Source organism: Mustela putorius, unplaced genomic scaffold (genome assembly GCF_011764305.1).
Source record: "Mustela putorius furo isolate JIRA1106 unplaced genomic scaffold, ASM1176430v1.1 tig00003875_pilon_pilon_pilon, whole genome shotgun sequence".
Lineage (NCBI taxonomy): Eukaryota > Metazoa > Chordata > Mammalia > Carnivora > Mustelidae > Mustela > Mustela putorius.
The window spans coordinates 11,290,204-11,361,499 of NW_025422026.1; the positions used below are offsets into that span (position 1 = coordinate 11,290,204).

At 50.7% G+C, this 71,296-nt stretch overlaps 1 protein-coding gene and 1 pseudogene across 1 annotated transcript; both read right to left on the reverse strand.

The window, feature by feature from the left end:
- Positions 1–24,232: 24,232 nt before the first annotated feature.
- FAM174B (family with sequence similarity 174 member B) lies at positions 24,233–50,649 on the reverse strand. The gene is made up of 3 exons (XM_004774145.3): positions 50,128–50,649; positions 33,064–33,195; positions 24,233–24,770 (listed from the first exon to the last, which is right to left on the reverse strand). The coding sequence occupies exons 1-3, from the start codon at positions 50,472–50,474 to the stop codon at positions 24,767–24,769; spliced, it is 483 nt and encodes a 160-aa protein (XP_004774202.3). The 5' UTR covers positions 50,475–50,649; the 3' UTR covers positions 24,233–24,766.
- On the reverse strand, positions 46,649–46,768 carry LOC123388136 (annotated as a pseudogene).
- Positions 50,650–71,296: the final 20,647 nt, after the last annotated feature.

Below are 71,296 nucleotides of genomic sequence, written 5' to 3' on the forward strand. Positions count from 1 at the left end.
TTTGACATTTCAAAATAAATTCAATCCCATAACTTTGAAATCCAACCCTCAAAGCAACAGGGCCACACATCAACTTGTTTTCAGACTCTGCAACAGCCACATACCTGTGAGAAAGGAGGAAACTGTGTTATCTGCAGACTATAATATAATTATGTATCAAGATACTATAAGAGCGTCAATGGGAACATTCTTGGTATCAATAAGACATCAAGGAAGTGTGGTAAATTACAAAATAAAACATACCGAAATTTCCCGAATCAATAGCTTTCCTATATTTCAACAATAAGCAGAAGACCTAGGTCAGGGCGTGGGGGACGGTAGTGGGACTGCGTTCATGAGAGGATTGAAAAAAATTGAGAAACAGCACTAATGAGGAATGTCAAAGACCTGTTTTAAAAACACAAACCTTTTAATAGAGATTGATAAGAGAAAAGTTAATGGGAAAACATAACCTTGGATGGCAACATTCAATATATTAATGCTATTAATCCTCGCCAAAGTAATTGTTAGGTGAAATGCAAGCCTAACTAAATCCCAGTGTGTTTTTGTTTTTTTTAACTTGATGAAAGATTCTAAAGCTGATTTGGAAGGGAAAAAAAGATGAGAACAGCTCTAACAGTTGTTTAAAGAATCTCAAGGAGGTAATTTCCCTAAGAGATCGCTAACTATATTATTGTTGATACAGTAATTAAAATAGTCTGTTGCTGATCCAAGACTCTGCAGACCAGTTGAAGAAGTAAAAGCACACAGTCCTGAAACCTAGTATATGTTTTTTAAAAACTTAAACCTGAGAAAGGAAATGTCAGAAAGTAATGGCTAACTGTTGAATTATCTAAAAGGAAAATTGGAAAATATGGCTCTTTGGGAAGGAGAAGGAATCAGATTTGATCCCTACCTCATAACATACACTCCAAAAAATCCCAGTGTGTCAGATGTTTAAAAAAAAATGAATCCAAAAATATCTAGAAGGAAATATTGGTGTATATTTAACTAAAGCTTTGATGAGCCAAAGCTTTCTGATCACGAAGTGAAAGGGATGACCACCAATAGAAGAATGAGTGGTTTAAACACACACACCAGAAACAACCTGCACAAAACATGAAGGAAAATAATAAATTGGTTAAAAATGTTTGAAGGAAATGAACAAAGAGCTAAAAAGCTTCCTATAGCAAATGCTTTGATACATCAATAAGGAAAACCATCACAGGCAAAATACAGTTTTTAGGAGAAATGGAAGTGTGTAACTAGGTTCATGATGAATGGTTTGATTTCAAGGTTAATCAGAAAAAGGCACGTTAGTAAAATGAGAACACTTTTGCTGTTAATAATGATGTTTTTAATTACATTCACAGTTGAGCCAGTGAAGGGGGGTGGGTAGGGGTGGGGGAGAGGGGAGCCTGCCTGGGAAGCAGAAAATGATTGACAGCTCAAGCTGCCCGCCCCCTCCTGACCATGGAGGGCCCCAACCAAAGCTTGAGAGAGATGAGGGTCCTCCTACCAGCTCATTCCTGGAAGAAACTTTGGTTTGGGGGTTCCCTAGCTCTGCTCAGAACTTTCTTAGAATCCTCCCATGAGTCTGAGACCCTCCTACCCAGTCCTTTTCTCTCTTGCCTTCTCAAATGTCCACCAGAAGGTCTTCTGCGGGCCCTGCCCTCTTCCCACTCTCCCATTCACACTAGCATTCCCCACATCCAAATCCATCTGGGTGCCCGCTTCTCAGACACCAGAGTGACACAGAAAGTGACGTGGGCACTCTTCTAAGCTGCCAGTGTGTAAATTAGCATAACTTTTTTGGAGACTATAAACAATGGAATTAAGGTGCTCCCTCTTTCAATAAGATATTGTATGGTCAATAAATGTCAGGTTTGGGAAGAGCCCTGATGGGAGAATTCTTGTGTTATCACCTTAACTGGCTGAAGTAAGAGTCGACATTGACAGCATGATGTCAGTGTAATGAACTGTCTCATATAATAGGACGCCCAGAAAAAAGACAGACAGAAACGCCTGTGAGTTGTAACAGGATGCGCGTGTCCCAGGATGGAATTTTTCTTTTAAAGATTTTATTTATTTATTTGATACAGAGAGAGTGAAATCACAAGTAGGCAGAGAGGCAGGCAGAGAGAGAGAGGCAGAAGCAGGCTCCCCGCTGAGCAGAGAGCCCGATACGGGGCTCGATCCCAGGACCCTGAGATCATGACCCAGGCTGAAGGCAGAGGCTTAACCCACTGAGCCACCCAGGCGCCCTAGGGTGGAGTTTTGAATGTTTGTTTTTCCTCCTCAACCTTTTCTGTGCATTTTGCATTTTCTCCAGAAAGAAGAGATTACTTCATAATCAGAAATTGATGCTTTAAAATACAAGACTGAAACGTAGGCCAGAACAGAAGGGGGCGAGAGACCCGGAGCCCAGCGTCCTCGTGACCAGAAACCACTGTGAGGGACAGGGCAGGGCAAGAGGGCCCCTGGCTCAGCTTGATGGAAAGGCTGATGTTCAGAGGACTGGAGGGGCCATAAGCCAGAGGGAGGAACCGGTCGTGCGCAAGGCATGATCTGAACCAGCCATGGGAACGAAGGTCTATGAGAAAAGCAACAGAAAATCCTGAGAAGTTAAAGTCTGAACAAAGATTCTTCAGCTGCTAAGGCAGTCGAGAGAAAACTTTGGAAAGTTCTTTGGCCTTGGCCTTGGCCTTTCTTCCGAGGAACAGGAGGGACATGTGAGGGAGAGGGAGGTGTGCTGTTCCTCGGAATCCCCAGATTAAACCTAGAGAAAGTACCCAGAGTTATAAGCAGCTGGGAATAGTTGGGGGCTGGGCCACCATGGGCTGAGTTCGGGGAGCCTCGGCAGCCACGGGCCACCCCCCCAAGTCTGGGGAAACAGAAACGGGACTGTCGCACCGCCCCCAACCGAAGGCTTCCAACCGAAGGTTTCCCTCAAAGAAGTTATTTCTTCTCTTTTGCTTCATCTGCATTTCAGTTTGTAAGAGGAGATGTTTCGGAAAGATTCTTGCTGTCAGTGTAGTTTCTGCGGTGGTCACACATTCCCCAGGACCGGACTCTGAGTAGTCAGTTAAGGATATGACGGGTCGTCACACTCCGGGCTGTGGAGAGAAGCCCTAAGAAGGGCCATCTCGAAGGCATAATACAGAGTCCATATAGACGCACACCTGTGGGACTGCCCTTTCGGGAGCTTTCTCTGGTTCAAGCACACCTCCCTCTCCCTCACATGGACCAGCGAGGCAGGGACCCGGGCTTCTCAGGCCTCCTTGGTAAAGACCAGGGAGGAAATCTGAGAGGAAGGAGGACTAGGACACTTCCCCACTCTGTCTCCTCACCAACACTGGGTCTGTGGCTACCTCTTCTCACTCAAAAGTGAGCAAACCAAGAAAAAGAAAAGGAGAAAAAGTAGTTGTCATTTGGGCACATGAGATCTACTGATCTTTTATTTACATTTTTTAAGGTCTATTGATCTTTTAAAGATGCTTCAGTTTGTTAAAATAACAACAGAACCTTGATTCCTGCTAAAATGTCTTTGCTCAGACGCACTCCTGGCTGGGGAGGTGTCCCTCCTGACTCTTTCTCGACCTGTTCACAATCCCACAGAGCCCCCTAGAACCACTTTGCTTTTCACTTTTTGACTCCCGTATCTCCGGGCAAGCCACCCCTGTCGCTATTAGACATGGACTCTTCCGGCCCCCATAGGGTCTACCTGGGCGTCTATGGGTCTGATCTACCAGGAGGAGGCCCCCAGCTCCCCAAAGGCTGCCCATTCCAATCTGCCCATCCCTGCAGAGGGAGGAAGGAGAGAAAGGCGTGAGGGCAGGGGAGGCAGGAGGCAGGTAGGCCAACCCCCTCTTCCTCTTCCTCTTCCGAGCTACAGTAGGCCCCTCTTCTCCCAGTCTGTGGGTCTCAAAACTCCACAGGGATTCCAGAAATGAAGAAAAGGCCTGGACCTGTCATTGGCATTTTCACAGCTAACCGCTGAATCCCTTCTAATCAAATTCCCATAAGGCAGCCCCTCTTACCCAGGTATATGTGACAGGATCTGCTCCAGGATGGGAGAGGGCACAGGGCTCAGGGCAGTCTCTTGGGTCCAGTAAGCCTGGGTCAGATGCTCCAGGGCTGAGGAGACATAGAGGGCATGCTTCACCTGGCCCAGGACGTTGGGGAAAGGCTCACCCCTTTCTCTGGGACCTTTTCCACACCCCATTCCAGGCTTGGCGCTCACTCTGCAAGACTCCAGGGCTAGTCGGGGTCCTCTGGGACACTCTAGGAGGCAGTTCTGATATTTTGCAAACTAGGACCACTGTAAGAAGCTCCCATTAGCTATCAGACACATGAAAAAATGTCCATCATCACTAGCTTAGCAATCAGGGGAGATTCAAATTAAAACCACATTGAGATACCACCTTACACCAGTTAGAATGGCCAGAATTAGCAAGACAAGAAACAACATGTGTTGGAGAGGATGTGGAGAAAGGGGAACCCTCTTAAACTGTTGGTGGGAATGCAAGTTGGTGCAGCCACTTTGGAGAACAGTGTGGAGATTCCTCAAGAAATTAAAAATAGAGCTTCCCTATGACCCTGCAACTGCACTACTGGTAGTAATACAGATACAGATGTAGTGAAAAGAAGATACAGATATAGTGAAAAGAAGGCCCATCTGTACCCCAATGTTTATACCAGCAATGACCACAGTCGCCAAACTGTGGAAAGAACCAAGATGCCCTTCAACAGACGAATGGATAAGGAAGATGTGGTCCCTATACACTATGGAGTATTATGCCTCCATCAGAAAGGATGAATACCCAACTTTTGTAGCAACATGGACGGGACTGGAAGAGATTATGCTGAGTGAAATAAGCCAAGCAGAGAGAGTCAATTATCACATGGTCTCACTTATTTGTGGAGCATAACAAATAGCATGGAGGACAAGGGGAGTTATAGAGGAGAAGGGAGTTGGGGTAAATTGGAAGGGGAGGTAAACCATGAGAGACTGTGGACTCTGAAAAACAATCTGAGGGTTTTGAAGGGGTGGGGGGTGGGAGGTTGGGGGAACCAGGTGGTGGGTATTAGAGAGGGCACAGATTGCATGGAGCACTGGGTGCGGTGCAAAAACAATGAATACTGTTACGTTGAAAGAAATAGAAATTAAAAATTTTAAAAATAATAATAATTAATAAATAAATAAAAAGAAGCTCCCGTTACTTGGGTACCCATAACATCCGCTGGTGTACTCCAAAACGAACCCTAAGTTTCACAAAACAATACTTACCCTACTTTGTACGGTACACCCTGATACTTGCTACTACCACTTTGGTATTGTTCAAGACCCCCAGAACTATTTCCTGACTCGCTGTTGGGAGGCAGCCGGCAGTGGAAGGAGCACTGCCCTAGGAGACGGACCCACGGGCACCCTGACAGCCTCCCCTTCGGTGCTGGGGAGGAAGCGTCAGCACTGGGTTTGGTGACGGGCTTCCCATACATCTCTGTTCCTCTGTGCTAGGTCATAGTAAGCACCTGGGACCCCCAGCCGAGCTGCCGGGTGAAGGGGTTCAGATGCTGGAAATTTTGATGATAAAATCTGGACCAGAGGAAAGGCAAGAAATGGGTTGTCTCAGCAGCACACATTCTGTGGATGTCATTCCAAAATCTCGTGTTTCGCTGGCATTCAGCCCTGCAGACCTTTCTGTCATGTTGGGGGGCAGTGGGCCAGGGAGGGGGGCCTGAGTGGGGAAGGATGCCTCTAGGAGGAGAAGGGACTCTCTCAGGGCAACTGTGTCGGGGCCTGATGTCCCATATGCAGGTCAGGGGTCAATCTGCATGGCACGGGCACCTGTGTTTTCCAGACCGTTCCCATTCCCAATGCCAGGCACCCCTCCTCCTCCCTGCTGAGGAAAGACTATTTACCCCATGGGATGTCCCTCAGGGAATCCTGGGCTCCCGGGCCCCAAGTCTCAAATTGGGCCACGCTTGTCCCCGTGCCTAAATGAGTGGAGTTTAGCTGGAGGAGGGCAAGGGTGAGCTCAGTGGAAGCCCTTGCACTAGGGACACAAGAGGTGACGGACTCCCTCTCCCTGCACCCCTCTCCACTCTCAAGGGCACAGAAGCATCATCTGAAAGGCTCCCCAGGGGAACAAAGCAGAGAAGGTGAGCAAAGTGGCCCAAAGCCCTCCCACCAAGGGCCGCGGTCCATTCTCACCATCCTTGCCTTGCCTTGCCTGCCCGTCTCTTTGGGAAGCTGTGGTCCTACCCATGGAGCTGAGTGTTTCCAGTAACGTGGTGGCCAGTCCCCAGCAACATCCCTCAGACTGCCAGCCCCAGGCCCCAGGGCGCAGCACACCAGGCTCTGACCCTGCAGAGCTGGGCCCACTGCCACGGAGCCCTTTCCTCTGTCGTGCTCTCCCCTTCTGATCTTAGCCACCAGGGGCCAGCCCACTGGAAGGCTGTCGTCAGTTCCTGACATCCAAGAGTCACTTTCATCTGTGGCTCCAGCTCGAGTCAGTGTAGGGTCCCCCAAATTCTAACAAACTCCATCATCTACAAACACCTAAGGAATACACACTATACCGCATGCAAACCCAAGGAGACAAGAAGACAGGACAGATTGCAAACACTCAGGGAGCTTACAGGGCCCCTGGGAAGACAGCAATCCAGCCACAGATGCGGGCCTGCAAGAGGCCAAGAGAGGCATCTAGAAGGTGGGAGCTGGGCAGGGGAACTGGGGAGCCCTGCACAGGGGATCGGAGTGGGGGGATCCGGATCTTAGCAGAAGCACGGTAAGGCAGCAATATGCAAGTCCAAGAATGATGAGAGACCCCACAAGGCCAGAACTGAGGGTTTGCCTGAGAATAGCTCATGGGAAGGTATTGGGGGGGGGGGGAGGGGAAGAGAGGGCGGCCAGGCCAAAGGGAAAGATTGTTGGTGAGGGAGGTTGTTGTGATGGGGGGGGGGGGAACTCTTCCAAAGTCACCTGTGGGTTGATGGGGGCTTTTCTTCAGAACCACAAAAAGAAGATCTCCTAGAAATGTGACCATAGCCAGCCGGAAGCAAGAGCTGCAAGTAAATCACTGCAGTGGTCAGGGATCCTGACACATCCTCACCGACGCAGCACACGTCTGTGAGCCCTAGGATGACGCACGCGTGGGGATGGCACTATCCCAGTGCCCCGAGGCCACAAAGGGTGGGCTCCCCATGCAAGTAGCTTCTCCCTCCTCTGTGTCATTCTTTTTGTCAAATAACAAAGAATGTGTCTGGAAGAAGAGACCCTTCCTGTTTCCGTCCTACAGATTGATGCATAGCGTCCCTCCTGGACCTAGATCAGAAAGTCAGCTTCCATGCATAACGGGGGCATGGAGGCCCTGTGAGTAGGGGGAGGGGGGAGTCAGTGCTTGTACTGGGTTGGCCATCAGACAAGAAGATACCTAAGTTAGCTCTTCCAGATCCGAAATTGAGAAGTCTCTCTACTCCCTCCCAAATTCTTCCTGTTTCCAAGGTTGCTAGGGGTCTGGTTGACCAGCTGCTGCCTTGCTTCCCAGCATGCCCGGTTAGGCACAGTTGTGTGGCCACGCTCTTTCCAATGTGAGCAGAAGGGGTGCGTCACTGCAAGTAGCCCCCAAAAGCTCTGTGCTTTCCCACATCCCATGAGCTGAAGTGGTGATCAGAAGAGCAACCTTGGAAGCCACTTGTAGAATATGGCAGAGCCACTCTCGGCCTGGGTCCTACGGGAGTCCAGAGAGCAGAACTTCTGCATCTCCAACTCTCCGGGACATGTGCTCTGGACTCTCATGGGAGAAAGAAATAAATGTCTCTTGCCCTTGAGCCATTGCATTTCAGGTCTGTTTGTTACAGCAATCTGGCCTACCCTAACATAATCTCAAAGACGACCTGAGTTTTCCTTTATCAAATACTTTCCTTTATCAAAGTCAAAGAAATGACTCAGGAATAGTTAATAAAACTCAGTTACTGAGTATTACTTAGGTATTGATAACCTAAGGAAAGAGAAAATGAGGTGGTAATTTTTTTGTTGTTGTTGTTTATCCTTTTTTGGTGGTGATTTAAAATGAAGGGTTACACATTCATAAACTCGCTCTAAAATATATCAGAGGTGTCAACCATAGCTTTGTACATCTCCACTTGAATTTGAAGGTAGATTTGGAGGTTGGGTGTAGGGAGGTGTTGAACTTGGGATTGTTTTTCAATTCAACAAACACCTCCTTGGAGAGTCTCCCAGGTAAAGGCAACGCCTAGAAAGGGAGCTGGATACAAAATGGAAGAAGCGGGCCGTTCTTACCCCAGTGACCTCGCCGTATAATAGATAAGTATCAACAGTTTATTGTAGGGCTGTGCCCTTTCTTTCAGTTTGAACCAGCTGCTTCTTGGCTCTGGGCACACCTTGTTTGATTCTGACTAAAAGCCATTTACAGAAGTCTGCTGAGCTTGGGGTGCTGGGGCCCAAGCAGGGCTTCAGGAGACCAGCTTCCCACAAGTCCTTGACATTGGGGTTACCAGAGTACCATATGTATGTTTCAGGTGACTGCCTAGAAACAATGGTACCCTTTACTGGGCTCCAAAAAAAGGCAATCAAATACAGCAACCCAACCGGTTCTCCCCTGACAGGCTCTTTCTCCAGGCCCTGGAGAAGACTGACATCATGCAAGTGTGCTGTAAAAAAGAGAAAAAATCCAAGGGATTCTGGAAGAAGGAAACAGACTTTTCCTCCCCCCGTAGAATTTTCCTGGGCTGGGGACAGAGACTGGGCTCAGGCAGCTGCTAAGACGTCTTCCTGGTTCTTCAGGATGCATTGAGAGCTTACATTTTAAAGCACGCGTGAAGTGTGTGTTGGCATGTTGTAAGGTAGAACCTGATATATGCCTTCTCCCCGGTTCCCCGTTAAAATGTCCCAAAATGGGCTTGCCCTGGGGGAGACCCTCACTAACCGCTTTATTCATGGTGGCATATGGAGAAGCGTGTCCCTGGAGATGCGCCGATGGCCCTCTTCCCTAGAAGAGGACATCTTGTCTGAAAGAAGGCAGGAAACCTGCCTTGCCTTGCCCATCCACCCCTAACTCTGGGGCACAGGACCTTCCCCAGCCCTGAGGGGACTCCTCCCTACCCTGGGGACTGTCTTCTGTGGGGGAGAGGACAGTGCCCCAGCCCTGACATCATCAGACCTATCTCTCCATATTAGTTCAGAGAGAACCGCTGCCGACGGACTTGGCTCACGGCCAGCTCTAGCAGGTGACGAGGAACAGGTGTATTGCGTCCTGGGAAAGGGATTCTAGCAGAGCCTCCCTGGCCACCGTTACCCTCCCCCACCCCCACGTTCCTAATCATCATTTTTATGACCTCCTCAGGGGAGTGGGGCTTGGTGAATGGGAAGGGGAAGCCTTTTACTTTCCTGAGTGCCCAGTAAGGGCTGGGACATGCCAGGGGATACCTAGCTGGGAAGACTGTCCCCTCCCCCGCTACAGGAGTGGGCTAGGGGAAGTCATGATAGTGTGGGGGAGGGGGCTCTGGTGACAATCCCGGAGCCTGTTCTGCAGCTCAGGGCGACCCCCTCATTGAAGCAGCCGTATCTACAGAGGAGACCAGGAAATACGTGGGGGTGGGGCGGGGGGTTGGCTTCTCTGGGGAAATTGGGGACGGGGCTGGGTCTCCCACTTGTTGACACGGACAGCAGGAATTCGAGCAGAAGTCTGAGGCCAGGGGACAGGGAGAAGGCCCTTTCCAGAAACTGGCAGAAACACCACAAGGCAGTGCTTCAGCCTTCTGTAGAACTGTGGCCTGGAGCAGGGCTGGTAACGTGGCCCGCAAGCTGCAGGCCAGGTCCCTCCCGGGCTGGGCCACACGGCCCCCGCCCCCGCCCTCCCCCAGCACCCCCCCCCCATCCTGCAAGGCAGCCTTGGGCCCTGGTGACAGGCATGTCTTCAGGGTGCTCCGTCACTTACCCGTTTGGAGAAGTGCTAAACTGCAACCCTGCAAATATGTCAGACGTCCCATTTCTTAACCCACGTTACGGAAAGGAAATGCAAATAAAAGTATCCAGAAGATGCAGTGACTGGCTCCAGTGTTCTTCCGACGTCTTCTTCCGACGTCTTCTTCTGACGATAGCCCTCAAAACCCCAGCCTCGGCCGCGACCTCAGGTCCTGGCAGTCCAGCTAAATGCTTCCGTAGCTCTCTCAGCGGACGTCTGAGCCTCGGACAACGCGGCCCACGAGGCAAGGCATCTGACCAGTGCTCGCAGCCCACTCCCCAGCCCGGAAATCCTCCCCTGACGAAGGTCTGCTGGTGCCACACGGAGCTCTGCCCTACCCCACAAAGGGCGCTGCCTGGCCCGGAAAGGCTAGTGATAGAAGCTAAAGAAATTCGTGCCTCTGGCCTGGCGCACATGAGTCCCAGAGGGAACGGGGCTCACCCAGGAACAAGTAAACCTGGAGACCTGGGCTAGGGGTGGAGGTATCGGGAGGAAGGAGGTTCCAGCACAAGGAGAGGGAAATCCTACTCTTGATGATTTAGGAGACTGAAGGATTCCTAAACGCATCCTCAAGCAGGACCCTTCCTACGAAGAGGAAATCGACACAAGCGGGGCTTTTTTGGTAGGCCGGTGTGCCCCCCAGTGCCCAACATTGGACTTGGCACATAGTAGGTGCTCAGTAAATATTTGTGAAATGAATGAATGAATGAATCGATCAAGATGGGTCCCTTATCAACTGAAAGAATTATGATGTCGAAGAGCGCCCATGCCAGTTAAGCCGCCCAAGGTGGATACCAAAAAGACCAGCTGGCTTACCACCAAAGGGCACACTTCCCCCTAGAGGCCCCAGGAAGGTGAGAGGAAGACAGAGGACCTCCACCCAGCCTCTGCAAGCTCAGACGCCTGGCTTCCTGGGTACCCAAACCTGATAAACTCCCAAGGCCAAGGGTAATCATTAGAAAAAAAGAGAGAAAGGCTTCTGTCCCAGGGAACAGGAGCATGTCCTGCAAGCACACTTCCCTAGTATCTGCCCCCTCCTCTCTGATCCTCTGAGTCTGCAGGCCCCTCCATCACCTCAGACTTCTCCTCCCCTCCTGGGCTGTCTCCAGGACACGTCTAGAATTTACCTTAGGGCTGCTAAGTGCGGAATTGCGACAAGGCACACTAATGGGGGAGCACGTGGGCAGGAATCATATCATCGTATGTGGCTTCTTGGATGCAGAGTGGCAGGAACTCTCTAGAAAAAGCAAAAGCCGTGATGATATGTACCAAGAATCTTTGCCCTCCGTCATCCCGCTTCTAGGAAACTTTGGTTAGAAGTGATGAGCGAAGGCAGACGTGACCACACCTGCCGAAGAATGTATCCCACAGCATTAATTATAATGATGAGAAGCTTGAAGTTACACGAAGGTCCAGGAGAGAAGGGGTAAATCAGAGTATGGTCCTCAGGAAACCCACCCATGCCCAAGGGATGGCAGGGACCTCTGGATATAATGCGGCCGTGCCTGCAAAGGATTTTCTCAGTTTGCAGGAGGTATAGGGGTTTGCGGAGATGACTTACCTAGCAGCTTGGAGAGCATTTATTTCCCTCCAAACAGGGGGAAACAAACAAAAAAAAAAATCCGTACTCCACTTTTGTCCCCATGGCTCCCTGGGTTCACCCTCAGCCTCCCAGGCCCCCGGCTGTGGGCGAGACCCTCTAGCCTCAGCATCCCCGATGGACGGACTCTCTTCTTCCTTATTAGATATTTAGGAAAAGAGAAGTCTACATATGACGCGTCCTGTGCCAAATCTGGGGGGAGGGGTCACTGGTACAGGCACCCACAAAATAAGGCAGAGGCCCCAGTCAGAAGGCACAGCACACGTATATATCCTTTTGTGTATGAAAAATACGTAAGTCCATGAGAAAAGAATTGAGAGGTGAATTTGAAGAAATGTAATTTGATTTCCACTTGGGCCTCCTTTTCTATACCAATGCCTACGTTCAGAAAAAACCCAGAATACCCTACCTCCAGTCCTAGATAGAAGTCCCCTAGAAATAAGCCGGCTCTTTAGATCTTTATATCATTATATTTGATCCCTCTTCCCTGATCCTCTAAGGTCCACAGGCGCCTCCAGCGCTCCTGACTCCTCCTCTCTCTGCGTGGGCTGTCTCTGTCCCCAAATCCCCTTGGAGAAATACGGACTTGCCAGCTGGGGAGTGAGGAGGCCGGTTCTGGGGGCTCTTTTGGGTAGCCCAAATACCAGAGCCTCTAAGCCCTCCCTCCTGGGGGGTTTGGACTCGAGGCTGTTGCTCTGAGCTCTCCCTACTCTGAAGGCCCAGATGCCCCAGGTTGGGCCCCCGTCCCAGGGCCCAGCCAGCCCTCCTCTGCCCTTCCCCGTCCCTCCCCAGGCTCTGAGGGGCTCCATCTTCCCCTGAAGGGGCTGGGGGGGCCATCTCTGGAACTGAAGGGAAGAAGCCCATGGCCAGGAGAAACCTAGAAAAGTAACTAAGACCTCAGTTTCTGGAAATGGCCCCCTTGGCCTCTGAAACTATCCCCAGAAAACAATTACTAAAAAACAAAACAAAAAGCAGATATTATAGAAAGAAGACTCTTTTTAAAGGCATCAAAGAGATGACAAAATAGTGAATGATTGAGCAGAGCCACAGAGAAGAGAACCCAGAACAGTAAACCCAGCTCTAAAAGCTGCTTTTGCCTTGAGTGTGATGCTTAGAAACGGAGCGGAGCAGGGCTTCCAAATAGGCTCAGGGACAAAAGTCCCAGCCTGGCACCCACCCCGCAGCGCAGCCTGGGGCCCGGATGAGCCTCCCGCCCCTGACCACCACCTCCTTTACACTGATCCCAAAGGGTTACACCTGCAGAGCAAGGGAAAGCCAGAGCTGAGCCGGACCTCTGCGGCCTTAGCAGCTTGACCGCCCGTCCCCTGGCTCTGCCGGACCTCTGCGGCCTTAGCAGCTTGACCCCCCGTCCCCTGGCTGACCGGGCGACCTCAGCTCACGAGCTGGCACGACAGTGGGCCCCGCTCTGTCCTGCCAGCGGGTGTTAAGCAGCAGCAGAGGAAAGTCTTCTCTGGAAGAAAGTAACATCATCCTGGGCCTCAAATTGTTCCTATAAAGAAAGAGCCATCCCGGAAGTCCCCCCATCACCAGTCAACTCTGGCAGGCCAGCTCCCTAAAAGGACATGGAGGTCACTTCACCAGGACCCTGGAGCATCTGTCCCACGGGGTGGAAACAAACCGGACCCCTCGCCTCCCCCTACAATGAGCCCTCAGTGTGCCCTTTTCTGGGATGAAGCTGGACCACAGATGCAGGTTCTCTGTGAAATCAGCTGTGTGCATGCTGGAGGCCTCTTCTCAACGAGAGGAATTTAAAAACTTAAAACATGAAAACCACAAAACCCCATGACTGTCTTCTCCGGTAGTTGTCTTGGCAAGGAGTCATAAGGATAGCTTAGGAATCAGGGGTCCCTGCCCGGGGAGGGTGCCTGACTCCCGGAAATGGGCTCCAGGCTCTTTGATAAGAAAGTCATCCCACTGATGGACTCAGGACACATGTCACCTCTGGGCCATTTCTCCTGAGCCCCCCTCCTGGGTCTCCTCCCTGGTCCTGTCCCTGCCGATCCCATTCGGGGCGGACCACCGCCTTCATCCCTTAGAGCTCTCACCGCCACGGGGGACTCTTATTCATTTGATGCCTGTCCTTTGCTTAGTCCAGATCCCAAGGACACCCGAGCCAACTCTGTTTTGTCCCTGAGGGTGTTCCCAGTTCCTAGAACAGTGCCTGGCACAGAGTAGGACTCAGCGGCTTTTTTTTTTTTTCCGAGTGAATGAATGAAATCACAGCATTTCCTATGAAGCCCAGAGACTCCGGGCAGCAAGATACGCTGCCTTTGCTCCAGCGATGGACCGCTCCCTCCTTCAGGAACACTGGGGGCCCTTCTCCTTACCGCCCTTCATTTTCCTCTTCTTTTGTCTCCTCCTTTTGTAAGAGACGTCTCAGGTGTCTGGTTCACCAGGGCTTTTAGAGAACTCTTCAAGTTCTGGTCGGCTTGTTTCCGGGTCAAAAACACTCCCAAATCCACTTACCAGCAGTGTTCTCATACTACCGTCATTGTCACTATCAAAAACGGCCACGGCCTCGCTGTCCACGTGCCAGACCCTGGGCTGCGCACCAAGAGAACCGACCATTCGGGGTCCGAGGGGAAGCCGGGGAAGGTGGGGCCAGCCGCTGCTCTGATGATATTTCAGGTGCCTCGACAAGGGCCCCTCCTAGAGAAAAGGCAGGCTATTTGCAGGGGGTGGGGATGGAGGAGGGATTGATCAGTGCTTGTGGCCGCAGGGGAGGTCCCCAGAGCTAGAGAGCACAGGGAAGAGGATGAGAGCCCACGGCTTCCCAGTGGCAGGGAAGCAGAAAGAATGCTTATGGGCAGGAATGTCCAAGGCACCCTTGTAAAAGTGTGTGCATGTGTTTGCGGTACACAAAGTCCAGCCCCTCGGGAACATCTTCAGGTCCTCCACAACATGGAAACAGTGTCCCCAAGTCTTCTATGTGATTGAGTTTTGACAGCACCTGACACCCAGGATGATCTGGTTAAGAGAGCGCAGATGTACAGAAGGCAGAAAGCAGGAGGCAAAGATGACCCCACAGTCACAAGCCCCCCAGGGGCCACCAAAGCAAGCCCACAGCAGTAACGCTGTGTCTGAGCTCCCCAGATCTCAGATCTCACCGGAGAACAAAGCTCTCAGGAGACAGGGCCACGCGTCAGTGGGCCACAGCACTACATAAGAGTGGGGCTGGCACTGGCACACACCTTGACCAGAAGGGGGCACGTGGGTGTCCAGGAACCGTTGAGGACAAGGGCTGTGGGAAGACTTGAAGGCTTGGGGGGTGGGCGGTAGAAGGCAGAGCAGGCCTCGGATCGCCTCCTAAGCTAAGTTAAAGAGTTTGGACTTTTAATCTGTTGGCAATGGGGAGCCAGTGAAGGTTTATTGGCCACAGAAGCACTCTGGGTCAGTTCAGAGAGCAGTTAAGAGACTCTGCAGGAGCTCAGTCTGGAAGGTAGGAGGGTAGGAACAAGGCGGACAAGGGCAGGGGAGGCAGGAGGTGACAAGAACCCACAGCGAGCAGCTGGTTGGAGGCAGGGAGGGGAGATGGGGGAAGAGAGCAGACATTGAATCAAAGATGGTGTGGACAGCATTGACCTTGACGCCTGGGAGAGGTCTGGAAGCTCAGGGGACCCTGGGGAGAGGCAAGTGGGGCTCGGGGAGCACCAGGAGGGACATGTGCTGGGTGAGCCAGCCGGGATGGTGGGGGTAGGGAGACCTTCTTGACTCGCGCTGCTTTTCTCAAATGCAAACCCCTCTCCTTCTCATCCTCTGTCTTCTCAAGTGCACAGAGGCTTCGTGCCGTCTGGCCTTGCCCCAGGAAAGGCGTCCACGTCTCTCTGGATGGAGATGCGCGGCACCCCAAAATGCCCACGGGGCGCCACGCACACGCGCCAGCCTACAGCACTAACGGGTGAGCGAGGCAGCCTCCCCTGACCCGCTCAGTCGCTCCCTTCTGCTGGGGATCAGGCGAGGGGCCCAGCACCCTGCTGTCCTCCCAACCCCACTCACTCCCCAGCTGCCCAGTTGCCTTTTCTCTTCTGCTCACGAGCAAGGGAAGCCCTGCATGTATCTGTATCTGTATCTGGGGCGGCATGGCGGTGGGTGGCGGCGGGGGGGCGGGGGGGGTTACAGATGTCTGAAATTCCCTGCCAAGCTGAAAATGTTGAAAATCTCCCCAACGACAAGGTTACCACCCTCTGGTGCCAGTTTCATGATCCTTTACCTCTACTTGCAAAGTTTGAAGTCGTAGCTTTTTATGGATCGCGGCTGAAGTTTCCGGGGCCCTTTCTCTTTCTCTCCTCTGCAACTATGTCTTCCTTGTGCTACTCGGCGCCACTGCTCAGCCAGCGTCCAGATACTTTGCTCTATTCTTCCTCTCCGTGCCCACCACTTCCCTGGACCGGGGGAAGGGACGCCGCATCCCATCTCTCTCCCTGCAAAGTGAACTCTCACACCTTTTTTTTTGAAAAGGTGATCTGTCCTCACCCGGGCGACAACTGCGGGTCCCAGCTGTGGCCCACTTTGCCCGAGACCCGCCTGCGTCACACTCAGAAGGTACTAGCCCATGCTGAGATGCCGAGGCGAGATCGCCTCTTTGACGACCCCGACTACGGTGTCCAGTGGCCCCCAGGGGCTGCAGGCTCCTGACGGGGAGAGGTTTTTTTCACTCATGGGTTGCTGAGGAAAAAAAGGAAATGAGTATTTTTTTTTAAGCCTTTTCTTTTCTTTTCACCGGCCATCCCGGACAATCTGTTCCTCCAGACAAGGTGGCCCTCCTGGGCACGGGAAGGAAACGGTCACCCCACTCAGTCCCTGCTGACTGCGCTCCTGCAGGGCACTGGGGACAGCCCACTCTGGCCTTCGGGCCTGGGGTCTCGGGGATGGTCTGTGGGGTCGGCACGTGGGACCCTCTGGCCAGGACCTCGTGTGATTCTAACACAGCAGGCTTCATGGTATCTGGGGACGGTTGGGGGGTGCGGGGGCCAGGGGTGACCTTGGTGACCTTAGAAAGGGGTGACCTTGGAGTGACCATGAGGCGGGGTACAGGAAGAAAGCAACTAAAACCGTGGCTCCACAGAACATGTCTCCCTGCGCCAGCATCACTGGCCTCTCAGGGGAGCTTGCTGGAAATGCAGAGCCTTGGGCCCCAGGCCTGCGGAGCCGACCTGGGCTCCTGCATCTTCAATGCTGTGTGGCCTTGGCCTCAACGGACCCCACTGTGGTCTCCCAAGTGGGCCTCCTGTGCAGCCTGTGAGGCTAGCTGTTGTCAGCCCAGGGCCCAGCTGTCACCTCCCGGCTCCAGGGGCTCCAGCACCCCACACAGAACACCCCACCCTGGCACTGTCTCCTGTGCTGGCGGGGCCTCTAGACAGGGAAACGGGCCGCCGAGCCCCAGCAGCAGCCCCCCGGGCATTGCTACAGTCTGTGAGGCGGGGGCACTGCACTGCTCTCCACAGTGCTTCCTGGCCCCCCTCGGGGTGAAGTTCCAGGCTTTCAGACTCCTGGGTCCCTTGGTCGCTGAGCTGCTTTTAGGAAACACCTTCTGGTACTTTCCTTTGGGAGCTCCACGTTGTGAATCTGGGGTTTTTTATAGATGGGTCCAAATCCACTCTCTGCCCCGAGCACCGTCACCCCACCCTTCCCGGTCTGGACTATGCCCACCTGGCTGCCCCCCTGCCAGCACCCTCCCCTGGATGGGACAGGAAAACCACGAGGCACAGGTGTGCAAGGAAGACCTGGAGAAAGAGGAGGCCAGCGGCCACCTGCTGAGTCTTGCTTTGGGCTCTGCGTGCAGGTGGTCGGCGCCCACAGGGAACTTACCCTCCTGTGGAGGAAACAGTTGGAATTCCCATAAATTCTGTGAGCCCCCATTTCCTGAAGTGTAGCACGAGGACACTGGACACAGTGACCCCCCCAGAGTCCCTCCGGCCTGAATACCCACGTGACCAATCCCCCGTGTCATCCTGTGGGCAGTGCTCACGCCTCTGGTACAGACTTCGGGTTGGAACTTTCCAGGCCCTAGAAACCTAGTCCCACGGATGCAGAGCCGAGATGCAAGAGCTTTAAACAGGAAACTTGGCTGCAGAGCTCAGCATATCACAGAGGGGGCGTCTCGAGTCCCATGGTGTGGGGACAACAGGAGAACCAGTAAGACTGAGTCCAAACCTCACATGATGGCTGTTTCCGAGCCAAGCAGAGGGCTCGGCGGTTCTGAACCCCGTCTGCACATCAGAAGCACTGAGGGCTCTCAGCGGTGCCATCCCTCTGGGGATGGGTCAGAGGGGTGTGGAGCTCCAGGAGCTCATTCTGCCCTCTGAGCCCTCCCTGGGCAGCCGCGGCCCTTTACGGGCTCAGGTCCATGTTGCACAGGGGGTCACTAAGCAGCTCCGTGCCAGGGGAAGGACAGCAGAGGGTCAGGTCAGCACACGGCCCAACGCTGGCCACGCAGAGGTAGTGATGGACCATGACGGGCCCAGCTCTGCCCTCACACAGGCCCCGCCCTCCTCGAGGCGCCACACTGAAACAATGAGGGCACAAAGGGGAGGGAAGAGGAGAGGAAAGGAAACTGTTATCTGAGCTCTCCTCAGGGGCCACGTCACACCCCGAGACCTCACTCCTTGCCCTTGGCCACGGGGCCCCCTGGCCTCTGTAGCTTCTGCCAATATAGGTTAGAGACCGGGTCACTTGGTGGCAATCCTACAAAATAAAATTCTAAGCCCCTCATTCAAAGAATTGCTTTAAATATTTATGGATGTCAGAAATGCTCATAATAGTAACACTGGAAATGCTCATAGTATTAAGTGAAAAAATCAGCACTGTGACCGACTTTGGTAGAGAAGACCTGTGAAAGTCACCCCCACAGAAAGCCAGAAATCACTCGTCATCCAAGCAGGGCTGATCCCTCCCTGGTCAGGGCTTCTGAACCCCCACCCTAACCCACCGTGCCTGTCCCGGCCCTTTCTCCTCCGTCATACCTGTCCGGTCTTTCTGGAAGCGCTCAGCTAACACAGGGCCTGGCCTGAGTGGGCATTCAGTAAATGTCTGCAAATGACGAGCAGATAAGTGAGGGGGGAGGGAGGGGGAAGGGGAGGGAGGGGGGAGTTCAGAAGGAAACAGACCAAAATGTTGAGGGTTATTATTCTCTGGGGAACTTGTTTTATCTTCTTTATAGTTATCGGTCTTCTAAAATTTCACCAATTAAAAAAGATCCCTTTTATAATCCGCTTTTTACCCAAAATTCTATTCAGATCAGTCTGAAATGTTTTCTCGTAACTTCCAAGGCCTGTTCTAGGTGAATCTAGAAGAGACCGAACTAGGGGATGTCTCAGTGGCAGTCGTATCTTCCAGAGCCAGTACTGGGACACAGGATCCCACAAGTTCCCAAACGCTCATAAAAGACATGGAAGTGAGCAGCGGCAATCGGGGTGCCCAGCCAATCTGGGCAGGACCCTCCCATCTAAGGAAGAGGCAGGAATGCTGAGGGTGTGGGATCCCTTGGGACAGCAGGCTCGGTTCACCCTGAGGTTAGCCCCTCTGGAAGATCCAAGCAAGGATGGGAAGGAGGAGACATAAAGGAGAAACACACCCTACACAGGTCTGACTTGGCTTCACCAACACTACTCCTTCTGCTTTTAAGAAATAAATCTTGTCATCCCAGAGGAGGAGCTGGATAAAGAAAGGTAAAGAAAGGCCCTTCTGCAGCCTCCTGCCCCCACCCCACCCCCTCCTCTCTGCCCAGGGGCTACATCTGTGGACCCCACTCTCCCAAGCACCAAGCACCTGTGGCCCAGATGCCTTGTCCTGGGAAGGAGAGCAGCCTCCGGAGAGCACCCTCTCTGTGCCTCTGACACGAGGTAGCTCCCAGCAGAGCTCCAGGCTGTGGGGGAGGGGGAGGGGAGTGGACCGGGCAGGACCCGGCTTCCTAAGCTCGGACTGAGACCCAGCACCGGGCAGCGATGCAGCACTGGGCACAGCACCCGGGGCTTCGGACCTGGGCAAGTCCATTACCGTAGCCTGTTTTCATAGCTTGTAGAGCAGAAATGGTAACAGAAGCTCCCTGGAGTGGTTCTGAAGAGATCAGACGGAGAATGGGAGCCAAACACACTATTTTCCCCAACGCACAGCCAAAATTCCTCGACTGCGGCTTGAGCTGAGCCCAGGTTAGGATTCCAGCCTAGGCCCCTGCCAGCAGCCTGTCCCCCTGCTCCTTGTTGTCCCCACCTGGTCTGCACTGCAAGGGGCCCCACACCTGCCTGTGGACACCCCAGCCCACACACCCCCATCCCAGGCACCCCTGGCCACTCTTTGGCCATGGCGTGGGCATACAAGTGACCCTTGGCAGGATGTCCTGGAAGCCAGGGACACTGAGGCAGAGAATTCTAGCGTGAGATCTGGAGAGGGAAGAGCATGGATCCCTTGAGGAGGCCACAGTCAGAATGGGGCCCCCCGGGACACATGACCTTCACTGTCCTTGACCCAGAGCTCAGATGTCTTATGCCATCCCTCGAGTAAGCTGCTATGGTCTCCGAAGAGACGCCCCCTGCCTCCTTCCTTCAGGGGGAAGTGTTGGAGAGGGCAGGATTCTCGAGACCCAAGACCAGCCCCTTTCAACCAGCTGACCCTGCACAGCAACAAAATCATCCCGGTCCCATGCCTCCGAGGAGAGCAAGAAGACCATCACCAGCCTCCCCACGTAGTTGGTGGGACTCGCAGCTGTGAAAGGGCGGGGCCCACAGTCTTCCTATGGGGAGTCAGGGAAGAGGTGCGGCTCTGGATGGCGACATCCAGTTGAGCCCTGGGCCCGTGGAAATGACAGCAGAACCCCGAGGTGGCTCCAGGACTGCCGCCCACAGAAAGGGCTCTCCCAAGGGGCCGAAACAGAGCCTGGATGCAAACACTCTCGGCCCCCAGGAGGGACTGAAGCCTCCCCAGTCATGGGGGTACAGCGGTGACAATTTCCCAAGTGCCTCTGTGCCAGGCCCATGCAGCGATTATCACAATAATCGAAGATGTCGGCTTGCTCCCATCCGGCCGTGGGAGGAGTGGGGCCAGCCTCACACAGCTTGTCGGCAGCCAGGCCAGGAATCCCACGTGGGTCTGGCTACCCCCAGATTCTCCTTCCCACGGGGCTTGGCACCCCGGCTGGTTTTCCCACAGACACGGAGGCAAAGTCCCCACACTTCTACCTGTCTGCAGCTCCCAGGACAGCACAGGTTCACGGTCAGATGTTCCAGCCCAGGCTCTGGGCCCCCTGCTTTGCCAACACACTGGAGCTCCCTGTGCTCCCATCATGCCAACGGAACTCCTGGAAAACCCCTCCCCAGGAGAACTGAGCTCGCTGATTAGCCAACCCCACACACAGTCTCTCTGGCCTCAGCACATTCTGAGGGCACGTTCCAAGGAGACGCACACCCAGGTGCTTGTTGGACCAGAGTCAAGCAGCGATCCAGGGTGTGGCTCATAACCACCTCGGGAACATTCCGTCTGGTTCCCAAAAACAATGCAAATAGGCGTGCCTGTGTGGCTCAGTCGGTTAAATGTCCGACTCTTGATTTCGGCTCAGGTCATGATCTCAGGGTCGTGAGATCAGGACCTGCATCAGGCTCCCCACTGGGTTTAAGATTCTCTTTCTCTCTCTCTGCCCCTCCACCCCCCTCAAAAAAATAAATAATGCAAAATAAAGCCTTTTCACAGGCTGTGTGCTGTGTGCACTCGAGTCCGCATGTTCTGGGTTCCATTCATAAATACAAACCACGAGAATGTTTCAAGACGCCGGCACTGCCAGGACCAAGGCCAGCCCTGGCGCCCACCTGTCTCCATGGGGGCCATCCGGGAGACTTGCTGGGGCAGACCCTTTCTCTACACTGGCAGGTTGCAGCAGACCCCTCCCCGACCCCAGAGCCCATTGGCCCCTCGTCCTCAAAGGATGAAACCACTTAATAGTCGAAGACAAGACCTAACCCCAATACCCTCAGAAGACCCAGGAGACCGTTAATGGTGAACAATGCAAGCAACACCAGGTCCTGCAAACTCTGCTCTCGGAATCAGGGGGCAGGGGGCTGCAGCGGACCCCGTAGGGAGGCAGCATGGAGTCCTCACATCGGCCCCCCCCCCCATACTAGCATCTTCCTGTGCTGAGTCCTCGTCCCTCCCCCTCCCTTCCCCCTTCTCTCCTTCCCTCCTATTTTCTAGCAACCCCTCCCCTCCCCTCCCTTCTCTTCCCTCTCCAGGCAAGGGCGCCTCTCTAATCAGCTGGAGTGGTTGCCACCGTCCCAGCGTCTCAGCGGCAGGCCTGGGCCACTGCTATCCCATCTCTCGGACCTTGTTCCCCTGGGTCATCTCCCTCTGCTTCCACTTAAATGGCATCCAAACACCGCACTCCCACTGAAGGGGGCACAGAGGGAAGGCAATACTTTCAGGGACAGTGACCCATTCCTTATGAAAAGCCCTTTTGCATCAACACAGGAGCCTGTCCCCCACCCCCGCCCTGTGTGGGCCACAGCGGCGGGAAGGGCTTTGATGCCATGAATCGCCCTTCCCCTTCAAGCTCTCCTAGGTCCTACCTGGTCCTACACCAGGAAAGACAGGTTTTCGCTGTGCTGCGGGGGCATAGTGGGGGTTGATCCCCAAAGACATCCCCCCCCCCAAATAAAAGGCAAGGTGCAGTATGGGCCAACCCCTGCAGACCCCCGCTGACTCCGGAACATGCTGCTTCTCCCCCACCAGGCAGGCCCCTCCCTGGGTGTCTGAAGGACCCTGCCCCACAGGAGACCCTAGCTGATGAGACCTTCCCTTGGGGGCTGGCTTCCTCCCTCCGCCACCCCAACCCTGACAATCCCAGCTGCGGGAGAAGTGAGCCGGTGCTGCTGCTCTGGGAAGAGAAAGGCAGAGCATGCCTCCTCCGTCACTTCCAAGGACAGGACGTCAGGATGGAAGCAAACGAGCTTTCCTTCCTGGCATTCCCTCCCCAGCTGGCGAGCCAACCCAGCTCCCTATTCCGCCCGCTCCTGCTCCTCACAAGCTGAAGCCAAGCCAGGGAGGTAGGAGGCAACAAGAAGGCAGCTTTAGGACATCACTGGTTCTCTCTCCTCTGGAGACACCCCAAGATGTTCCAAGCATGATGAAGGCTCTGTACTTCCTGGCCCAAGCCGCAGCCTCCAGGAAACAGCCAGGTGCACCCACATAAGCCTAGGGAAACATCCATTCCTTGCCCCCCTCTCTGCCAGCCCCACCGCGTTCCTAAACTGTCCTCTGAACCACCAGGGCCAAGCCCTGCCCCCGGGCCCCCACGCCAGCACTCCTCCCAGCCGTGCACCCGCACCCCTGACCACGGAAAGGCGCCTTGCTGGTGCCTCCTCAGGACAACCCAACCCAGGCACACATGGGTCATGCCCAAAGGGTTTGATTTAAGAGCCCGTGGGCTGAATCCCCGGGATTTAGAAGGTCACTCTTGGTGGCAGCCACATCTGCCAGGCCCAGAGGAAAGCACACGGCAGGTGCGTCGGGTGCTGCTGTGTAAGGAGGAAGCACCTGGCTTTTCCACACAGAATTCCTGTTCCAAGGTTCGGGGGGCACCCAGCCCCTAGGCGGCCGGTCCCGCTGAGTCACTGCTCTGGCCCATGAGCACCCTGTGGAGGGGAGAGGTAAAGCAGGCCTGCCCCTCGGGCAAACAGGGCAGAGGAGGGCAGAAGGAAAAATGACCCAACCTGTGAGCCAGGAGGGAGCAGAGGGACAGGGGCTCATACAGGCCAGCTCGGCACTGCACCCCTCTCAGAGCCGTCTCCCAAGGGAACACCCCGCTTTCCGGCAGAGGCCAGCATGTCTTCCCAACAGGCAGGGCCTTAGGCACCCGGGGACCCCGCGGGCCCTGCACCACTGATTGCCCTTCTAGGAAACTGACCATCTGAGAACAGATGAGTCAGAAAAGGCTGTGGAGTTTTCATCCAAAGCCCACGGTGCAGGTATCCGCAGGCAAACGCAGAAACCGTGCAGAAAGTCAGAAAAGAGGGGATTAACAAAGAAAGAAAAGAAAGGCAAAACCCGTCTCCAGAAAGAACAGAGCCCCAGGGCTTGAAGGTCACTGCCAACAGGTTTAGCAGAAGCTGCCTGATTGTAGCAGATCATCTCCACTACCAGCCCAAGAAGTCAGTCCCGCTTCTGGAAGCCAGCAGACATCTGGGCACGCAAACTCAGAAACAAGCCACCCAACCCACACCTTCGGCAGGTCCCCTGCTGAGGCAACCTGCTGGGTCCCGCAGGCTTCCCACTCCATCTGGGCGGGACCCCAAACCCATCCCGGATGCTATGCCTTTTCGAGCCAACCCGATCCCCGTTCATCTGAATCAGCACAGTGATTTTTTAAAATTCCATTTCCAAGAGCAACAGTGTAGAACAGGGCAGAGAAAAACACCGAGGACATTCCTAACCGAAGGCTGCCTTGTACTGTGTCTTCCCCCACCACCGCCAGAAAAGGAGAAATGATTCTACGTGCGCACACACACACGCACGCACACCTGTATACACGCATATGGGCAGGTTTTTCCCGATACTCAAAATTCTTTGCGAATTAGGTATGCCTGATTCCGCTGAACCCCTTTAAAAAACAAACAAACAAACAAACAAAAAACGGAAGAAAAGGAGCCAGAAACACCAGTTGTACTTCTGCTAGGGCTGCCTAGCTCTCAACATTTCAACTCTGAATTTTCGCACAGCCATCACCAAAAGCAGGCCAGAATCTGACCAAGCCCAAAAGACCACCAAAAGGGCAGACATCTAGAATGTTGTAGATCCAGGAGAGCAGAATGTCAGAGATTATAAGCTGAATATCCTTCAGGCTTTTGTGTTTTTGGGTTCCTGTTAACTTCTGATCTTTACTCTTTACTTTTGTCAACAGTTACCTTAAAATTATTTTTTTAAAGTCAAAATGTTTCTACGCCTGCCCCTTAGCAAGGCAAAAGCCCTCTTGAGGAGGAAAGGGTGACATTTTAAAGGGGCGTCCAGAGGGTGGTAGAGGCAACTCTCCTGTGGTGACATTCTGAACTGACGCTGGACACACACAGCGGTGCCAGAGTTTCATCAACAATGTTTGTTTCGGTCTCAACACCTCAGAAGAGACAGTTCCCAGATCCTTCACACCCCAGGCCGCAGCTGACTGTTCCACAGGATGCCAACATGCTGCAAACAGATTTTACCTGAAAGAAAAGGAAGAACCAGTCAGTGCCCTCAGCAGAACCCTGCATCGAATCTGATCCTAACAGCCTCCATCCTGCAGGCCACATTCGCCAACCACAGGACCTTTGAACATACTGTCTGGAAAGTAACTCCTCCTTTCCTTTCAGGTCCCAGGATCTCAGGATCTCAGGATCTCAGGTCCCCAGGCAGACTCCTTAGTACACAGCTTCAAAATTTTAGCCTACTTGTATCCCTGCTTCCCACACCAGGGCAACCACTAAAAATGTGAAAATCATTCTTGGCCATACAAAAGCAGGCCGACAGCCAGATTTGACCCATGGACCAGAGTCTGCAGATCCCTGGTTTATGTCATTATCTGATTCACATCTGGCTCTTGCTTAGTCTGGGAGCTCCTTGAAGGCAAAACCCTTGTCTGTGCTCACTCATCTTTAAATCCCCAGCACCAAGCACATGCTACCGGGCTACGTAGGGGGTACAAGGAACATTTGTGCAGTGAGTGCAAGAAATTTTGAAAACTAAATCCATTCAAGACCTCATCCAAAGAGACTCAGGAAAGGAGAGAAAATCTGCGAGGTCAGAGCCACCACTGCCCTCTCTTCATCTTTGATCACGGGCATCACAAAATCACACATGCAAAAACAGTGGGGATTTAACAGAGTCATAAAATAATGAACTTCTTTTCAACATGTTACATGATCCCCAAATACAAATATTATCATTATTGGGCAACTACTTTCTAAAAGACACGAACATTCTATTTTTAGGAAATATACACCAAAGTATTTGCTGGAAAGGGACATGATATATGTAGCTTACCCTCAAAGAGTTCAGAAAACAAAAACAAAAACAAAAAAAACAATCCGTAGGCACAAACACAGGGCCATCAGGCAAATGAGACAAAATGTTAAACCAGGAAAATCTGGGGGAAGAGTATACTATTTTTGTTTTTGCCACTTTTTTTAAAGTTTGAAATGACATCCAAATACAAATTCCTTTCAAGGAAAAAACCCAAATAGATAGGGGCGTCCTCCTACTGGCCGCTAGGGTGTCCTCCTCAAAAGACTAGAGGATGAGAAAGACAACCACCCCAGCTGTGTGTCCTATGTGGGGTAGCTTTCCCATGTGTCCCTTCCCCCGGGCTGGGGAGTGGGGGGGCTCATCCCTGCCGACTGACATCCACGGAGCCCGGGCACTCCCCCCACTCTACAGATGCAGACTGCTAGACCTCAAGTGTTCAGACCTGGCCTGCCCTCCCCAACCCCCCACTGGTCCGGCTGCATCCACCGCAGGCTCCATGTTGAGGACGGCGACTAGGGGACCTGGGGACAGAAAGCTTTCAAAGCTCTCAAAGATCAAACCAAGAATGGGCATGTTGACGTTGCTGATCTGGTGGCAACACCACTTGGCGATGCTACAGGAACATGTCCCAGGGTCCTCCGCCGGGACCCCAATGGCGCCCATCCCCCTGGGCAGCTGTGCTTCTACAGAATAAACACAAAGGGTGGCGTGGAACAGGGCGGACTCAGCGGACCCCCATGAATCCCCATGCTCTGCACAATTCCTTGGTTCCTCCAGAGAAGAGCTAAACCTGCAGGGCAGCTGCCAGAAAAGGGAAAACAGAGCTTCCGCACAATCTGGGCTCGTGCAGTCGCCCCCAGGGGCCACCAGCTCCTTCCGCCTCTCTAGAGGAGGGGAGCCCCATGGCAAGTCTGAGCAGTGGGGCTGGCTTCAGACCCTGTGGTGACACTACGACTCAGGAAGTTTCAGGGGACCACGGACATGGACCCTAGGTCTCCTTGTTTCCTCTTGCTGCCTCCCCAAGCTCATGCAGCTTTGGGGTTCTCCTCAGAAGGGCTCTGGGGGGTGGGCAGAGCCTCACAGCCACAGCCCACTTGGTTCTCCCTCTAATCACTCAAACTCGCACAAGCCATCAACTCCCCCTACAATGCCCTCCCCCTCCCCGCCCCTTTACTGGCTTTGGGGCGCTTCCTTTCAAACCAGTCCTGGGCTTCACCTCCTTTGGGAAGAGCTTCCTGCCCAGGAGAGGCACCCCTCCTGGCTGTCCACAGCACCCCACTTTCCTCCCCTGCGGTTCTCAGGCTGCCGGGTAAGTGTCCGTGCTCCTGGCTGTCTCTCCGGGAGGCGGGTCAGGCTCAGCCTTCCGCCCTCAGTGAGAGCTGGCCACAGAGCGGAGCATGGGCAGCGATTTCTGAAAGGACTCTTGAGCCTCGTTCTCCCAACCCCACCCCACCCCCCAAGAATAGCCAAACTGCTAAGGACACTCCTGTTATCATGAAGATAAACCTAAAACTGTTTCCATGTTGAGCCTTCCCCGTCTCCCCCGCTGGAAGTTCCCTGAGAGGAGACGACACATTTAGGTGCCACGCTCTGTGCTTATTCCTTTCAAATCTCCAAATGTCCTGTCCAGCGACACTGAGTCATAACCATCGCAGAGAAGAAGAGGGTCGTGTCCCACCCTGTCGCAGCCCCATGCTTTGTCTGTCAGCACAAAGCCAGAGAAGCACCTGTCTCTGCGCCTGTCCAGCGCCCTGGCAGCTGACCTCTCCGTGCAGTGGTGAAGGACGCCTGGGGAAAAGGGCGCGGGCCCCAGGAATAAAGAACACAGAAGCCGAGGGAGGGAGGGAGGAAGCGAGGCCCCGTCTGGGAGTGCGCGTGAGACCGACAGCCGTGAGGATCGCCACCTGTCGGCACTCCTGTGGCCTTCATCCCAGGACGCGGAACACAAAGGACGCACGGGATGACATGGCTAGCTTTTACAAAAGCGTTGCTATGATTATGTGTGCTGGGTTTTGTTTTTTGGGTTTTCTTTCCTTTTTGCCTGATTCTTCTGTAGCTCTATAAACTCTGTGTGTGTGTGTGTAGGTGGGAAACTGAGTAAGTCGCATTCACTCAGTGGTAAATTTTCATTCCCACACAAATTCCCGTCTGTGTAGGTTCTCCCCTCACGGACATGAAACTCAAGAGAGTTTTAAGGTGCACGATACCTTGCCAAGAATGGACCCTGCATGGCCCATACTTCTCAGCAAAATAAAAAGGTCTCACGACATGCCTTTTTCACATGCCATTTCACACACACAAGCTCAGCACCCTGTAAGGAGGAGGGTGAGCAGAGCTTCATCTCCAGGGCTCCGGGGAGGAACCTGCTGCTGTTTCAGGGGCACATGGGCTACTCGAGCATCTCCAGTGAGAGGGGCCCTGCAGGTCAAGAATTCCTTCCGGGCCTCAGAAGCTCATAATACCCATCCCCTCCACAGCCGTCCATGGGTTGGTGCTCCTAACAGCTTCATTCCTCACTCTAGAACCTTCGTTCCAGAAGACAAGGAAGCAAGGGACAGGCAGAAGGGCCGTCTGAGCCCAGCCTCTCAGAAGTCGCTGTGCCCAGTGCACTCAGCAGCCGCCACAGGGTGTCCCTGGGGACTCTGAGCCCCGGAGCCACATCTAGGACAAGCGTGTCAATCTGTTTCCTCACCTCCTGCTGCAAACAGCCACCCAACGCCCTTGTTCCAAAGACGAGAGGCCAGGCATCTCTCATGAGAGTCCCACAGGAAGCTCTACCCTGGAGAGGGTGGGAGGCAGGCATTTCTAGAATGCGTGACACAGGCCACACCCTGTCTGAACCTGAGAGTCAGAGGGACAGGGCCCGGACGCACGGTGGGGAGGAGCACCGTGGCTCCCGGGCTCCCAGCAGCCTACCTTCAGGATGCAGGTGTGACGGCCCCCGGTACTGCCCACGGACGGACACGGGCCTCATGTTGGGGGAAACGCCTAGAGGGGATCACGGAAGTCTCCCGTAATAAAGTGGGTGTGCAAAGAGACCCAAGCACCAGCCACAGCCACACACTGCGCCAGCCGAGCTCAAAGCACAAACACCCGGGACTCAAAAAGCTTTGTGAAATACGGAATTGTTCCGAGACCCCGGGGTTCCCTGTAATCTGCGAAGCCATCATTGCTTTTCTCTAATTAGCCTTTTTAAGGACAGAGCTAGAAATTCATTTCTATAGACTCTGTAGCCCTTCCCCCTCCTCAGCCCCCAGCACACCGGGCCCTAAAGCGCGGAGGTCTTCTCTCACAAATTAGAGCACCTCCGCTGCATCAGAGCCCTAAAAAGGGGACTCTGCACAGACGCCTCGCCCTGCCCACCTTCCCCCCATCTCCTGCCTGGCTGATGCGTCCAGGCTCTAAGTCACAACGTGTTATCAAAGAAATGCCCCCGCGACAATAGGAACCGAGCGAGTTACCGCCTCGCCTCGCTGCCCTGGCGCCCAAAACACAGCTTTCCTCTCTGCGTTCACTCAAAACGCAACCCAAGGTCCCAATTCAGCCGCATCGTTCCCCAGAGGGAACCCCGATATTTAGCTGAGCGACGTCTAAAGAGGAAAGACAAGTGCCCAGGAGCGGATTGTCAGGTGCGGACAAGGAAGTTCCCCAAAACACTAAACCGAACATAAAACGGGTCTTAAGACTCTCGTTCTTTCAAACTTGTTGACCTACAAAGTTCGTACTGCGTCGTTCAGGTGGAAAACTATTCCAAAACAGCATGTGTTACACAGTCCTACTTCTATTGAGGAAAAAAAAGCAAGAAAGAAAAGAATATTCACAGATTTGTACTCATACACACTCTAGTGGTTGCCGTTAAGCAGTGAGATTACAGGCAATTTTATTTTTCCTTTCTCTTAGCTGTACTGTCCACAGCATATATTACACTTGTACTCAAGAGAGCTGTTGTTCCGTCTTCCTAAATAGTCCATCGCCTTTGGGCCTGAGGACTGGAGCAATCTTGTATCTCGTGATCCGACTCCAAATTCATTCACATCCTGATAGCCTTTCAACCCACAACGGAAAAGTCCACCAGGAGCTCCTTGAAGTTGGACAGGGAGGCCGGGGGTGCCCGGCGGTAAGGAAAGCCTGTGGCGGGCAGCCAAAAGGCTGATACCAGAAAAGTACGCTGAAAATAAGAGCTAAATACTCGATTTTCTAAAATATTCCATGGAAGACACTGGAAACACACCCAAAGGAAGCTTAAGGAAGGGAGGCAGAGCCCCCAGGCCCTGCTGCCTTCTCTGCACGGGGAGCAGCTCTCCTGCCTTCCCTCAGCCCTGAAAAGGGACACGTCGCCAAGTTCGTCTCCCACCGCCCTTCCTGGTTCGTGAACAGTTCTCAGCTGTTGAGCCCATCGCTGTTTGCACTGTTGCTAAAACCTCTGGAGACATCAGCGTGCCTGAGGGGCTTAAGGTAATGCCTGTATGAAAAACTACCATGTGGGGTCCCTGGGTGGCTCAGCCAGTTAAGCATCTGTCTTCCGCTCGGGTCGTGATCCTGGGGTCCTGAGATGGAGCCCCGTGTTGGGCTCCCTGCTCGGTGGGGCATCTGCTTCTCCCTCTGCCTCTGCCCCTGCTCATGCTCCCTCTCTCAAATGGATAAATAAAATCTTTACAATAAATAAACAAATAAATAAAAATAAAAACTACCGTGCATTGAGGGGCTCTGTGCTACCGCTGTGCGAGACGGAGGAGGAGCGCCCACTCACCTGGGGAACTCTGACAGGTGGTTCAACGTAATCATTTGCTTCTAGAAACAAAATCACTAGGTTGAAGAGATCATCGCCTCCCTGCCTTCACCACGGCATTATGGCTCGACCGTGGCCAAGACGTGGCAACCACCAAAGTGTCCGTCGGCAGATGAACAGAGCAAGAAAATGTGGTAATCACACACAATGGAATATTATTGGGCATAAAACAGAAGGAAATCCTGACGTTTTCAACAATAGGGATGGACCCTGAGGCCATTACACTAAGTGAAATAAGCCGGACAGTGAGAGACTAAGTACCACATGACCTTACTCATGTGTGGAATCTCAAAAATAAAACAAAACAAAACTCACAGAAAAAGGTCAGATTGGTAGCCACCCAAGGCAGAGAGCTGGGGGTGGGAGACTTGGGTGAGGACGGCCCAAAGGTACAAACTTCCAGTTAAGAAATAAATTTGTACTGGAGACCGAATGATGGTGAGACAGCTTCCGCCGCCTTAAACAGTGTAGCTGAAAATGTCTACCAGAGTACCAGCGTCCATACAGCACAAACTGTCTGCCCAGGAAAGGCACCTGCTCCAGTGTCTGAAGAACTAAGACAAGCTGTGGAATTTTCTTAATCTGACGGTGGTTTCAATATGTACCTTCTTTCCAACAACACCAGACACTATGGTAACCCAGCAGTTTTCGGACCACAATACCACGTGTATCCGCGTACCCCGAAAGGGCCCCTTCTCCACCTCACGCCAAAGTACAAGTCTAAAGATAGGACATCTGGACAGGCTGACTGTAGTATTTCTCTGGTACAGTCTTTTCCTGTCTCGTGAGGTCTGTGGGTTCAGTCACTAAATACGGATGGGATTTTATTTAGTGTCTCAGAATCAAAACAGTACATTGGCCCACGTAAGATTCTCGAGGGCTCCCCATGGTATAACCCTCCCCAGCCTGTAGGACGCAGCAGACACTTTTCATGGTGACTCAAAATGAGGACATAGTTTTCTTCACATTGTTTTATTTCTGTGCATTTGATGTGAGACATAAAATGGCTAAGCAATAAAACCAGCACAATCACTTTCTCGTGTGTGTGTTATGCCGTCATATGGATGAATATTACCGATTGTTCTGATTCTACTCCAAGGGGGCTACCTACCTAACATGCAAATTATAGCTAATGGTTTGCTCAGCTATCTACAATAAGCAATCTATGTTTTAACACTTACCTGTTCTTAATAAGATTGAGGTGTGATTCATTAACAAACTCTAATAGTAATAGGTGTATAAACATAATCACGCAGCCATTTTTTCAGACATGATGCTAAAACAGTATTTTTAGGTTAAAAATATACACATATAAATTTACACTTGCAGACGCAAGTGTAAAGTGTATACATATTCGGGGATATATCTAATATATCTGGGAATATAACAAAAATTTACAGAACATCTATGGAGGAAATTTTTGAAAGTACTGAAAGACATGTTTTTAAATAGCTAAATAAATGGAAAGTCGACCCACATTCATAGATTGGAAGGGTTCTCATAAAGGGGTTGATTCCCCTTAAGCTGATACACGGAGTCAAAACCCCACACTTGGTTTTGTTGATTCTGACAACTGATTTATACAGACAGGCCAAGAATGGCCAGGGCTGTGCTGATAAAGAACTAGTCAGGAGAGGCGGGGGAGACTTGCCTTCTCAAGGCTGGAGAAGCTTACGTGTCACCTTGACCGAGTCACAGCGTGCCCAGATATTTGGTCAAACGCTGCCCTGGGTGTGTCTGGGAAGGCGTTTCTGGGGGAGGGTGACAATTTTAGCAGGAGGCCGAGTGAAGCAGATTGCCCTCTCTGATGGGGGTGGGGTAGGAGGGAATTCACTCTCCTCACTGACTTTTCAAGCTGGGACGCTGGTCTTCTCCTACACCTGGACTGGGACGTACACCATTGACTCTCCTGGTTCTTAGACCATCAGACTTAGACCTTGAAAATAAATCTTTCTGTTGATTCTGTTACTCTGGAGAACTCTGGCAGGGAGGGCTCGGGGTAGGGTCCAGCCCAGACCTGTGGTTCCCTTTTGCTGGTAATAACTGGAACTTTGGGCAAACAGCTTCCTCTTCTCTGGGGCTTTGAGTCCTCATCTCTAAACTACGCTCCCCACAGCCTTACAGTGATCCGAAGGACCCTGCAAAAGGATCCAAAAACCAGACTAAAGCCCTGAAGTCACAAAGGCCTTCTGAGTTTCCAACGGGGCCGCCTTCAGGTCACACCCCAGCCTCTCGAGCTCATCGGCAAATTCCACCCAAGGAGTGATCCCCACCCCACCCCATGCTCTCAGTCAGGAGTGTTGGTGAGGCTGAAAGAGAAATGTCCTTTTGTGTGCACCCTGTGCGGCGTCTGCGGCTGCTCAGACCCGGCCCCCCCGCCCCCCGCCCCGGCAGTGCGGGACAATCCCGCTGTCTGACGTTCAGCCCTTCACGCAGACCACACTTCTCCTGCGCCCGCATCGGGGGAATGTGGGAGTAACCGCTGCTCCAGAGTCCTCTCTGTGCTGGCTTTCTGGGGGCCGTGCATTCTCGGAAGGGATCCAAGCAGTTCCCTCCGTAAGCAGAACGTCCCGAAGTCAAGACACGCCACCAAAGAACAAGGACACGTGGACGCCACACCTGGCCTCACGTTGTTTTCCAAGGTGAACCGCTCTGCCACCCCGACCCCCGAGAGCCCCGGAGGGAGCTGTGTCCCCACCCCATACCTGTATTTGATGTCGAATACTGTGGAATCCTCGTCCTCGTCATCCTCCTCGTTCAGCGGGGCCATCTCCACGCGCTCAGCGGGAGTAGTGATGATGTCATACTTGCGGGTCTTCTTCAACCTCTTTCCTGACCTGGAAGAAGACAGGCATGTTGCTGAGAACACTAGGACCCCCACAGGTAAGTCACGGCTGCCACCTCCCGCCCGGCTCCCAGAAGCCCTGGCGAACATCCCAGCCCCGTCCCTTTCAGCCATGGGGCCTCTACGGACTCCTGACAACGCTAGCCCTCCAGGTCCTCAGCCACAAAAGGGGGAGAATCGTGCCTGCCCTGAGCACTGCAAAGCCCCGTCATCGAGATAAATAAGACCCCAGTGCAGTATTTTTTTTAAAGGGTAAAACTAATGCAAAGAACATTTGCGATAAGCAGAAGATCGAAACGCTCACGGAAGACAGGATCCAGCGCAGCATCTGCACGGGCGTGACACACCTGTCCCCTCGCCCCCTTGCTCCCTCACCCCCAACCTGCCCCCACTGTATCTGCGCATCACTGCTCCCAGCACAGGTGGCATCGAGAGCAGCACCCATGGGCCACCAACTTGGATTGGGGTGGGGCTTGGGCACCCTCAACCTGTGTGATCACAGGCAAGCCAGCGATCCCAAAGCCTCCACGTCCTCCTAAATACAACAGTCTAAGGACCGTATTTGTCCCTCCCAGGCAAGAGAGGATTAAATGAGACAGTGTGTATAAGGAACCTACACACAGGAGGCTCTCAGCAGAAATTACTGTTAGTGATAATAATAAAGAGAAGTGCCACAGCCTCTCTCAGACGACAAGGACTTGTAAAAACAAGTAGATACTGTTTCCACCATGAGGATTTATGAGGACAGTGAGTTATAACGCTAAGCATCTACCCCCGGGATGGTAAAGGGTCACTGTGGGCCACAGGGAAAGTGCTAAGACAAGGCCTTCAGTCTCCAGCATTAGTCACACTGCACGAAGGATACAATATTCATCTGGGCCTGGCTGAAAGTTTATGACGCCGCTGGGAATAATACCATTATCGTGACTACCTACGCTCTTTGCATTTATTTCTCCACGATCTTGAACGTTTTCCCAGATGCCTCGTAGTCTATGCTGTCCCTCCTCCTTTTTGAGTAGAGCTGATACTGTGAGAAACCAAGCCCCTCAACGCCCCCCGCAAAAAAATCATCAATGGGGCCCTGAAGGATCTTATGCTCCTGCAGACGGTAAGCTGCTCCCAGGTGGGGACCACGTCCAAGACACACACAGGATCTCTCAGTCCCCAGCGCACAGAAACTCTTCAGTCAGTTTGTACAATGATGAAAGGAGCGGCTCACTTTCAGGTTTCTCGTAATTTCTCTGCTACAGCAAATTGTTGTTGTCTTACCTAGTGTGCTCTACCAAAAGCATTTTGTATTTTCTCATTTACACGAGAAAATACATATATTTATCTGCATGTGTATCTGTATCTTCGGCACAAAGCACCTTCAGTAATCCATAACACCTGCTCCTCGGGGTTCTCTGGTAGAAAAGGACCGTCCCGTGACCTGAGGGCTTGAGGAAGCCCCATGTGGACGCCCAAAAAGACACCCCGAAATGGTTTCAGGCTAAGGAGTCGCTGGGCTGCTGGTAACTGTTTCTCAGGTATCGCAAAGCCTAGAAAATGCAAAATCTGATTTGAAAACCTTGTCGTGCCCTTGGAACTTAAAACCCAGGTTAGTCATTCATTGGCCCTGGAGTACAGCCCTGGAAGAAAGTTCTGGAGGCTCTGAATTTAGCTCTCCTTCATGGGAGTGGATCATTATTACCCATAAAATCACCTTCCTTCTTCCTCATTGTTTAGAGTATTGTCATGAGAAAATTAACCTGTTTAATTTAAAATAAGTCCCCTAAACAGTTACCCAAGGGAGAAGCTGGGAGACCCCGCCAGCCTCTAGAATGTCGTGCCTACTTGCTTTGATGCTAACCATTCCAACCACATGATCTCAGAAAAGAATTTTATACCCCAAGATTACATCAGAGGTATGACGGTCAATTGTATGTATGTAATAATATGTCAACTTGACTGGGCCACGGGGTGTCTAGACATTTTATCAACGTTATTTTTGGGTCTGTCTATGAGGGTAATTCTGGATGAGACTAACATTCAAATTGGCGGACTAAGTAAAGCAGACTGCCCTCCTCGGTGTGGTGGGCCTCGTCCAATCAGCTGAAGTCCTGCCCAGAAAATAAAGACGGATCCTCCCACAAGTAAGAGACTTCCTCCTGCCCGACTGCCTTTGAGCTGGGACATTGTTCTTTGTTTCTTCCCTACCTTCAGACTTAAACCGAAACATTAGCTGTTCTTGGGTCTCAGGCCTGCCAGCCTTGGGATGGGAACTTATGCCATCGTAAGCTCTTGGGCCTCTACTTTGCACATTCACCCGGCAGATCCTGGAACCTGTCAGCCTTCATCATCTCGTGAGCCAATTACTCAAAAAATATGCTTTAATCTATCGATTGTATTAAAGGGAAATGATTAATTTAATTAATGTAGTAATAACATAATTCATGGGTTATATATTGACATACATTCTGTGTGTGTGTGTGTGTGTGTGTGTGTCCATCTATCTTTCTATCTTCTTGGTCCTGTTTCACTAGAGAACCCTGACTAGTGGGAAAGGCCATTAGCAAGGTCTCCTACATGCTTTAAATGCCAGTTTTGACCTAATGAGCTGAAGAAATTACATTTCAAATGACCGACTCTCTGAGACAGAAAAACTTCCAAACAGGAGCCATGTCCCTGTCCACTGTCGGACGTGTTAACAGGGAAACGGGGACCTGAGAGAAGGTAAAGAGACTCAGACTCCTCGGCAGGGCCTCCCCGGACGAGCGCCCTCCCAGGCGGGCAGGAGGGTGGGCGATCACTGCCTGACATGGGACAAGGCGCCGTCCTCAGCAGAGAAGAAGACGACCCCTCCTTCTGCAGCCGCTTACAGCTCGGCAGTGGGGGAACCTCTGAACAGCCCACGAGCCTTTCCTGCAGACGCGAACGGTCCTGGGGCTGGGGAACAGGGCCGCCCTGCCCCAGAGAACAGAAAATGGACATCTCTCTAGTCTAAATCACTTCGCCCAGCCCTGCTCTCTCCTCTCTGCGTGTGGACACTCTAACCTGTCTTTTTAAATTAATACTAGTTCGTAATAGTTGAGTGCCAACGAAGCTGGTGCCAACGAAGCTATTTACACAGAGGACACGCAGCTTCTCCATAGTTGAGAAGGTGAATCTACGGTTCTAGGAGCCCAGGTGTAGAGTCAGACCCGAGTTCATAACCCAGACATATGAGGGCTGCAAGTGGGGTGAAGTGGGGCAGGGGACTGGGCAGGAGAGCAGGCTCCCCGAAACTGTGGGGCACAGAGCTTCCGTCTAAAGAAGGAGATTCAGGAATGAAAGAAGCCTGGCCCCCAGCATGGCCCCTGACATGGTTTCTCCTTCCCGGAACAAGGTCCCTTTAAAGCAGGTGGCCTCAACGAAGGGACGGCAAATGGGGGTTTTAAGTAAAAGTTTGCATTGTGTTTCACCGGAACAGGCAAGACCAGAGAAGTTCTGAAAGACAAAGGATCCTTCCACGGGAGCCAAAACACACATTTCTAACAGGACAGAGGAGACGTTCAAGATTCTTGTACTCTGAAATGTAATCCTAAAGCCAGAGGATTTGTTTCCTCAAAGGCCCTTTCAGCAGCTGGTCAGAAGCGGGTTTCCCAATGAGCTCCGCCCGCCCGTGCAAACACAAGGGACAGGAGCAGAGCTATGGAGCTAAGCAGGCCAGCTTTGTGGGGGGGGGGGGGTGAGCGGGGGGGAGGGGCGGGAGCCTTCCGCCCTACGCCTCCCCCACCAAGAGGAACACAACCAAACAAACCCTTAAGGGTCGGGGGGTGCAGCGCTCAGATCCACAAACTGAGGTGGCGTCCAGACGTCCAGACATGGGGTTTGGACCTCAGCTCTGCAATTCCTTCATTACGTGCCTCTAGGCATATCCATTTCTACCACTTGCCTGGTGCAGTTGGGGTGCCAGTGACGGATCCCCAGGGTGCTTCCCTGCCCCAACCATCCCATGGGGCCACAGCTTTCCCATTTCCCCAATGAGCCTTCCTAGGATACCCAAGTCAGGTGTCCCCCTTTCTTCTCCTGCGGTCTCCGTTCATGGGCACTGCCCCCACCATGGGGCACCATCTACATGTGACTCTCAAAGCCGTGTGGCCCTCTTACATCATCGCTCCACTGGGGTGACGGTGATGGCAGCCACCACGATGGGAACGCTCAGTGCCAGGCATCACACCCATGGTCTTACTGGAGCCTCCAGCCAGCAAGGCGTCACGGAGTCAAAGAAACGAAAGCCAGAAGCACTGAGTGACCTGACCCACAAATCTAGGTCCAGCACATTCCAGAACCTCCAACAAGAGAGCAGGAAACTCGGCTGGGACACCCGGTGTCCCCACACCCGCAGAGTGGGCACTCTCAGGCAGCTAGAAGTCCAACTGCGACGGCTCCTGGTGGCCAGCTGTCTCCTGCCACCACCAAAAGCAACCAACGGAAGACTGTGTCAATGAAAAGAAGGCACGCCCTGCTTCTGACAAGAAAGCTTCAACCTCCATACGGATGTCAAGGCTCCCAAATGAATCTACCAGTTTAATTAAATCCAATAAAATACTGGCAGATTTTGTGGGGGGAAGCTAGACAAGCTGATCCCAAAGCTCAGAGAAGGAAAAATTTTTTAAAGGGTAAAAAGAAGAGCCAGGAAAATTCTGGAAAAGAGGAGTAGGAAGGGAAATGGATCCCAACTGAGTGTTTACCCAAGCCTGGGGGTCGGGAGGGAAATGGGGTTCTGCTGATGGGCTTCGAGTTTCTTTCTGAGGTGATGAAAACCTTCTAAAATTGACTGGGGAGGGGGTCCCTGAGTGGCTCAGTCAGTCAAGCAGCTACCTTCAGCTCAGGTCAGGATCCCGGGGTCCTGGGATCGAGTTCCGGGTTGGGTTCCTTGCTCAGTGAGGAACCTGCTTCTCCCTTTGCATGCTGCTCCCCCTGCTTGTGTGCTCTCTCCCTCTGTCAAATAAGTAAAAATCTTTTTTTAAAAAAATTTCTAAATAATAAAATAAAATAAAATGGAATGAAATGAAATGATTGTGCACAACTCCACAAACACTTTAAATGGGTGAATTGTATGACATGGGAATTCTATCTTACAAAGTTGATATTAAAAAGAGGGAAAGCTGGGTGCCTGGATGACTCGGTGGGTTAGGGCCTCTGCCTTCGGCTCACGTCATGTCCGAGGGTCCTGGGATCGAGCCCCACATCGGGCTCTGCTTAGCGGGGAGCCTGCTTCCTCCTCCTCTCTCTGCCTGCCTCTCCACCTGCTTGTGATCTCTGTCAGATAGGTAAATAAAATCTTTAAAAAAATAAAATAAAATAAAAATAGGGAAAGCTATGTATATATTTAAATGTGTATGTGCATATGTTACGTTCATTTCTGCACTGTTAAAATCTCTGCACAGAGTCACAGGAAGCCAACAGCACCCAGAAAAGGAGGCGCGGTGGCCAGGGGGACAAGAAGCAATATTAATCTCAGCATACCCTTTGGTTCCTCAGGAATTCCGAACCATGTGAATATACAACCTATTTTTAAAACGAACAAACAAGGAAGTAAGATTCAAAGTCAGTAATTAAGATAACATTTTTAAATGCAGCAGGCGCGTGTCAGGCCGGCTCTTTCCTGGAGCTGGCCCAGGGGCCCCTCTGCCCGGCCCGGAGCCAGCCCTGTCACCCCCGCAGGCATCCGGTGTCTTTGGGAAGCAGCCGGACTTTGTCCCCAGCTGAGCTGATTTCATTTTTAATCCCTTTAAAGTAGTTCCTTAGGGGGCGCCTGGGTGGCTCATCGGTGAAGCATCTGCCTTCGGCTCAGGTCATGATCCTGGGGTCCTGGAATCGAGCCGTGCATCCGGCTCCCTGCTCTGTGGGGAGTCTGCGTCTCCCACTCCCTCTGCTTATGCGCTCCTGCTCTCTGTCTCTGTCAAATAGTCTTTAAAAAATAAATAAAAATTAAAAATATGTGTCTATTTGTAAAAAAGTAAAATAATAAAAAAATAAAGTAGTTCCATAGCTCAAGGACCCGCATGCTGCCAAAACCACACTACTTGGCTTTTTTGGGGTTTTTGTTGTTGTTGTTGTTGTTTTCATTTTAATTATTTATCATCACCTTTGACATTTAGAAAAATTCATAAAGCAAATGACCAAATCAAGCAGCTGCCAGCAGGTGGCTGAGACACCTGGCAGCCTCAATGCCTGGTGGGGCTTCTGCTCTGGGGTCAGAGGCCCTTCCCACTCTGACCTTGAACCTGCTGCACCTGCGTTCTCAGAGCATAAAACCTAAGTGAGCCTTCCCTAGAAAACTAAGTAAACTCGGAGAAAGAAGGAAGTCAATCCCAAAACCCACCTCCCGGTGTTTCTGCAGGAACGGGAGAGGCAGGGAGGACGGGGTGGACTCTGGAGAGTGGGCAGCGACTTGGGCTTAAGCCTGAGCTCGAGCAGCGAGGCCACCCCTGCCTCCCACCAGGACAGCCTTCCTTCCTGCCCTGCCTCGGGTCCTGCTGCACGCTCACCCAACACCTTCCTTTCACAGCAGTTCAAACAAGCCCCCGAAAGAGGGAAACAACCGTATGAACCTGACCTCGCGCTGCTCCCAACAGGCTCCTGGAGAGCTTTTCCTCCCGTGCAGCATGAGCTTCAAGGTCTCCAGGGACCCCACTCCAACGCAGCTCCCGTCCAGCCCTCCTGAGCACAGTGAGAGCCTTCCAGAAGCACCGGAAGCCCCTCCACATCTCACCCCTGTCCTCGTGCCACACCCTCCCCACCATGGGGGGCTCCTCCATCATCCCAGCACCCAGCTCCCGGTCAAGCACCGTGACTCAAGGCACCAGGTATTAAACTCCAATGCCGCCGAGCCCCCGGCCCAGGCAGTGGAAACCAGCGAAGCAGGTCTGGGATGACAGAAACATAAGAACAAACAGGATGGCAGATGGTGACCAATGCTCTGTCTCCCAGCCAGAGACACGAGGACCGGTGCTCGCCGCCCCGCCCAAGGCAGATGCCGGCCCGTGGGTCTCCAGATAGCCCCATCCGTCCAGAAAAGCAGACCTACATTTTCGATGCGGAGACTTCCGATTTTTAAGTGTTCTCGACCCTCTCCGTTGTTAAAACCACTGAGCACATCCGAGCAACACAAAACAAAACACACATCCAGGGACAACCAGTTTGCAAACCCCTAACCGTCTCCTGGCCATGGCCATGAATGTGATGCTTAGCCTGAGAGACAGCAAATGACCCAACCAAAACTCAGGAGCCCAGACGGACGGAGTGATGGACATGTTCAACCAGTACACTTCCTCACACCTGCTCGCCAGCAGCTCATCTGATGGAGGGTACTGGTCACTACTGGACAACCTGGCTGCGTCCCCCACTTCTTGGGCACTCCCCCCGTGGGGTTAAGAGAGTGCCATCATCTCTGACCAAGCCCAGTGCCCGCATCCAGCACACAACGGGCACACCGTACCCTGGGGGCGCTCACTTCATCTGAACACGCATAACCTCCGGGAGCTCAGTTATAAGCCTTAGGGCTCCGGTGCATGCTGCAGCTTCTGGCCTGCACCTTCTCCCCACACTTGTTTCTCTCCCCCTCTGTCAATCCCTGAGGGTCAGATCTAACTTTCACTCTTCCGAGACAACATAAGCACACCCCGGCTTTAACCTGTCGGAGGAGTGGCGGGCAGTATGGCAATGGCAAATACACCAAGACCCGTTCCTCCAGCTCCAGAGCTGTGTTTGCCAAGGGCTGGGTCCTCCTCATTTTCCTATGATGCACCGGGTGAGGCAAGCGGGGCATAAGGCAAGGGAGGCGGCCTCCAGGGGCTGCTCCGTTGGTTCAAGGGCAGGGGCAAGATGACCAAGATGGACCCAGCAGACCCAACTACAGCTCGGAACCTCTGAGGTCACCGTGCCTTGGGACACATGTCATGAATAGCCTTTTCGGCATCCACCTGTCCCTGCCACATGGTAGAGGAGGCCTGGGAATGTCACTGCTCACTGCCAACATCCCCAACTCAGGGACAGTCACTTCCCACAGAGGCTCCCAACCTCTCCACCCCAATGTCCAGATGTGCGGCTGGAGTTTCTGTGAGCAAGTTTCACTGGACACCACCTTCTTCCTCCCATTCTCCCCTGGCTGACCGCTCCCATCTCTCTGCCGCCCTTCTCCAGGCCCTTCAGTGCCCCCAGCTCTCTCCTCCTCTTCATCCACTCAGGCCTCCAGGCCTCCCTACCAGTCCTTCCAGCACCTTCCACAGGTCTCCACAACCATCCTGAGTCCCCACGATAGCCCCATCATGACTCACCCACTCACTCAGCAAACACGTATTAAGCCCCAAGCAGGGCCGGCGGTCCTAAGCAGCACTGTGATTCCCTCCTCCACTCCTCTGACCCATCACAACCCCCCGTGTCCTCCAGCTAGACCCGTGTCTTCCGAAATCCGCCTGCGACAACGGAAGGAAGGGGAATGCTGGCTCCGAAGTCAGACTCCGGCCTTTCCCTGGCTGCATGTGCCATCTGTAAAGTGGGGACTCCGGCAGCACACCGATCATAGGAATGAGGAAACACACAGAAAACGTTTAGTACAGCTCATGGCGCACAATAAGGGCTTAATTAGTATCAGTGGCTGCTGTTATCATCATCGCAATTTCCAAGCCATCCCTTGCTCCAACCCTCCCCACGGCAAACCCTGCTCGGCCATTTGGTCCTCCCCATTTTCCTTGCCAGACTGTTCTGTCCCCCACCAAAGCCCCCGGGCCATCCTTTTGCAATTTACGCTTTTGTGTGCAAGTGTTCCTTTTGATCCATCATTCCCCAGCTGAGTCTTTCTTCTCTACCCAGTAGAGTCATCCAAGGGCACTATCCCATCTCCCAGACTGAACAGGCTCTGGTGTGTTCCCCACAGCACAGTTTCCCCTAGGCTCACAGTGGGTCTCAGAATATACACTGGGAAGAAAGCTTGATCCTGTCAACCATGTTTTCTCATGGGTCCTTGACCTCTGCTGGGGAGACCCAGCCGGAACAGACCAAAACCCAGACCACTGCCACTTGGAGGCCCAGAAAGGACCGAGCTGAGCATCAGAACACCTGTGCTTGGGGCGCCTGGGTGGCTCAGTCATGATTCCAGGGTCCTGGGATTGAGCCTCACGTGGGTCTCCCTGATGGCAGGGGGCCTGCTTCTCCCTCTCCCACTCTTCCTGCTTATGCTTCCTCTCTCGCTGTCTCTCTGTCAAATAATAAATAAATAAAAATCTTTTTTTTTTTAAAGACAACTGTGCTTAAGTTCTGCTTTTCCTACAAACTCACTGGATGACCTCAATAAACCCTCCCCTATCCTGGGCCTCAGTTTCTTCATCTGTACAATGGGGTGGAGGGAGGGAGGTCCGGGGAGCTCTCCGTGCCATGGCCTCTCCTCTGCTCCAAACTTGCCAGAGAGCATGGATTTCCTCCCCTCCTGCACCCTCTGGGAAAATAAATACCAAATCTGGGTTCCTGGCAGATCACCCTTAGATTAAGCACACAATTTTTTTAAGTGAAACCATGACAACATGTGTCTAAATTCACAGTCCCAGAAATTCCCTCTGCAAAGAGAACCAAAGCATCAGCCATCAGACTAAAATACCAGCACAACCCCTGAAGCCTTCTCTGCTTAAGTCTGGGAGCATGCTGTGTAGACACTAACACTGGGGACCCCCACCCCTTGTGTGCCAAGAAGGATCTGCGTTTGTAAAGCCCCCAAAACCGAGGCATTCGCAGGCATGAGAGTTTACAGGTAAAGCCATCTAAGGCAGAGGGCTCAGGGTTCAATTAAAGAAGCATTTTTCTCCCTTCCTAATATGATAGAAGAAATCAGTGGCAGGTGTGCTGGGTCCTCCCAGGCACGTTAATAAGTGCAGCCATGAGGCACCTCCTCCACTCGGTGTCCTGCGTGTCCAGGGAGGCTCACATAGGTTAAAAAGTCACCAATTACCTTTGAGAGCAGCCCAGAAGCAGATGCACCTGCCTGATTATTTTGGCCATATGGCTATATGCTCATTTACAGGCAGAAGCAAGGCCAAAGCATTGGGTATAAATTACATCTGTTTTCAGAACCATATTTTGAAATACAGTAAGATGCTTAGCTGTTTAAAGGGGAACCAGGGGCTCAGTTGACTCCATGTCATCCTAAACACCCCCACAGGTGGCGTATATGGCAATTAGTGCTGGACACTGAAGGCCCAGAAAGGCTCAGTAAACTGCTCACTTAGGACGACCAACAGCCTTGCAGCCCAGGCTCCCAGGAGGCACCAGCACTCCTGACGTCTCGGGCTCACTGTTCTGTGCTAAGGGGCTGTCCCTGTACTGTAGGGCGGGCCACAGCATCCTTGGGCTCTAAATTCTGGATGCCAACACCATCCCTCTCCGCAAGTCATGACAATCAAAAATATCTCTGGGGGTGTCTGGGTGGCATCTGCCTTCCGCTCAGGTCATGATCCCAGGGTCCTGGGATCGAACCCCACATGGGGCTCCCTGCTCAGCGGGGAGCCTGCTTCTCCCTCTCCCTCTGCCCTTCCCCATCCCCACTTGTTCTCGCTCTCCCTCTCTAATAAGAATAAAATCTTTTTTTAAAAAATTATATATCCAGACACTTGCCAAATGACCCCAAGGGAGCAAAACTCCTCCCTGGAGGAGAACAACTTGAGGGAACTTATGTTTCCCATGTGCTGTGACTGTTTTTTTAACTTTATGGAAAACAGAATGAAACATAAACTCTACCCTCGTTTAAAAAAAAAAAAAATCTGCGTTTTTACTGTCTTAGATTTATTTAACACTCTTTCTTCAATGTCATATATAAAATTAAAGGCTGGGGGGGGTTGACCGCATCAAAGTAGCCAAAAGGTACAAACTTGCCCTTGTAAGACAAAGACATATGGGGAGTGTGTCATAAACATGAGGACCACAGCGAACACTGCTGGACGGTGTACCCAGGAGCTGTTTAAACCAGTAGATCCCAAAAGTTCTCATCATAAAGGAAAAAAAATTTTTTTCCCTTTTTCTGTTGGGTATGTCTGTGAGGTGACAAGTTCGCTAAACTTATGGTGCTCATCATTTCACAACAAAGGTAAGTTGAACCATGAAGCTGTCTGCCCTCCACATGCACTGTGCTCTATGCCTGCTTTAACTCAATGAAACCGAAAAAGAAAAAAAAAGAAAAAAAAAAAACAAAACAAAACAGAAAATCCACTAAAAAATTAAAAATTAGGATAAATATGTTTCACTTCCATACCTTTTCCCCCAATTCAAAACCTTGGTCAGACCATGAAAAAATGACCTGACACTAACAAGCTCCCCAGTCTCTCTCAAACTCATAAAAAGGGACTTCCCGGGCGCCTGGGTGGCTCAGTGGGTTGAGCCGCTGCCTTCGGCTCGGATCGTGATCTCGGGGTCCTTGGATCGAGTCCCTCATGGGGCTCTCTGCTCAGCAGGGGGCCTGCTTCCTCCTCTCTCTCTCTCTCTCTGCCTGCCTCTCTGCCTACTTGTGGTCTCTCTCTGTCAAATAAATAAATAAAATCTTTAGGAAAAAATAAATAAATAAAATAAAATAAAAAGGGACTTCCCTTGCTAACCTCGCTCTGCCTAAGGCTCTGGTTTATTACAATAATATTCTCCTACTAACGAGCAATAACTAAAAGCCACATCAGAACGGTAAGTCTCCCCAAATCCCGAAAGTATCAAGCTTCTATGTTTTCTCTTAAGTAACATTTGTTCTTATTATAAATGTAAACACACAGACGATGGGAAATTTGGGGAATCCAGGATAAGCAGGAAAGTATGTGTTCCTCTGCCAAGAGCTGGCTTAGGAAGGTGACTGAGCTGCTGGGGTCCCAACGTCCTCAAGTCACCGGGGTGTGCACCTCTGCCATGGATGCAAGTGTGACGGCTGCGCAGTGTCAGACCACCTAGAGCTCATCTTTCTCCCCATGCCTCAGGAAGCACCAACCCTCCTTCCACATAAGAGGACTGTACAAGCTTTTGAAATAAGAAGTGGCTGAGAAAGCAGCCAGCAGAGACCTGAGAAATGTGGCCTCCGCAGTGGAGAATCCAAGGCGGAAGGAGTGTCATGGTGGAGGGGATGGGTTCCCTGTCTGGTCTCCACCCTGTTCAGAGGACCCTGGAGAGTGAGGTCACTCTCCCAGATCCCGAAGAGCAAGGTGAAACCTCAGAGTCTCTGATGCCACACAACCCACCAGATAGTTCTGAACATCAAAAAATTGGAGGAGTCGCAGTTTTCTGCTTCCTAGACACAGCATCCTTGTCGATTCCCTTCCAGCTTTCAGAAACATACATAAACAGCCCCACTGTTATCTGTGCGGGAACGCGCCCAGAATTGCATGCGCGCCCGCGCACATGCACACGCACAAACACGTGCACGCGCGCACAAGCGCATGCGTGTGCCTGGACGGTGCTGGCGCACAATCCGCCTTTCCCTCCTTCCAAATTTGTCTCCGGTCCCAAAACAGTGTTCCTTAATGATTCAGATACATGAAAAAGGTATCATTGATTCTGCAGATGGAGGGATCTACTTGATTAGTAAGTATTGGGTGGGGGGGATGCTCCATCTCAGCAGAAACTGGGAAAATGCCAAAAAAAAAAAAAAAAAAAAAATGAGTGACCAAGTTACACCAATCTGCCCGAAACAGTGAGAAAGTCAGGTGGTACTAAGGCACTACAAGCGGGAGGATGAACTGGTACAAACTCAAGAAAATCAAGTAGGAGTCGCTCTGGGATCCAAAATTCCCATTTGCAGATGTATGCCCCAGACTCTCAGGCAGGTCCTTAGGAAGACAGAGCCAAAGACACAGCCAGGGGCTGACTGTACAGACAGGGAGAGCAGTCATGTCCACTGTCAAGAAATTCAGATCATGTAAAAACATCATCTGAAAAATAACCACCCTCACCCACAAACATGCACACAGCACACAGGCATGGCTTTCTTTGCATATTCATTATTCGTGTAATTTGTTATTTAAATGAAATCATACCATGCATGCTGCTGTGTAACCCATTCCACTCAATAATATACAGTATTAGATCAATATCGTCATTGATCTAATTTTTTTTTTTTAAGCCGACTCCACGCTGAGCATGGAGCCCAGTGCAGGGCTTGAATTCCCAACCCTGAGATCAAGACCTGAGCTGGGATCAAGAGGCAGACATCCAACGGACTGAGCCACCCAGGCGCCCCCAGCGTCATCATTTTAACAGTTAAACAGTATTCCATACTTCCCATAAATTATTAACCAAGACCCAATTGTTAGATACTTAGGTTATTTAAATATTTTCACTACCAAACAGAACTGCTCTGAACTTTGCTGCCCACGCACCTTTGCTTCCTCTTCTAATTAATAAAACTGGAAGAAGGAAGATATATCCCAGTGAAAAATGTGTGTACCTTGGGGATGGAATTGCTTCATTAAAGGTACGCATATTTTTCACAACTGCATGTATTCATTGTTTTTAGTTTTCAATTAGCAATGATCACCCTTGGATAACCCTCATTGGCTACGATGCTGCCACTGCACAAAGTTTCCATGTTTTTAGTGTTTTGTGTGTGTGTGTGTTTTTAGTTTTAACAGTTTCCTTGGATCCATACTTTTTCTGTTGTCTGGCAAGGTGGCTCTAGGGAAAATAGACAATTGGGCTAGGGTTGCTGCTTTATAAGCAGTAACCTAAGTTCTTTCTCCCTGGTCTTTGTTGCTAAGGGTCACCACGGAGGGTCACCATCCAAATGAATTCCTACTTCGCAGGCTTCCGGCAACAGCCGTGTATCGAGTCACAGAGGGCTTTTTGAGGAATATCAGTAGCATAAAATACTTAGGCATTCCATACTCCTTTGTTAAAAAATATCTTCATTAGATGCCAGCATGGGCTTGGAGGCTAACCGGTGCTAGACAGACACACATGACCAAGGTCCAGCTCTGCTCTTGGGAGCCCCCTGGGCTGAAAAGCAGAGGGACACGTTCAGTGACTGTCTCCTGTCTCGAGCCCATGCAGGAACTTGAAAGTCCCAGTGTGCTCTGGGAGCCCTGGAGGGCCCCGGCTGGGGAGGCTTCTCAGAGGGAGCAGAGGAGAGCAGAGAGCAAGGAGGCAGCCGTGGGGTCATGATGGCAGAGGAGACCCCAGGCAGAGGGTCAGACTGGGGCAGAGCATGCAGGTCCCAGGCCCCCAGGACCTGGAGAACCCCCGGAACTCCAGCAAGGAGGGAGCAATAGGCAGAAGCTGACACACGGGTTCAAGAGGGGGGCTGGGCCCCTTTAGGAAGAGCCAGCATCATCCGCACACTGATGAGCTTGTGCATGGGGACACAGGTGGGCAGAGGAAGGACAAGACCAGAGACAGAGGATGGACAGGCGCAGGGACGAGACTGGCAGCAGGAACAACAGTGGACATGAAGGACATTGCTAAGACTTAGTAGGGAGTCAGCCGAACAGAAGCTCCGGCAGGTGAGGGGGCCTTCCATGGGGGAGGGACGTGGGCACAGGGTGGAATGGCCAGGACTCAGTGACTACACAGAAGCAGGACACCCAGCCAGAGCAGCAGGTGGTTGGGAGGCCTGATGGGCTGAGCCTGCTGAGGACTGTGGAGGGGGGAAAGGCCACGGTACAGACCACCAGCAAGATGGGCCACCCGCCCGCCTCAGCCACAGATTTACAGCATGTTCGAGAATCTGGTGGGTAACTCACTCTGCTCCCTGGAATGTAACTTTCTCCTCTGCAAAGGAGCCCATGGGGACTGCGTACCATCAAGCCTTTCCCAGCTGTCAAATGCTTTAAGTTCCCGTCTGCCTCAGAGACCAGGGTGGCCACGGCCCACCTGCAAACTCACCCCAGCGAGAACACCGGCCCTGGAAGAAGCAGCAGATCACACACATGACCAGCTTCTATGAAACCAGAACCTTCTTCCGACACTGCGCAAACCCTCCAACGAGGCCTGAGTATCCGCTCTCCTCCCGCCCCAACACGCAGCTCACATCTGGCCCCATGCTGCTTGCTTTTCTTCCCCACCCCTGGGTAATAAGGAGCAGACCAGCAAAATAGTTCAAATGCCTTCTTAAAAAGTACACTGCCTTGTAGGCTTGGAGGCCTATTTTGAGCAAAATGTTTCAAACCTCCATGCTCAGAGCTGCTCTAGGCATCAAGGCTCACTCCACCTGAACATCGGGAAGTCAGTAAAGGATGAAGGTGCCTCCACTGAATGCCAGGCCGGCGGGGGACATTGAGACCCTAGGAGGGACTGAACATCCCTGCTGCCAGGCCTGTGCACTGAGTATAGAAGCTTGGCACTAAACCCAGCCACCCAACATGGCGTGAGAAGGGTTGTACAGAAGATGGGCAAGGCTAGGGCTGTGGTGGGCCAGAAAAGGAAGTGAGGGCCTCACTCGGATGTCCAGAAAACCACACAGAGGAGGAAGCCTGGGAGCTGGGCCTTGGGGCCGTCACAGCAGGTGTGCAGCAGAAACTGGCCCAGGGCTGGGAAAGCACAGACCAACACCATGAAGCATAAGGAAACAAGCAAGTGACAGAAAGGAGGCTCAGAATGGCTGGCTGATGGCCACCAAATGGGCTGGGGCCAGTTTGTAAGAGCCTTGAATGCCACACCCAGGTAAGAGCTACACAGGGAACCACTGAACTTTGGAAGCAGAGGAGTGAGGGCAGTGGAAAGGATGGGGGGGGGGCAGGAAGTCAATGCCCCAGTACATCAAGGGCATCAGCATGGTGAAGAACAATGTGGGCTGTGCCAGGGCAGAGGATGGGGGAGGTAGATGTGAAAACATGCCCCCCTCTACTCCATTTTCTCAGGATCTCTGGCATTTAATCCTACAGAGCCACAAGGAAACACCTTGACTCAGAGTCACACGGCAACAGCAAACCTCAACAGATAACTCCCGACCCTGCCTTTCCAGGTCCAGTTTCCGCTCCTGTGCTGAAAATGCTCCCCCAGGGAGAGCCAGACCCTGGCCCCAAACCTCCAACAGCTGATCAAACAGTAAAGCACACTGTGTACACTTGGAACGGGCCGGTGGGCAGTGAATAACGGACACACACACCCAGATTTCCCAGCGGCCTGCCTGAGCAATAGGACACATTTATTTGGTTCATTTCCTGCAAAAACGGGATTTTCCAGGCATTTGAGGGAAATGACCTCCTTGCATTCCAGGTAGCTTTTTTCATCTCTACTCCAGGGACCCACAACCCCCTTCCTCATTTCCCAGACACTTTCTCCCTGAACTTGAGCAGCCGATAAAAGCCTCTTCAGGAGGCTCTGTCAGCAGGAGCATAAGAGAGACATTTACATGCCCCAACAGAAAGTCCCTGAGACCACCAAGGTCGCCATGCACCCTAGAGTCCAGCTCCAATCCCCGGTGCAAAGCACACCTCCAGCACATGTCCTGGGCACATCCCTGAGCCCTAGACACTGCTTTTTGGGGTAGCACAATGAAGGAAAAGGGAAAAGGCAGGTGAGGCATTACGGAGCCGGGGAAGCAAAGGAGGGAAGGATAACGGGTAAGGTTAAAGGCAGACGGGACCTGGGTTCAAATTCTACCGCCACCACTGAGTCTACTTGAACAAACCACGCTGCCTCTCTGGAGACTTTTCCCCCATCTGTGAAATGGGTCCAAAAATTAATTCCGTGTAAAAAACAAATGCGAAATTATCAGAATCCTTAGCGCTCCTTTTAGCGTTAAACATTCGCCAAGAGTTCAAAGGCAGCCAGTGTCCATGACAGCCGCCGCTGAAGGAGGCGAGCATTTCTGAACCGTGTCCGGGGAGAACCCGGACAGAGCGCGCTCCTGCAGGGCAGGGCCCGCAGCATCTGTGCGCACAGGTGTGGCGGGCGCGCGGCGACAGCAGGCTGGCGGGGCAAGGACGGGGGCGGCCGGACCCACCTGAAGACGCGCAGCAGCAGGCAGGCGATGAGCAGCGCGGTGAAGGCGCACGCCACTATCACGGCCGCCTTCAGGGTGGGCAGGTCGCGGAGCAGGCTGGAGATGCGGGTCACCAGGGCGTCGCCGCTGCTGTTGGAGCCGCCGCCGCCGCCGCCCGCCGGCGCCCCGGACCCCGTCCGGGTGGCGTTCCCGGGCCCGGGGCCGGGCGACGGCCGCGGTCGGCGCTCGGGCTCGGGCGGCGGCGCCGGGGCGGACTCGGCGGTGCGGGCGCGGGCGGCGGGCGCGGCCAGGAGCGCGAGCAGCAGCAGCAGCGGCAGGAGCGGCGCGGGCGGCGGCGCGGCGCGCATCGTGCGGTCGGGCGGCCGGGGCCCCGCGGGGCGCGCGCGGCTGAGCCCGGGTCCCGCACCGGCGCCGAGGCCTGCACCCGGGGCTTCCGCGGCGGAGGCGGCTGCGCGGTGCTCGGCAGGAAGCTGCGGCGCCCGGAAGAGCCGCAGCCGCCGCCGCTGCCACCAACACGTTGCACGGAGTCATTCGACGGGCCGCGGCCCCACGTGGGCGGGGCAGGCCACCGGGCCCGGGTGCGGGCAGTACCCCGCTCCCCGGCTGCCCCAACCCCCCTCCCCCCACCGGGGCCTGGAATCCCTGCGTGGAAGCAGTCACGGTCAGGCTCACTATTGTGCAAGCTCTGTGCTTTGGGGTTGACGTTTTCTTTATTTCGTTTAATCCTAAAACCCCTTTAGGAGACAGGTACGTCTTCATTCTCTCTGAAACATTCTTTTTAGGACCCAGAGAGCCAGCCCACAGCAACCCAGATTATGACAGACTAAGAACCAAAGTCTATAGGACCTGGAGGTCATCCCCCACTTTACAGATAAGGAAACAAGCCTCCAGAGTAAAGAGTCTGCCTCGTGCCTATGCATTGCATTCTATTTTAGCATCTCCCCAATTCCCCTCTTTCTCTCAAAGGAGCTCTTTATCTCATGAGGTCAATTTTCAGACATTTTGCACCTCTGCTTATGAACTGGATTGGGAAGTGCGTTTCTGCATTCATATCTTTGCCATAGAACGAGTCAATGGAGGGATTAATAAACTCCCTCCCAGGCTGAACTTGCAGACTCCAGAAGTAATTGACTTGCTGCCTCTGGTTTGTAAGCTAAATGATGCTTAAGTGGAGAAACACAATTGTGGAGAGTTCCAGTGGGAGGCGCAAAGGTGGAAACTGATGGGAGAGCACAGAGGGCTTTCCTGGAGCATTAGGAACTACCCTGAGGACCCTCCTCCTTTCACTTTGAAGAATATCCTGGCAGGAAACTCTCCAGTGGTGGTTGAACAGGTTGAACACATGACAAGAACTCACTGACCTTAAACAGCTCTCTCCTGATTGTGCTAGAGAAAGAGACAGATAAAGATACTAACCGTGTAACCGTTCGCTGTTGCTGCCTAACAAATTACCTCAAAACCGCACACATATATTATGTCCCAGTTTGTGTGGGTCAGGAATCGGACATAGCTTAGCTGAGTCTGCTGTTTTAGGATCTCTCACACGTGTATACTCAGGTGTTAGCAGGTGCTGGGGGCTTGTCTGAAGGTTCAACTGGGGAAGGACCTGCTTCCAAGTTCAGTCATGGTTGTTGGCCAGATTCAACTCTTCACAGGCTGTTGGACTGACAGCCTCAGTTCCACACTGACTGATGGCCAGAGGCTACCCTCAGTTCCCTACCACAGAGACCCTTCCAGTATGGCAGCTTTCTTCGTTAAAATGTACAAGCGTGGAAACATACAGAGAGTCCGCTAGCAGAACAGAAGTCACTATCTTATGAAACTTATCATAGAAGTGACATCCCAACACCTCTGCTATATTCTATTGGTTAGAGGCAAGTTACAGATCTTGTCCACACTCTGGGGAGGGGGATGGGTGGAGGATTACATACACAAGGGTATGAATATGAGGAAGCAGAGACTATTCAGGCCATCCAAGAAGATGCCTGCCACTGTTTGTGATTCATTTTGATTCAGTGGGATGAACAATAATCAGGTTATCACCCAGGGAATGGTATTTTAAAATGTGTGTTGAGTATTCTGGCATGCCCCAGTGGTGATAAATTTGGACAGTCTCCTCTGACTCTAAAATGTCACTTTATGGTATGTCAGAAATGTTGCTTTGGTAGAAAGCCAGTATTATCATATCACCACGATAGAACTTATAAAAGAAGTTCCCTAAAGAACCACCTCGTACGCCCATGACTTTGCAACACTGCCTTCCAAGGCATAAACCTCAGACGTCACAGGCTCATATTTGCATCCTTATCAGAAATTCCTGTGTGGTAGAGCAAAGAGGTTCTGGGCTTTGGAGTCTCTCAGCCGGGATGAGAGGTTTGACCACTGAGTGGCCTTGGGCAAGGTACTTAACCATTAAATCCCAGTTCTTCTATGTCTAAAATAAGAACAATAATACTTAGCTTAATAAGGTCATTTGAAGCACTCATATGAAAGGAGAGAGTATTAATACCCTTTTCCTTCTTCTGCCACAATTCCTGGGCCTACATAGACTTGATAATTCAACACTGACTCAACACCAAGAATGCAAAAAGCACAAACGCTAGATTTTTTTAGTAAAGTGAAACTTTAGAATCTTTCATTCTTCCTGATTATTTGCTGTGCAATCATAATGAGGGACTTATTTATAAATTGCCCTAAATTAGAGTTCCTTACACATTTAGATTGAACTATCCATAAACAGTGACGCTTTTAACATGGAACACTTGTGACATCAACAGAAACCAAGTCTGGCTGATTTCAGAAAAACAGAGTCTATTGGAAGCATGCTGGGTTGCTTCTTGAATCAACTGTAAGCTACAGAAGTTCTAGAAGTGTGGTCTATGGACTTCTGGTGTCTTTGAGACGCTTCCAAGGAATTTTTTAAATGAAAACTAATGCCATTATAATACTGAAATGTTATTTGACTTTTTCACTGAGTGAACATTTGCACTAATGGTGCAAAGCAATGATGATGGAAACTGATGACATCTTATTTCTCCAAAGAGGACATCCAGATGGACAACAGACACATGAAAAGATGCTCATCATCACTTATCAGGGAAATGCAGATTAAAACTACAAGAAAGATCACCTCACACCTGTCAGAATGCCTAAAATCAACAACACAAAAAATGACAGGTGTCGGTGAGGATGTGGAGAAAAAGGAACCCTCAGGCACCATTGGTGGGAATCAAACAGGTGCAGCCCGTGGAAAACAGTATGGAAGTCCCTTAGAAAGTTAACAATAGAACCACCTTATAGTCCAACAGTCATACTGTTGCATATTTACCCAAAGAATACAGAAACACTAATTCAAAGGGATACATGCACCCCAATACTTACAGCAGCATTATCTATAATAGCCAAGACACAGAAGCAATCCAAGTGTCCATCAACTGATGAATGGATAAAAATAATATGGTATATATAGGTAGATAGATAATGGAATATTATTTGGCCATAAAGAAGAGTGAAATCTTGCCATTTTCAGGGACATGGGTGGAGCTAGGGTGTATTGTGCTAACCAAAATAAGCCAGGCAAGAAATACAAATACTATGTGATTTCACTCATATGAAATTGAAGAAACAAAACAAAGGGAAGAGAAAGAGAGAGAAACAAGTCAAGAGACCCTTAACTATAGAGAACAAACTGATGGTGACCAGAGGGAGAGGGGTGGGGAGGGGTAGAACAGATGATGGGGATGTAGGAGGGCACTTGTGGTGATGAGCAAAGGTGATGCAGGGAAGTGCTGAAACACTATATTGTACACCTGAACTTCCTATACCACTGTGTCATCTAACTAAAATCAAAATAAATGCTTAAAAGAAAACTGATGGTGTCCCATCGTGTACCATGACAAACTATACTCACAGTAATTGCATTCTTCACAACCTGCCCAAGCACTTAAAAAAAAAGAGAGAGAGTCAGTTTCACTTCAGAATATCCTTGATTATAGCCATGATGGTATTAAATCTTGACCCTTGAGGACAGAACATTTTAATATTCCATGTGGGGAAATGGAAAGTATGCATAAATCACTTCACACTGAATCATGATGATTGTCTTAAGAAAAAGCACACGTGCAGCTCTGAGAGTTGCAAACTGAAAAAGTCACTTTTTTTTTTTTTTTTTTTTTCACAGAATACCATTTTCAATCAACAGAGGGCTTGACAAACTTCAGACCCGATCTCGGGCAGGTATTTTCTCAAAAAGGAATAAGATGAACCTGTGACTTCAGGGATAACAACCGACAGTATTATAGCCAACAATAAAATTCAAACCTTCCAGTGAAAATTTGAATTCCAAGAAATCAATTAGGATGCCTTCTGCAGCGAGCTAGACTGCTTCCCAATCCTTCAAGACTTTTCTGATTAGCTTTCTGATTTAGGTATTACATAATGAAATATGTCAGCCTTTAGAAGATCTGCATAAATCAACACACCAATTTTTCTAAATGGCCAATGTGTAAGGGGCACTTGGGTGGCTCAGTCCTGTTAAGCGTCTGCCTGCGGCTCAGGTCATGATCACAGGGTCCTGGGATCGAGCCCCACGTCAGGCTCCCTGCTCAGCGGGAAGCCAGCTTCTCCCTCTCCCTCTCCCACTGCTTATGTTCCCTCTCTCGTTGTGTCTCTCTGTGTCAAATAAATTTAAAAATCTTTTAAAAAAAATTAAATAAGTAAATAAATAAATGGCCAATGTGCGATGTTACAAAATCATGTTGGGGTAACAAATCCATTCAAAGTGCAAGGTAAACAAATGAATTTGGATGAAACAAAGTGAAGTTCATTGTCATGGTTTTAGATTTCACAGTTGCAGCTGAAGAAGCTACTAGTTGTCGGTTGCCTGGGTGACTCAGTCAGTTAAGCATCTGACTCAGGCTGGGCTTAGGTCCTGATCTTAAGGTCACGAGATCAGCCCCATGTTGGGCTCCACGCTCAGCATGGAGCCTGTTTAAAAGTCTCTCCCTCTCCCTCTGCCCCTTCCCCCTGCTCACTTGTTCTCTCTCTGTCTCTCAAAAAAATAAACTACTAGTTGCAAGTTTTGCTGTAGTATCAAAGAATGTCCCTACTCGATGAAAAGGCTGTTAAAATTCTCCACCCTTTTCTGTCCACATATCTGAGTGAGGCTGGATTTTCTTCAGATTCTTCAACCAAAACAACAAATTGCAACATATTGAAAGCAAAAGCAAATATGAAAATCCAGCTATCTTCTATTAAGACAGACATTAAAGAGATTTGCAAATAAAAAGTTAAACTATGCCATATGAAAAAAAGTTATTTTTCATAACAATGTTACTGACATTAACATGTTAATGTATTTGTAATTTTGTTTTTAAATGAATTAATAAGTATTTTTAAGTCTTCTTCATTTAATTTTTGTAAGATTCACTTATTTTAGGAGGGGAGGGACAGAGGGAGAGGGAGAAAATATCAAGCCAACTCCTGGATGAGCCCACAACCCGGCACGGGGCTCGATATCATGACACTGAGATCATGACCTGAGCCAAAGTCAAGATCAGATGCTTCACTGACTAAGCCACCCAGACACCCCAGTTCTCTCCATTTTAAAGTTCTAATGCAGCACCCGGCTGGCTCAGTCAGTAGAGCAGATGACTCTTGATCTCAGAGTCATGAGTTTGAGCCCCACCTTGGGGGGTAAGACTACTTAACATCAAATAAATTTACAACAATTTTTTTTATTTCCAATGCAGTAAATATCAGTAAGTATAACCTACATAACAAAAGCTCTTTGAGGTCCTTCAATTTTATTAAGGCTGGAAATCAAGAAGAAACCAAAACATTATTACACTAAGAAGTTGTTTGAGAAAGGCTAAGCTAGGGAATCACATCTGGAAAAAAAAAGCCAGCCACACCAAACCAGTTAGGATACTTTCCGCTAGGCGAAACAGAAAACTCCGTCTGAACTGATTTAAATGAAAAGGAAGTCTCTTCTCTCACACAAAGGAAGTCCCAGGAGGGGATGCTCCAGGGTTCATGGATTCAGCAGCTGCATGACCTCAAGGACCCTGGATCTTCCTATCCCACCTGCTCTGCTGCCCACAGCTTCAGCTTCAACGCCAGGAAGGGGATCTTCTGGTCACAAGATCGCTCCAATGGCGATCTAGGTGGCATTTCACTTGTCCACATCCAGCAGACAAGAAAGAAGAATGAGAAAACCTTCTTGCACCCATGCCATACAAGCCATCCTCTCAGTCTGACTAGTCCATCCTGACTTAGCACCCACCGGAGGAATGCCGTGCACTGGCTGGACAAGAGGTCCCTTGGAGCTAAGGATGGGGCGAGCCCCCCAAGAAAAATTAAAGGAGAGGGAAGGTTCTTAAGAAAGGAGCAAGGGACGAAGTGGATGCTGCAGAGGCTGCGACTCTAATTCCAACCAGGCAGGAAAGAGAGAAGTGAGTCCAGCGGGGCTGCTAATGCAGAAGTCAAAGTCAGACCCCAGGAAGGATCCAGGTAGCAAGCTACCCAGCACCAGACGCTCTGCCAGCCCCACCGCAACTGCTGTCTCCTTTGTCCCTGGACCGGAGATGCCACTGCCATTACCACTGCTGCAAAAGTAACTTCGAAACTGCCCTCGAGTTGTATCACTGTCTTGGACGTTCCAAGCCGTGGGCTGGAACATCTGACTGATTTACCTAAGCCGCACATCATTGTTGTAGCTGTGCCCGGAGCTGGAGAGGGCATAGCCTCACCCCCTTCAGCTTCCACGGGAGAGGTGGGGTCCTCTCCCACCATGACTCACAAACGCTGGGGGCGCCCTCTCTCCAAAATAAGGACATATGGATGCAGGGCAGCCAAAAATGACAAGTGCTCCCTTAGGACGTGGAAATTCTTCAGAAACCACTCAGATCAGGGGCGCCTGGGTGGCTCAGTTTGTTAAGCATCTATCTTTGGCTCAGGTCATGACCCCAGGGTCCTGGGATCGAGTCCCGCATCAGGCTCCCTGCTCATGCGCTCACATTCTTTCTCTCTCGAATAAATAAAATCTTAAAAAAAAATATTCAGATCAAAGATAGATGATAGAGACTTTTATGTACATATAATGTATATATATATATATATATATATATATGCATGCCTATACTTATTTATTCATAGCAACCCAAAAGAAGTCATTTTATTCCAGTACACCGTTTACTAGCTGTGTGACCTTGCTTAAAACTGCCATGCCTCTTTTGCTACCTGTACTACAGGGATAATAAGAAAACCTACCTCATGAGCGTATTGCAAGGACTAAAGTATTCATGTTTAGCATAGTATCTGAGAAATGTTAATTATTAGTATTACAGCAATGAAGAAGGAACATTGACGTGGTAGAAAATATTTAACTATAATTTTTTTTCCCAACCTTCGAGGCACACCAAAGGCCAAAGGGGAGAGTTTCTGATTCCCTCCTGGGGACACCTCCAGGGGCAGGAGCTGGGAAGTAACAACTAGTTACCTTAGTTAGTAAACGTGTCTACCGCCTTTGAATTCAGAGCAGAAACAACCTTTGAACATGTCTCCCCTTTTTACCTGTCAGCCCAGAGCAAGTGGGTCTCAGGCAAGTCACCTAGCCCTTCAGAAGCCAGACAGTCTCCGCTCTCTGGCTGCGAATGGCTAACTTCTTCTAAGAGCAGGAGAGAAAAAAGACTGGAAGGAAAATATCCCAACATATTAACAGTAACGACCCCTACGTGTGTGCTCATGGGGCATTTCTGTTTTCTTCTTCTCCTTATCAGAATATTCTGGTCTCTAAAAAAAATATGTATTAATTTTGTTCTTTTACATGTAGTAAGATATCATTATGAATATGTATGTGTATATATATGTACATATGTAAATGTAGATTACTTATCACATATAAAATACATAGTATGTATTTTAACTCATTTGTTGCCTAAAACTGGTAACGACAATCCTTCTTTTCCATGTAACTTTGGGAAACTGCTTACACAGGTGACAAGAGATGGAACCTCAGAGCGTGGGTAAGGAAAATGTGAAAATCGGGCTCCGGAACATCGCAGCTGAGCCCCTTCCAGCTCTACGTCACACCCCACCCACCAAGGCTCTTTAGTAAAAAGAATTTTTTTTAAAGATTTTATTTATTTATTTGATAGAGATCACAAGTAGGCAGAGAGGCAGGCAGAGAGAGGGGAGGAAGCAAGCTCCCCGCTGAGCAGAGAGCCCGATGCGGGGCTCGATCCCAGGACCCCGAGATCACGACCTGAGCCAAAAGCAGAGGCTTCAACCTACTGAGCCACCCAGGCACCCCTGAAAATAATTTTTAAGGAAAGACTTAACAAGGGGAAAGTAGTTCAAGATGATGGCCACTGTTCATTGAGCTTTACATGCATAACCACTCCTCGCTTTTCCAACCCCCAGGGTAAATAAGCATCCGTTGTCCTGTTTTGTAGATGGTAAAGCTGGGGCTCAGCTCAGTTTCTCAATTTAGGGACTTGAGAGGAACCTGTGTGTCTGGGCAGTGGGAGGAAGGTCTGGCCTGGGGAGGGGTCCCCTGCAGGCCTTGGGGAGAGAGGTCTGCTCCCCTTTGGAGCAGCAGCTGGCCAGCTGTCTTCCCGAAGGGCGCGCACAGCAAAAGACTGCAGGAGGCACAAGGCAATTCACCAGAAACCCAGAGGAGCCACCCACGCCGGCTCAGCCAGTTTTCCATTTCTCCCCATTCTGTCGGCAGAGCTCATGTCATCTGGAAGGCTTCTTTCCACAGCCACTGACTCCGCATGCGTGCTCCTGCGAGGAGCTGGGCAGTGCAGGGAGGGAGAAAGCCTGTGACTCGTGGCCTTTGGCCTCAATGAAAGCCTTTCTGATTTGCAGACAAGACCTATTGGCCACTAATCTAATCACTAGTGAATAAAGTTTCCAGACCTAAGAGAAAGGGGTCAGGGAGAGAGGATAATGGGCTTCAAGCATACTAGACAATCGTGGCTAGAGAAGCTTGGACAGGAAACTAATATTTATTGAGCGCCCACTGTGTTCCAGACTCGTCTCACACAGTCTCTTTCAGTCTTCCCCCTCTGTGGTCTGCAGTCCCCCTGGGGCGCAAAGCCCTGAGAGGTCTGGACACTGAAGCCACGCCAGCTGGCCCCAAGGGGCAGAGCCCGACCCCCACCCTCGGGCTGTCCCACTCCTAATCACAGCTGACACTCTCTTCAGGTTGTCTGCTACTCGTTTAGAAATGTCCCGTGAGCCTCCCTGGCACTGTGAATATCTGAGTGTCTAAAGAGAGTAATGCTGGCTTAGTGGGAGAAGCTTCTAGAACCCTGTTCGAAATGCCTTCTACACAGGCCTCAGTCACTGGTACCAAACATGCTCCTGGAAAGCTAGATGTCATGTAGATGTCGTGTAGATGTAGATGTCATGTTCCAATCGTATTTGACAATGGGCTCTTGTATACGCGTTTCTGTCACCCATGTAATCAAAGGAATCGTACTTCTCTCGCTGTGACACCCTTGCCTAGGTTCCTCCCCCTTCTCCTGGGTGGACTGGAAGTTTGCAGTAACCCCGCTGGGGGCCGGGGGGGGAGGGGACTGGCTTCACAGCCACCCTGTCACAGTACCCCACCACCAAGTGGCCATAAGGTGGCACTCCCCTTCCCTTCTGTAGGGCAAGTCAGCTAGTGTCCTCGAAACTGGGAGGGCAGGTCACCAGGAGAACAGATAACGCATGCGTGCTGCAGCTCCGGCCTGGTCACTGTCCCCAGGAGAGAAGACATAAGAATAAAAGTGGGCACCCAACCTAACTCAGGAGGGCGAGTGGCTCTCCCATGCGCCTGCCTCTGAGAGGGCTCCCAGCACGCAGGACTTTGCATTTTAAAGTCCATCTAGGGGTGCCTGGGTGGCTCAGTCTGTTGAGTATCCGACTCTTGATTTTGGCTCAAGAGGGCTCAAGGGGCTATGAGACCGAGCCCCTCATTGGGCTCCGTGCTGGGCATGGAATCTGCTTGATTCTCTCCCTTCCTCTCCCTCTGCCCTTCCCCTGCTTCTCTCTCTCACAGAAGGAAGGAGAAAGAAAGAAAGAGTGAAAGAAGGACAAAAGGGAGGGAGATAGGGAGGAAAGGAAGGAAGGAATTAAAATTTTAAAAAATTAAGTCCGGTGAGTCCCAGACAAAGCAAGGAAAGTTGGTCACCTGACCCAACCTCTGCACGCTCAGCTTCCGTGCTGCTCCTGTCCTCTGCAGCCACGTGCCCACCTCACTCCGCGTGGTCCCCCGCGGGAAGCCTTTGGTAAGAGCTAACACTGTCATCACTGCCTCCTCGGTGTGGGGCACTTACCAGTTGTCTCATCTCACCCCAGCCACAGGCCTAAGGAGGAGCTACCGTGATCGACTCACTACAGTGAGTCCTGATGGAGAGACTGAGGCTTAGTCAGGTAGACGGCGTGTATACAAACAGCTCCATAAAACAGCTTCTGGCCACGTTCCAGTTCAGAAAGGGGCTCCACCCTCTGCTTTCTGAAGTTTGCCAGAGTGACAGAGGGAGGGCGGGAGGAGGTCAAAGAGGAAAGAAGGAGGTTAGGACAGAGGAAGGGAAGGAAGGAGAGAGGGAGGGAAGCAGGGAGAAGGGGCAGAAGAGGGAGAACGTGCGTGACGGGGGAGACCTGACCGGGGGAGACCTGACCGGGGGAGACCTGACCATCGCCCCACAGAACGTGGGGCGTCCCTCCCGAGGGCTGCAGCCCCGTCCTTCTCTTGCTGCCCACCCCCTCTCCTGGGAAGCTGACACAGCACCAGCTGCAGCTCGTTGGACTCCCCGCTAGAAATGAGAGTATCATTGCATGATATTCATGCCTATTTTGATAAATAATTCATCTTTTTTTTTTTGCATGAAAAGTAAAACAGCCTGAAGCTAGAACCTTTAAAAGGAACGTTGGTGCCTTATTCATAAAATAATCATGTGCTAGTTTGCCAGACAGTTTGTGAAAAGTCCTGAAGCTAAAATACACCGAGTTCTGGGTCTATTTTTAGCCTGGAAAAGGCCTTCCGATGCCTTTCTCAGTTCACACTTGATAAGGACAGTGTTACGCTTTCTCTGAATGTGGGCTTTCCCGAATCAGTTACATTCACAGAGGGAAATCTAAAAGATAACTTGGCAAATGGCATATTTATAAAAACCCAAACCCCTAGTACACACATGCTTTTTTTAACTCCACAAAAAAAAAAACAAAATTATAAACAAAAGGATAATGGAGTCTAGGTCAACCACAGCTATGGAAAATGGGGCCACAGACAGTTATGTTTACGTGAGTCTTTTTCCCAAGGCGCACAGGGAGATGTTTTTGCAGAACAGCAATTCCAGAGCTGGAAAACCACTTAGAAACAACTGCTAGACAGTAAGATTCGGGCCTCTAGGTTGTTATGGGTCCTCCCTTCCCCTGGAAGTCATGCGATCGTTTTTTACAAGGTTTTTCTTTTGTCATGTGTGATGATCTTCAAAATACAAATGCAGGATGCCTGTGTGGCTCAGTCGGTTAAGCGTCTGACTCTTGGTTTTAGCTCAGGTCATTATCTTGAGGTTGTGGGATCGAGCCCCACATCAGGCTCTGTGCTCAGTGTGGAGTCTGCTTCGGATTCTTTCTCCCTCTCCCCCCACCCTCTCTCTCACACTCTCTCTCCCTCAAATGAATAAATTTTTTTAAATAGAATAAAATACTAAGATCACTCTTGCCCTATTATCTCCAGAAGAACACACAAAGACTCATGATGCTGGCTGCCTGTGACATAGGACGACCAACCAGCTTGCTAGGGACTCTCAGTCCTAAACCAGAAAGCCCCAGGCAAAGCAGAACCACCTTGTCACCCTACCTACACCAAGGGACTCTGGATTACTGGGACAGGGGCGGGGAGAAAATGGTGACTACACCCTTCCACGTGTTTGGAATACCGACCCGTGTGAGTTTATTACCTGTTCAAAAAAGGTAAGTTAAGTTCTCTGTCGAGAATTAATCCACCATGCTGTGTTGTATGACAAGGTCAAGATGATACCTCACCTGGCCACAGGAGTGGAAACCACTGAGCTCCTGACCATGGTACATGCCCATTTGATCAACTTTAATCTACACAGCTAGGTAGGACTAAAACCCAATGCCACAAAAAGCAGCTGAGCTGGGAGATACCTACCAAAGCCATCATTTCTAATCCGACCCCAGGTAAAACATTCACACGTTACATCATTTGACCTCTTGGAATTTGTGATAAGGAAATAAGAACCAGCACAGACATTTAGCAACACAAACATCCAGGGAAATGTTGTTAGTGATTGTGAACAGACAGAAACCTCATAAATATCTGACAGCAGCAGGTTGCTAAGACAAATAATAGAATACCCTGACAGTAGAATACTATGTAACAATTGTTTTGGTTTTTTTAAGAGCTAGAGAAAGCCTGGTGCATGAGCAGGAGGGGAGGAGGACAGAGTGCAAGGGAGAGAGAGAATCTTAAGCAGACTCCGCTACCAGTGTGGAACCCGACGTGGGGCTCGATCTCATGACCCGAGATCATGACCTGAGCCAAAATCAAGAGTCTGACACTTGAGCAACTGAGCCAGCCAGGCGACCCTAATATGTAACAATTTTAAAGATTTTTATATTTTCAGTAATCTCTACCCCAATGTGGGGCTCAAACTCACAACCCCAAGATCAAGAGTCTCATGCTCAACTAACTGGGCCAGCCTGGAGCCTGAGGTGATGCTATAGAAGAATCTTTTATCCTGAAATATGTTCCTGATACATTAAATAATAAATATGCTAAAAGCAGATTATAAAACATGTATGTTTTGACCCCACTTTTGTTAAGAAAACCAGAGAACCTGGATATATTAAATATTATGGAGGGGCGCCTGGGTTGGTTCAGTGGGTTAAAGCTTCTGCCTTTGGCTCAGGTCATGATCTCAGGGTCCTGGGATCGAGCCCCGCATCGGGCTCTCTGCTCATCAGGGAGCCTGCTCCCCTTCCTCTCTCTCTGCCTGCCTCTCTGCCTGCTTGTGATCTGTCAAATAAATAAATAAAATCTTTAAAAAACATATATGTATATAAATAAATAAATATTATGGAAATAAATTAATGAACCAATGGTTATTTTGTGTCCAATTTTCCCACACAGCAGTCTGAACTATCATGACGTGTGATTAAAAAAAAATGTGTTGTAGTATTTTTTAAAATGTTCTGTTAATAATCAGGTGTGAGGGCTGTTTACTTAAACGAGCAGATCTCCAAGAATGGCAAACGAGAGTGTAAGAGACTCAGGCAAAATTAACATCATTACGTTTGAAGCTCTGCTTTGCTTATGATTTCATCAGTTCCTAAAATATATACGCCAACAGACTTTACTATTATTCACCTTAATATTATTCACCAAATTTTAGAGGCACCTGGGTGGCTCAGTTGGTTAGGCATCTGCCTTCGGCTCAGGTCATGATCTGGGCTCCTCAAGCCTCATGATCAAGCCCTGCATTGGGCTCCCTGCTCAGCAGAGAGCCTGCCTCTCCCTCTCCTCCCTGTGCTCTCTCTCTCAGATAAATAAATAAATAAAATCTTAAAAAAAAAAAAAAAAAAACCTCAAAATATTCATTCTCACAGCACCGGAAGGTAAGTGGGGCTCACAGGGTTATTCTATTTCAAAGATTAGAGAACAGAGGCCTAGCGAGGCCATCTAACTTGCCCAGGTTGGACACAAGTATGTGCGGGCCTTCTCTCCCTGGGGCAGGCCTGTCCTTTGCCGGCCGACATCTGGTTAGTATTGTCAAACCGTGGAAACAGAGGTCCGCTGCCAGAGAGAAATAGTTCTATCGAAGTTTCTCGAGTGTCCCCTAGGAGAGCCCGCCAACACCAGTGATGACAGAATATTGGCTGAGGGAGCCCTCCCGGCCCATCGAGCGGCCCCAGGAAGTGCCACCCACCGAGAAACTTTATATGGGACTTCAGTAGGACAGAGTCTTGAGGTACATGATGTGGGGAGGGCCCCAACCTCCAAGCCGGGGCCGGACCATCTGTCCCCAGCTCCTCTCGCAGTACGGTATTTGTCTCATACACGTCAAGGTCACATTCATGCATTTTCTTCTCAAAATGAAGATTTTGAGAGGCGAAGACCAGCTGGGCAGAACAAAACCAGCTACAGATTTCTTTCTGCAGCAAAGCAGAGGGTGAGGAGAAGGGCAGCTCACCCTCCCGGTGGCTGTTTGTAAAATAAATAGCGACTGTGGGGCAGACTCCGGCGTGCTTGATGAAACAAACCAGCCATTGTCTCTGTGTGTTTCAGGGTCTGCAAACGGGGTTCACCCTCCATTTCCCCAGAGACGCCCCTCCATGCCTGCCCTGCTGTGATTCCCACAACTGGCATCAGCGACCTCACAGTGAAGACCTGAATTAGGTTTCATGTTTGCAAAAGTTCATGTTTTAATTCCCAGGCAGAGTTCTTTGAAAGACTGGGAGAGGGAAATGATACGTTTTGAGATGGTCCCCCGTGAAATCCCTCCCGTCCCCCACATGGCGGCAAATGCCAAACCTTCAGTCTTCTGTGGATGCCTCCTAGCCCCACCCTGGACCCTTCTATCTCCAAAACCACCTTGCCACGTGCTTCCCAGGAAACGCTACTCTGCATTCCTACCCATCTTTCCGGGCTCCCCCTGGGTCTCAGGGCTGTGCCCTCCCATTCAAGGCTCCTCCTCCTTAGCTCTGGATCCAGTCTCCCCCATGTCCTCAAAAGCTTTGTTCCCCCAACTGCCTCCACTTTCTCCAGGATCGTCAGTCCCCTGCTAGAGACCCCTGCTTCCAAAAATAAAAATAAAATAAAATAAATCCCTGAATTCTGGATGACTCCCTCCTTTCTCTTCCATATCTCTTTCTGCTCCTTTCCTGAACCTCTAGGTGGCACGTGAAGATACTGGAGCTTCCTATCTTGGAAATCCGTGCCCCCCGCCCCCGGAGGGCTGGACCTCTTTCTCCAGTTTTCCCATCTTCCCTGTGACCTTCCTCTCCCTCTCTGGAGCCAGCTCCCCTGACTGCAGTTCAGTCTGCAGGTGTCCACCCCAGACCTCCTCCCACTCTCCACCCTCTCCCTGAGTCCTCAACCATGGCCCCATGGTTAAAGACTCTCTCAGTTTGCCCTATGACTGCTCTTAAGAACTTCTGAATCCAAAGACCTCAAACATGTCCAAAACTGGACTCTCCCCTTCCCCCCACACCTGTCCCTGAGCTCCCTGTCTCTGCAGATTCCCTGGAGCCAGAAACCTGGGGGTCTCCCAGGCTCTTCCCCCTCGTCACTGCCACATCGCCACGGCCTTTCTCTTCTCCTTCAAAATGACTTCCAAAGCCGCTCAGTCATCTGTTTACCTGCCTCCCTAACACACGCGTGCACACACGCGAGTGCAATATCCATTAAATCAGGAATTGTGTCTGTTTTGTTTATAGCTGTATCCCGCCCGCCAGAAATATGCCTGGCACATAGTGAGGGCTCAGTAAATGTCACTCAACTGAATGAGCAAATACGCACAGACTTTGTTTCTGTCCAGGTACATCATCGTTAAGCAGACCTATCTAGGGATGCCTGGGTGGCTCAAGTTGGCTAAGCTTCTGCCTTCTGCTTGGTTCCGGATTCCAGGGTCCTAGAAGGATCGAGCCCCACATCTGGCTCCCTGCTCAGGAGGGAGCCTACTTCGCCTTCTCCCTCTGCCTGCCATTTCCCCTGCTTGTGCTCTCTCTGTCAAATGAATAAAAAAAAAAAATCCTTTAAAAATATATATATTTTTTAAAACTTACCTATTTAAAGTCAGAAGGCAAGAGTTTCAACCTGGGTTCTGCCTTTATTCTTTGTGTGACTTTTTATACTCAATTAACTTAACCGGAGTCTGAACTTCCTGATCTATTATATGGGCATAAAAATAGCAGATGACAAGAGCTCACTGTCAGGGCTAAACGAGGGAACACATGTAAAGAGTTCCTCGCAGTGCCTGGTCCATGCCGAGGCATCAGTAGGCGTTTAGATACGACTGCTGTCCTCGTCCTTCCTGTCTCCGGATCCCACCTGTCGGAACTTCCTCCCAACGGGTCCCTCACACTCCAGACTCCTCCCCTCTGGTGAATCCCCATTCTACTCTCGGAACCAGAGTGATCCTTACAAATGTGAAATTGAGCATAATTCTCCCTTTTCTGAGTAACCTGGTAGATGATCTCCGCCTCTGAAGCCCAAATTCCTTAGTCTGGCCTCAGCTTCCCCACCTCCAGTTTCATCTACCCCCAACCCGATGCACCCCAATCTCTACTAATCTGCTTGCTGTCCCTTCCCCTCCAAGCTATTGCTTCAGCGGTTCCCTGGTCCTACCAGGATGCTCTTCTCTGCTATGCTCCCCTCCTAATCATGCTACAAAGAAGACACAAACTCTTGTAAAGCTTTTCCTGATCTCTCATCCACACCCCCCACCATCCCGTGCAAACTCACTACAGCCTATTTACATCCCTCTATGACAGCTACGGGGACCAGCTGTCCTAGTCCGCCCAGGACCGACGAGTTGCCAGGAATGCAGGACTTCCAGTGCTGAAACCAGAGTGTCCCGGGCCAGCAGGGGCCTTTGGCCACTCTCCCAGCATCAGTCACCTTGTTTGGGAATTAGCGGTCTTTCTGATAAGATTGCAGAGCACAAATTTTGTCTTGCTTATCTCCTTATCCCCAGCATCTAACCCAGTGTCAGGCACGTTATATGGTTCATATTCAATAAATATTTGCTGAATGTGTTCACTGAGATAACAGTCAACTGGAACAGCAGAAGAGCCACGGGCCGTAGCTCAAATCATGTCCCCTTTTCTGCATGACCTTGGGCAAGTTATTACTTCTACTTATGTACTTATTTGTTTGTCCCTGGATGATTTAGGGCAACTTCCTTGGTCTTGCTGAGCCTCGTTTGCTCATTTGTACCATGAAGATAAGATCCATTTCATAGAGAAGCTGAAAAGATGAAATGGATATAAAGCAGTTAGCATAGCTCCTGGCACACACGTAGCTTTCAGGAAAACCTAGCTGCTCTATTATTCTATTTATTATCACGTGAAGAGTTAACACAGTGCATTCAACAAAGGTTGACCCCTTCCCCTTCCCTAGTCCCCATTAAATAAATTAATACAGGTGGCCTTAAATGTAATTATAACACGGAAAAAGCAGCCCTTAAAACAGAGGTCAGCCACCTGGGCTGCACATTAGAACTCCCTAGGGAACTTTTATGGAGACCGATGCCCAACCCTTGACCAGTTAATTCAAATCTCCAGTGATGACTCCACACATCAGCCCCTCTGGAGGGCCCCCATGGAGAATCTAATAGGCAGCCAGGTCGGAGATCCTCTGCCGTAGGGCACCGAGTTCATCACTCTTTCAAACTTAATTGCAGTGCTAGGTCTTTCCAAATAGTTATCCCTAACACAGCTGTGGTCTGCAGTCAAAAGCTCTCCCATTCCCTTTGTCCCCCTCTGTTGTCCTCAGGGCAAGACCTGGAGAATTCTGGGCTGACCTGAAGGGAGCAGACAATCGCTTCTCCTGTTACCCAGCCCAGGCTGGTACCCTAGTTCTTAAAGCCCCGCACCACCTCTCAATCTCTCAGGAATTTAGAGAAGTGAAAAAGAGGTCGCTTTATCTGTGTCTACCCTGAGGGTACAGATGGTTTTATTTTCTAGCTGGTGTTTCTCAAACTGGGCTCCACAGATGTCTTGTCAGGGACCAGCCAGTTCTGCATGAGAAGAGTTTTGTTTGCTTTATCCATCTGTAGATAATATAAAATGTAACTATCGTATATTCTCTGGTTGCCCCTTTATAAGAGACCTCCTGCAAGAACTAAATGCCTGGGGGTTTTGGGGGAACACAAAGGCAGTGCACAGACAGATTTGGAAGTAGTCCCAACAGGGGGACCAAGGTGGGAAACTGAGACACCAGGCAGTAGAAGGGACCAGCAAGTAGCCCTAGTGTAGAACCAGCTGTAGAAACATGAGCAGTTTGTGTTTGTTACTGTCTATAGCAACTAATTAGCACTAAACATACAGTTGGGATTTTTTTTTCCCATTCCAAAAACAATAGGCAGAAAAATCCCATTTAAAGTAGATTTTAAGGGGCACCTGGGTGGTTCAGTGGGTTAAGCCTCTGCCTTCAGCTCAGGTCATGATCTCAGGGTCCTGGGATCGAGCCCCGCATCAGGCTGTCTGCTCAGCAGGGAGCCTGCTTCAATCTCTCTCTCTCTCTCTCTCTCTCTACCTGCCTGTATGCCTACTTGTGATCTTTGTCTGTGAAATAAATTTTAAAAATTAAAGTAGATTTTATTAAGGCTGGCCATACCTTTTAGTGAATGTGAGGGATCTATAGATTGACCAAGTAACACCTCATTAAAATCAGCAACTGGGAATTGCTCATGGGCTCATGGGTGGTTATATAGTATCTGATGGTCCAGCATCAGCAAATACAGCCTCAATTTGGTTGATACCATCTGTAACTTACTTTTATGAGACAAGAGTCTTTGCATTGGTACTATTAAAGCAAAAATACAGAAACAGATTACAGAACTAGACCCAAGGCTGCATCTTTCTATTATTAAGCAGCAACCGTGATTTGTTTTTCGTAGAGCCTTATCCCATCAAAATAATGCTGTTTATTTAGATGTTGTGCATAAGCTTTTTCTTTTGCTTTTAATTTACATATTTTTTGGTTTTATAGGTGCCTAAGAGCTATAAACAGAAACAGTTTATATCTGGTTTTATTTTATGCCTAATTAAGAGTTGACAAAAATAATTCTAGTCTTTGTTGTCAGTCCTCAACAATCTTTAGTCTTCTGGTTTTGACACCTGTCCTGGCTATAGATTGGAATTATCTGGGGCATGGTCAGGTCCTGCCCCAGTCAAGCAGAGGTCCGAGACAGCAGTTTGCAGTGCAGGACAGCTCCCTGGGCACCCGGACTGCTTTGTCACTTAATGGAAGTTACTTTGTCACTTAATGGCCAAGTCATTTCACCACCACCCACACCCTTCCCTCCCACCCTCACCCCAGCCCACCCCATCCCCATCAAACCTCAGTTTCCCCATCTCCCTAAGGTCTACCATCCTTCTAACTCCACCTTTCAGTGGCTTTGTGATTCTCTCACTTCGTGGGACAGCAACTCTAGGGCCCTGGGTGAGAATTCTGATCCAGACATTGTCCAACGTGGAACACAACCACTCTGAGGCCCAGGTTCCTTCATGTAAAACAGAGAGAAGAATGCTATTGTCGTAAGGTGGTGTGTAGATTGAATGAGATGAGTAATATCTGGGATGCACAAAGAATCCCCTTCCCGAGGGGTGCTCAGGAACTTTCCATGCTGCCAGTAGGGCTCCCACCAATCTCCAGGGGGCTCTAGGCCTGCCAGGAAGAAGAATGTTTTTTTGGTTTTTAACCTCAGCTCATAAGCTCCTTTCATCCAAATGAGGTCGTCCTGAAACTTCTCTAGATTTCTGAGTATTTAGCCACAGGACGCACAAAGGGAGATGGGAAATCTTGGGGAATGGGAGGAGAGTGGTCAGACTGAAGGTGGGGAGTGATGGAGCCCAGGGCTGGCCCTGTAATTGCTGCACAGAGTGGGAGACCACAAGCCCCCTTCAAGAATAGGGAAGGTTTGGACTTGTCCCATCACAAGGCCAATGGAAGGGAGGCCCTTCTTTCCTGTGTACTTTTCAGCCACTTGTTTTTTTGGTGTTTTTTTTTTTAAAGATTCATTTATTTATTTTTTTGAGAGAGGGCATGAGTGGGAAGAGGGATAGATAGAGAAAGAGAGAATCTCAAGCGGACTCCACACAGAGCGTGGAGCCCAATGCAGGACTACATCTCACACCCTGAGATCATGACCCGAGCCAAAATCAAGAGCCAGACGCTTCACCGACTGAGCCACCCTGGTGACCCCTTTCAGCTACTTGTAACTAAGCAAACCAGATTTGCATTTTAAGATGTAAATGGATGATCAAATACACACACCTGCCATGCTTGTTCACCCGTATGAAACTGATTCACTGACCTCAAGGCCTCCCAGGAAACATGGGCAGGGAGAGCACTATTTACTGGGTCCCTCCCCAAATAAGGTCAGCCTTGGGATGGGGAGAAGCACCTTGCTCCTACTCTCTCAAGGAAGAGAGGCAAAACCTACTATTCTGAAGAGCCAGAGGCTGCCCCAGCCCTAAGCCCAGAAATCCCAGATTTTTCCCAGCACCTGGTGATTGGGTAAGAAGGGATTTCCCATTCAGCCAGGGTTGACAGAACCCCCACAATGTGAGCCCTCCTCCCTGGCAGAGAGTTCCTGCCACCTGGACTCCTGACAGGACCCAGTGTGTCTGAAATACCCAAATCCCATTTCCTGTTCTTCCCACCTTTACCTGGCTGTTCCCAGAAATCCTACATAAAAGATCAGTTCTGTCCCATTCTATAAGCTATTATATTCATTCACCAGCACTGCTGTAACCCAGTACCATGGAGCAGTGGCTTAAACAACAGAATTTATTTTTTTTAAGATTTTATTTATTTATTTGACAGACAGAGATCACAAGTAGGCAGAGAGGCAGGCAGAGAGAGAGAGAGAGAGAGGGAAGCAGGCTTCCTGCATTAGTTCCAAGTATGATTGGAGACAATGAGGTATGGGAGGTTAAGACTTCAACATAGGAATTGGGAGGTCAGGGGGCAGGGAGACAATTCAGCCTAGAACAGTCTATATCGTGAAGGTTTATTTTATGCATCAACTCAGCTAGGCTCTGGTGCCCAGTTGTTCTGTCATACATCAGTGTAGATGATGCCAGGAAGGTATTAGATGTAATTAACATTTAAATCAGTAGATTTTGAGTAAAGTAGATTACCCTTCATCATGTAGGCCTCATCCAATCAGCTCAAGACTTTAAGCACAGACTGAGGTGCCCCCAAAGAAAAAGGAGTTCTACCTCCAGGCTGTAAAACAAAAATTCTGCCTTGCATTCAAGATTGCAACATCTCCTCCTGCCTCAATTCCCAGCCTTCCAGCTTGCCCTCTCTGCAAATTTCAGACTTTACAGCCACCACAATCTCATGAGCCAATTCCTTACAACAAATCTGCCTTTCACCCTATTCAGCAGGAGATATATATGTAAATCCTCTTTA

Coding starts and splice junctions, on each gene's coding strand:
- FAM174B (XM_004774145.3), bottom strand. CDS start 50,474: ATGCGCGCCGCGCCGCCGCCCGCGCCGCTCCTGCCGCTGCTGCTGCTG. Junction 33,196..50,127: donor CTGCTGCTGCGCGTCTTCAG/GTGGGTCCGGCC, acceptor GTCTTCTTCCAG/GTCAGGAAAGAGGTTGAAGA.